The following is a 72,089-nucleotide window of genomic DNA, read 5'->3' on the forward strand; positions in this document are numbered from 1 at the left end:
AACCTGGTCAACAAAGGATAAATAAAAATCTACTTGCACTGGCCGGATTGCTGTGCAGAGCATAATTTGTGTTTATACATTTTTGGGCTTATTAACAAGAATGAAACAATAATATGTTGGCACCCAGCCTGGTAGTCTAGGGTGGCATCAGATTACAATCTTTGCCTATGACAGAAGGCTGTAATGTTGGAAAATATTGCCAGTCTTCTATATATATTAATAAGTGTGTGTGTGTGTGTGTGTGTGTGTGTGTGTGTGTGTGTGTGTGTATGTAAGAGTTAATTAAAATACAATTACTGTGAGGAGGTGAGCACAGAAATGCACTGAAACTCAGATATAATGGTGAGAAAGGGTTCTGATAGATCAAGGACTCTAAACAGTGAGGTGTTCAGTTTCAAGCCTGTTTTTTTTATTGTATCCCACAGGACTGAGCCTCATGCCACCTCTATCTACACCTAATCATCCCATTTGTTCTATGGCTGTGGGAGCTAGGGATTCCTGACAGGTGCTCCCAGTGAGAGTCAGGTGGTAGGGAGAGGACCAATGTTCCTGTTCCTGTGGGTTGACCTACTCTCTACTCTGGTGAAGCACCCCCTCCTCTGCAGTGGCTTTTATCTTTGTTGCTATAGCTGCCCTCTGAATGTCTCCCAGAGCTCTCACTGGGAAAGCAGATGGTAGAGTGGGTTCAGTTTTAAAGGCTAACAGACCTATTGGTGAATGAGGAAGCACTCAGTAAGTGGAACAGTGAATAGAGTCCCTTTATAAAGAGAGCATCTGAGGATATGAGAATCTGTCTGGTAGACTGTAACACTGCTGAAGAGATGAGCAGAAAGTAGGACTTATATCTAGCAAGTAGGTCACAACTACACAATAATGGGGGACCAAGCACTGAACATAGGTGTAAAATGACCTATGGGGGCAGTCTGTCTTCACTGCAGGCTGTACAAACAAAGTGATAAGCCAACAGTTCTAGTAGGCACCCATGTCTTGAGTTTAAATTATTTCAGTGTAATCAAAGGGGGTGTGCATGGTACTAATGTCTACTGATAGGAGGCGAGGAAACAAAAATCATGGGATAGAATAATCAGAAGTAGCACTACACCAGTGGTGGGTTGTCTGCAGACAAACTGCACCAAACCAAAACAATGTTCTGTGCCATATCCTGGCAGAAGGGAAAGAGTGTTATCAAGAGGATACAGAATTAGATATAACAACTGTTAAGCTTGTATTGGTTACAAGGGAAAAATACCTGTTGGGGCAGTCCAATACATTGAGAACTATGAGAGGGACACCTTTTCAGATATAATTTACCAGAGTTAATTTGAACCGGGAAGGAGAACAAGTAAAACATAGGTAGCATAGTCTAATGCTATCCCAGTGGATGCTGTAAAAGGAAATGATCTTAATAATGCACTACTTTGCCTACATGATGTTACATGCAGCTAGGCATGGAGGCAAGCATGTGGCACAGTCAGCAGGGGTGAAACCCACCCAGTTCCCACTCTTCCAAATGAGGCTGGTGATATGGCTATTTCAGGACAAGGGCTGGTTGGTAGCAGTGAACCTGTACCTGAGCCACAACTTTTGAAAAGTACTGAAGTTTCTCTTGGAAGGGGCTACTTCAAGGGGAGAATTAGGTGGTAGTAACAAGCTTGAATTTGAGGCACTGATTTTAAAATATGCCAGATTTCCTCCTTTGGGAGGGTCAGCTTTTAGATTTTACAGAATTTGAGGGAGGTACTGAATAAGGCTTCTGATTTTCAAGGGCAGCAAAAGGCCATATACTGGGACAAGGGATTATCAGTTTATGCAGCATTTCTATCGACCAGGTTTTGAAAGATGTGAATGAGGTTTGCAGGACATGTGAGTAGTGCCAGAAGGTCACTAAGATGTCTTTGGCTATTACTGGGAGATGATTTAGAGAGTACTTATAGGCATTGTGGCGCTTCTTACTACCCCAGGCTCCACAAGTAGGGGGTATATCCTAGTGGTGGTAGACAATACTACTAGATAACCCTAGATGGTGTCTCTGTCCTCTGTTGAAGTGGCAGTTTCACATCAGACCTACTGGTCTGTATGTAAAAGTGTAATGGAATGAAGCAGGTAAAGACTAACACCTGTTAGAGAGGTTGAACTCTAAAGACTGTTTAGAGAGTATTTGCAGACCAGTTCAAGAGGGAGTGGGATAAGTACTTACAACATCTCTTTGCATCCAGAGAGGTGCCTCAGGAATCCATAGGATGTTCTGCTATATGATCACAGGGTGAGGGGGACTCCTGGATTTAAATTATGAGGATCCCACAAGAAATCTGTGGTGGGATATGTCCTAAGCTTCAGAGCAAGACTTAGAGAACTCATGAGAATGACATAAGATGAGAACACCTAGCACAAGCACTACAGCAGCAAAAAGTTTGGTATGACTAGACAGCCAGGGCCATGGAGTATTCTCTTGGGAAGAAAAGGATAGTGATTATTCCTGTTAGATACAATAAACAGCATGCATCATGGGAGGGACCTTTCACCATTGTGAGAAAGTTAAGAGATGTTACCTATGTGGTAGACATGCCTGGCTGGAGACAGAAGGAGAAACACTACAATGTTAACATGCCAAAGCCTTACCATGATAGATAGGGGCTGGCATTCAGTATCTACAGTGGGTTAAAGGAGGAATTGAAGGGAATCTTGTGGTAGACCTTCTCAGTGAGTCTCAGTCCAGCACTGCAGTGGAAGAGATACCCTTTCACAGCAGCTATCTCATACCCAAAGTCCGGAGATCTGGGCAATGCTACAAGAGTTTAGAGACAGGTTTGCTGCTGGGTCAGGGTGTACCCATCTATAGGAGCACCATGTGGACACAGGACACCAGTACCCCATCAAACAGGCCCCTTATTAGGTGCCTGAGTGGGTTAAACAAACCATGCAAGAGGGAATGTAGGAGATGTTGGCAATCCAGGAGTCAGTCCTTGGGCCTCACTGGTGGTGCTGGTGCTAAGGAAGGATGGTAACACCAGGTTTTGTATAGACTATAGAAAACTAAGTAGCTTACCCAGGTGTAGGTGAGATTAAACCTTAGAGCATTTGAGTGGGGTTGAGCATCAAACTCCTATCGACCTGACCAAAGATTACTGGCAGATGCCCTTGACACCTATAGTGAGGCATAAGACAAGAACACCCCTTTTTGGGTTACATGAGTTCACTAAGATGCTCTTTTAGATGATAAATGCCACAGCAACCTCACAAAGGTTGGTGGGTTGGATCATAATAGGAGATGAGGGAATATGCTATTGTTTACTTGGTTGATACTGCACACCTCAGCTGATCCTGGCAAGAACATGTTCAAGATGAGGGAGGAGGGAACATTCTGTTGGCATAGAGAAATAATGCCCTGATTATGGCCCAAATGATCCAGATGTGATTAGTGGCTCAGCTGACTGATGGAGTAAAAGGGAAGAACGGGTGTGCCTGATCTGGGTGGGAGAGAATTTGTTGATGATGCTCCCTAGGGGCAAGTGTGGTCTAAAGAGTGGAGTTGCCCTCAGATCTAATCGATGAATGAGGGAGGTGGCGAAGGGAGTGGGTAGAGCATATAAGGAAAAAAATATGCTGAATAGATGCAAAGAAGTCTGAGTTCCCAGGATGCCCTTAAGATCCGCAACTGACTCATGCAGTACTGGAGTAAGTCCAGGGGTAAGAGATAAACAGTAGACCTGGTGTGGTTGTGGGGCACTGGGGATCCAGGCCAGTGGAATGATGTTAAGGGGGCCCAAAAAAGATATGAGGAAGGTGTTTGGCAGACTGAAAATTGTAGGATTAAGTATTAAGGCTAGCAAGTGTAAATTAGGAATGGCAGAGGTGTCTTATCTGGCTCATACATTGGTTAGTAGCAACATTAACTGACAGCCTGCCAAGGTGGAGGACATTCAGGTGTGGCCTACTCCTGCTAGTAAGAAGAAGGTAAGGGCATTCTTAGGGACAGCAGAACACTAAAAGAAGTATGTCCCTGTCTGTAGCATGATAGCCACTCTCATACAGATTTTACCATAAAAAAGAAAAGACCATAGAGAAAGACATTCAGAATACTTAAAGAGCCTTGAATGCTCCCCACCCATGCTAGTCAGTCCTAGCTACAATCAATAATTTTTTGTACAGGTGTTTCAAACTATGAGGAGGGACTGTTTCCTTAGTGGGAGGAGAACACCCCATAGTGTATCTCATCTACAGACTACAGCTCAGGGAAGAATCCTATGTAAATGCAGAAAAGGAGTGTTTGAGCATAGTTTGGTCTCTATGAAAGCATTACCATGTCTACAGACCACAATCGTTTAAAGTCATTATATAGGGAACCTGGGCAAAATAGAAAGTTCCTTACATGGAGATTAGCACTGCAGATCTACAATGTGACTATCCAACATAGGGATGGTAATACTAATGCCATTGTGGATAGCCTGTCAAGAAAAGGAACAGGTTAGTTTATAATAAGAGTGCAATCTCACCTCAAGCTTCATTCTTGAGGGCATCTCAGGAAAATTTGCTTGAAGCCTAGATGAGGGGAGAAACTTTAAGGTTTAGTTTTCTGTGATATATAGTATTGACCTAATTAAGTTTGTTTCATCACAGTACTGCCCTCTATGCTAAGTGACATTGGTGTTTGTTAATTGCACTACAGCCTTCTATGCTAGTCTGATTGATGTATTTGACTTGATGTGTTTTTCCCTTTTTCCTGTACTGTTGAAGACATATGTAATGAACTAGTCGGTACTTAATTACCTCTTGTATCTGCTTCTATCTAGTACTATACTGCAAACGGCCTAGGATTCACTGAATTACTTGACTATATTAACTGGGACTTAACAGGAATTAGTTGTAACTTGATATGTTTTCCTAGCCAGTTTGTGTTAAGCTACTCGGAATTGCTCCCTCTCTCATTATTAAGCATTTTTTATTATGTGAATTAGAGTGGTGGCCCAAAGCTGTAGCTACCGTAACATTCCTGAGCCATGAGTTTGCTATTTTACTAGATGTATGTGCTTAGCGTTGTTCACTGATATGCCTGTGTTTGTAACCTACTTATGTAAATACAAGGAATTACTGTTTTCTCACTACTACTTTGTTTCTTTCTCTCTCTAACCTACTTAGATTTCCAACCACCCAGCCTTGCAGTAAGACTTGTGAATCTAGCTGGCTGGTCAGTAAGGACCCTTACAAACTATTTTAGCCATCTCATCCTCTAACTACGGATTTGTGCCATCTTACTTCAGAACCCTGTCACCAAAGGAAGCAAGATAGTACGTTGTTCCTAGACCTAGCTGTAAAACGAAACTGTTACTAAATAACCTGTGTGTGTGTATTTAAAACACGCTACCTAGCCAGGATACCCAGCAGCCATACCCCCTGTCTACCCTTAAGAAACAAACCTTTATTTTCCTTTGTGTTTCCTTCTGTATAAGTTTCCAGAGTCATCCCTAAATCTTTACTAGCTATCACTATTCTCTAGCTTCTGCTGCAATAAACATTAGCCCACTAGGTGGCACCCTAAGCTAGGCTTGTCCTGCACTCTCTATCCCCTCTCTCTAATAGCATATCAATTATTTCTTTTTCCAGTCTATTACTGCTCTTAACTTCCCACTCTATTAGCTGAATTCCCACTCTACCGGCTAATTTCCTCTGTTTCCACTCAGCTTCTCCACTACTATCCCTACCACTGCATTTTCACTTCTACACTTACCTGTGTCTACTGAAAACTACTCAGTAGTCAGCCACTCACAGATTGTTCTCTCAGCACTTTCTTCCTTTATTTGTCCAAACTTGCTCTGTTCACCCTGTGGGCTCACTCCACTACCCTACCCCCAAATTCCACCCACCCCCACTGCACCTACTCTTATACTTCCGTAACCACACCCCATCCCACATCATCCAATCACTTACTGCTGCTCCATAAAGTACAAAGTATTAAGCATCCAATTGCATGCAGCTTATTTTTACTGTATTAATACATTACATCGGACTTTCTCCCCTACTCTTTACCAATCCCTACCACCTTCTTATATACTTACTTCATTCCCCTCAAAATGCCCTTATTACCCATGTCAAGACATATACAGCTATTTCTCTTATATGTACTCTTACCTACTCTATCTGTATCCTATGTCCTAACTGCCTAGGAACACCTCACCTACACTGACTTTTGCCATCCACTCAAGCAAACATCACTACAAACTCATGTAGCCTCCCAAAACAACATAAATATAACATCTATATCCATCTATCTACTACCAAAGTATCATAGACTAGCCCACATTACCTATCTTCAAGCCAGGAAATCTCAATATATTTTCTATAAATTCCTAAAGCTCACCCATAGACTTCAACAACACCTCCTACTACATGGTGACATTCATCTCAACCCTGGTCCTAACAACAAAGAAAGAACAGACCCCCAAAAACTAAACCCTTCTACCACTTATACCCCCCCCCACAAGAACACCAAATTCTCTCTTTATAGCACATCTCAACATATGTAGCTTAAACAATAAAATTGCTCACCTTCATACCCTCTTAGTCATACATTCATTTGATATTCTATGTCTTACTGAAACATGGCTCAAACCTGTAACCCAGGACCATGAAATTACCCCACCTGGATACAATATTCTGAGAACTGACTGCAAAACTAAAAAGGGTGGGGGTGGCAATTCTTTACAAATAAGGGCTACAACTTACTTAAGTAGATGTACAACTACCTTTAGATAGTAATGCTGAAATCCTTATTACTAAACTTCAGATCAATGCCTGTAAATCCATCTACATAGTATGCTCCTACCTTCCTCCTGGCAATAACATCAGCACCCTTGAAAATATCTTCAACTGGCTCCCAACTTGCTTCCCACAAGAGACCATAGTGCTGGGTGACTTTAATATAGACTGGAATAGCTATACTTCAACCAAACCTACTACCCATATAAACCTATATTGCTTTTCCCGAACAATTACCACTCCCACCAGAATCCATAAACCCAACAACAAAGAAAGCACCTTAGACTGGATTCTAATAAATAGTCATCCTCTGACCTACAAAGCAGGCACCCTCCCTGACGACATTAGTGACCACTCACTGACCTATATAATTAGACAAAAGATCAGTATCCCCAACCCAATAATTTATAGAACTACCCGGAACAACAGAAATTTTAACCCAGAAAGGTTCCAAATTGAACTTAAGGCATGTAATTGGTCACCCCTAAAACACCTCCAAATAGAGGATGCAGTGTTATACTTTAACACCAAATTCTTACAAATATTGGATAGCCATGCCCCTACTTGCTCTATCAAAACTAGGACCAAAAGAGACTAGACATAAAATCCAATAAAATCTAGGCCAAATTGAGAATTACAAAAAAAAAACAACAGATCGTCAAAACTTTAGACAGCTGAGAAATGCTACTAAAATCAATACTTCTAGACAAAAAAATGTTACTTTCAACTCCAGCAAACTCACCTACTCAAACCACAAAAGTTCTGGACAGGTATTAACAGACTCCTACACCCAGGACACTCCAAAACACCTACCCCATTAGGCACCACCCACGACAATCCCAAGCATATTGCTGATGCCTTTAATACCTTCTTCACTGAGGCTGTCCAATCTCTAGCTAATTCTCTACCTCCTGTTAGCATAAGCATGCCTTCCTCCGCAACTAGCTTACCTCCCTCATTTCATTTACAACCAGTTCCAACATCCCTCATCTGCACCCTTCTTCAAAAACTTAAACCATGCACCCCCTCAGCTGATCATCTATCAGCTGAATATCTGCAGATAGCAGCTAAGGTTCTAGTGTATCCCATTTCCATCCTAATAAATAGAACCATTACTGAAGGAACCATCCCATCACTCTGGAAAAACTCCCATATTATCCCACTACATAAGGGCGGTAACTGAACTGAACTCTCAAACTTTCGCCCAATAGCTTTACTCTCTCATTTAGCAAAAATCATGGAAAAATGCATCCACTGACAATTGCTAGATCACTTACTCCAAAATAACTTTCTAGCTAACTGTCAGCATGGTTTTAGGCCATTACACAGCACCACCACTGCTCTCTTGTCCTTTTCTGACTCCATTAACAAAAATAGTAATAGCAATATGATATCCTCTGCACTCTTTATTCACCTGTCAAAGGCCTTCAATATGGTTAGCCTCCAGCTACTTTTAAACATACTTAAATCCCTCTCACTAGATACACAGACATTACAATGGTTCAAGTCCTACTTAGAAAATAGGCAACAAGCTGTCCTTTGGGATAATAATCTATCCACACATCTTCCTGTTACCCTTGGTGTCCCTCAAGGCTCTATTTTGGGCCCTCTCCTATTCTCAGTTTTTATCAATGATCTAAATGTAAAAACTTCCTCAAGCCACCTGCATACAATATGGAGATGATTCTACACTAATATGCTCTGCTACTTCCTTAGCTGAACTCCAGTCCCTCACCCAAAAAGTGTTTAACATAGTTGAAAACTAGTTCCTACAGCGCTGCCTACTCCTGAACCCCCAAAAAACAACATTATTGCTACTCACTCCTACACAAAGGTCCCCCCCAATAGACTTTGCAGTTGTATCCAATAATGGCCACCCACCAAGCTGTTAGGTGTAACAACTGACCATAACCACACATGTGACAAACACATCAACACTATAATTAAATCACTCAACAGAAAACTAGGCTCTCTATACAGGATTAAACCCTTCCTGACACCATTAGCTAGAACTACTATTGCCCATACCCATCTTATCTCCACCCTCCTGTATGCCTCACCCATTTATACCAATCTATCCAAAAATAACCTCAACAAACTGGCAACGTCCTATAATAACATTGCCAGATTTGCCACTGGCTCCCCATTTAGAACCCATCATTGTCACAACCTAAAACAGCTAGGATGGCTCGAACTGCAAAATCAGCTTCAGCTTCAACAACTTATTATCACCCACAAGATCCTCTATCATCCTAGTAACACTCCAATACTTACTAGCCTTATCTCCTCCTACAAAAATCTCACAACCCTATGCTCTGTAGATAAATTACTAGTAGCCTTACATTAATCCAATAATAAGGCTGTGGACTTTCTGTTGTCCAACTCAGTGGGGAAAATCTGGAACTGGCTTCCCAATGAACTCTCATCTATCTCTCCAACACCACTTTTCAAAAAGCAACTTAAAGCTTACCTTAAAACTCACTGGCTATGCCCATGTACTAACCCAGACTAACAATCCCCTTCCAGCTAAGCTCAGTGAATATTCAGAGAGTAGAAGCTATAAGCTACCTTAACTCTGTGCTTACTCTTTCTTGGGAATTACCACAGAGTATAATTTGCTTAACAAGCTTTCTAATGTATGAACATGTCTCTACCTTATAAATTCTTGTTTTCTTCAATAAGTAGGATTGGTAAGCTACCTAAAGTTGGTTGTAACTTAATTTTTCTTTAGGAACCCTCTACAGAGTATGAACTTGCTTAGCAAGCTCTCAGTTACATTAACATGTTTTCTACCTTATAAATACTTGTTTTTTCTTGTTCTTCTTTTTAAAATATGTTACTTATATTATCACTAAGGTGTTATATAATAAGTGCATTCTAATATTAAATTGTACTGTACTTGTCATTGATATTACCTGTTTAGAGTTTTATCTGCTTAGTGGAGCTTATCTCCCCAGGCCTCTACTGAAAATGGACATATATATCCAGTTAGACTAGCCCGGTCAACAAATGTAAAATAAAATAAAAATAAATAAATAAAATATATTTATTAATATGACAATGTTTTTTAATTAGAGTATAACAGACATAGGTGTTGCACTTAAGCCTAATAAATATGTAATGGATAAATTAAAAAAATATATGATTTAACTCAAAATATATGTGTTTTTCAGTGACAAGAAAATGTGTGAACTTGTGACCGCTGAGATGGAGATATGCTCTAGAGAGAAGAGGAATGAAGGTCAGCAGGAATAAGACAGAATATATGTGTGTGAATGAGAGGGAGGATAGAGGAATGGTGAGGATGCAAGGAGTAGAGGTGGTGAAGGTGGATGAATTTAAATACTTGGGGTCAATAGTTCAGAGTAACGGTGAGTGTGGAAGAGAGGTGAAGAAGAGAATACAGGCAGGATGGAGTGGGTGGAGAAGAGTGTCAGGAGTGATTTGTGACAGACGAGTACCTGTAAGAGTGAAGGGGAAGGTCTATAAGAGGGTAATGAGACCAGCTATGTTATATGGGTTGGAGACAGTGGCATTGACAAAAAGGCAGGAGTTTGAGCTGAATGTGGCAGAATTAAAGATGTTAAGATTTGCACTGGGTGTGACGAGGGTGGACAGGATTAGGAATAAGTATATTAGAGGGTCAGCCCAGGTTGGAAGGTTTAGAGACAAAGCCAGAGAGGCATGATTACATTGGTTTGGACATGGGCTGAGGGGGGATGCTGAGTATATTTGGAAAAAGATTCTAAGGATGAAGCTACCAAGTAACAGGAAAAGAGGAAGGCCTAAGATAAGGTTTATGGATGTGGTGAGAGAGGACATGCAGGTGGTTGGTGTGACAGAGCAAGATGCAGAGGACAGGAAGAAATGGAAACAGGTGATCTGCTGTGGCGATCCCTAATGGGAACAGCCGAAAGAAGATGATGATGATGATATATATATATATATATATATATATATATATATATATATATATATATAGGTCTACTGCTTTACATCGAAAATACACTTCTTCGAAATAGAGCAGTAGACCCTACACTTCAGTGAAAGTCCACTTAAACGAAAGTGCACTTTCGCTGAAGTCTAGTTCCCCGGGGTACCCAAAAAAAAAAAAAACAAAAAAACACTAAAACATGTTTTTGCCCCCCACACCCCCCTACTTAAATAGACCAACTCGAAGATCGCACTATGGCGGGGAAAAGGGAATATTCCCATTTCATACTGTAGTGTGACTGCCAAACTCAATGTTTGAAGTTTCACTACTTCAAACAAGTGGACTCGATGAGGTGGGGTTCGAAGTAGTGAAACTTCGAACATTATATATATATATATAAACAAAATAGTTATGATGTTTGTCCCTGAACATTGTAAGTTCTTTCTGCTGGGAATACAGGAATTATACATAAGATATACAATTTACAACACAATTGAAACAAACTGTACTTCATCTACTCTGTAATTATAGAATTTATAACTCTTCCCAGGCTCAGGAAGTTAACTTGTTGTAAAAAAAGCAATGAGAAAATTCTTTAAGGAAATACTTAACATAGAGCAAGCAAACAGACCCATATATAAATGTGAACTTTGGTCAATTGCATCTATGTTCTGTATGAAAAGATACAAACCAAAATAGTTGGAACAGAAGATAGGGAAAGATCTCTCCTGCAGCCCGTGGCTTGTGAGATGTCTTTAATCTTGGTTCTTTCTGAAATCTTCAGTAAGTTTCTCAGTTAAGAATAGCTAAGTAAAAAACTAGCTGTAGACAGAATTTTTTTGTAATCTATTTGCTCAAAAAGATTTTCAGCTTTCTTGTGCAATTCCTCATCTCCCTGTAAATTTAACTGTTAATTGTACTGCATAACTCATTCTTTTCTAAATAATGTATTATTTATTCACTTTTTAATGTTTGCAGATAACTATGTACGTATTCATTTATTAATAGATGAGGGTATTTACTGTCAACTAGTGACAAGTTTCTAGAATCCACCTCCATTGACAAAGACTGTTCTGCACATTATCATTCGTGTTTATATTCATTTGTCTTATCAATAGGAGTGAACGGTAAATAGGAGATCTGGAGCTTGATAATCTGATGTGGTTGCAGTATGCTAATCTAGGGCAGGACAGAAGCTTGCAGTGTTATAGAATACTACCAGCCTTCCTTTGAAATTAACGTGCACAAGTGAATGTAAGAGTTTATTTAAAGTATAGCTACTATGAGCAAGTGTGCACCAGAAGGCACTGAAACTGAGAGACAGAGTGGTGAGAAAGGGGTTTGGAAGGCTAGACCAAAGACTCTTCTTGATGGGGTATTAAGTGTGAAGCCTATTCTTGGGAATAGATGGTGACGGCCCATATCTGGGGCAGCAGTGCATACTTCTTGGTTACTTGTGAGGCAAAACTGCACTTACTGAATTACTTAATAATTCATAATCATGTGCCATTTTGTATACTTCAGTCTATTTTCTCTAAATGTTTTGATTTCTAATACTGTGACAGAAATGAACCCTATTTCTGAGTCAGGGTACAATTACAGTTAATTAAATTTGTATTGAATTAGCCTTTGATGTTAGCCAAGACTGTTCTTTTCAGATTCTGTAATGTACCCAGAATTGCCTCCTTCTGCATTTCATTTGATATTACATGTATTGGTAGCTTATTTAAGTACACTTGAAAATTATTTTTTTTTAGTATTTTTTTCTACTACTATTGGAACTCTGTGGATGTCTTTACCCCACATTGCTCTAACTTCTAGTTGCAAATACTGGTATTTTATGACTTTGTGTCTCTCGGGGCATAAGACACTATAATCACTGGGTGTAGTTATTTCAATCATTACTGCTGTTTGTTCTTTTTCTGGTTAGTTTGCATCTATTTTCTTAACTATTGGTATTGAGTGAACCTCTGTGAGCTGAACTTCATCATTATCAATAATGCTTTGCGGTTCATGTTTCCAAAGTTTATCAGCTACTTGTATACTGTAGTGTTTGCACAGTTCTTGATGCAACTGTCTTGCCACATTCTTGGGTCTTTTAGTATACAGTCAGACATGTATATACATTGCAAGCAGAAATGAGGTGCTCAACTATTCCCAGTTCTGTATCACAGAACCTACATTTGTTTGTTCCTTCCTCATTTTCTGTATATTCTTGTTCTGATTTTGTGGTTTAAATTCACCTCTCCTTAACCATTCATGTATTAAATGTTGATCAACATGTGGGTTATTCCATGAGTTCTATAGGAGCAACTATAATTATAGTCTTTTCAGTTTTCTTTTCTTTCCCTCTGGCCTTTTTCTTCATATTATTTTTTCTTCATATTATTTTTGGTACTCCCAGTTGCTGCTTGATTCTCATGTACTTCTAGTTTGATTTTGATTCACACTCCTTTCTGATATGCTTCTGCTCAACTAAGCTATAAACAGGAAACTAAAGCAATTTATACTCTGATTTAAACAAGATTAATCTACTTTGCTTATGTACCAACCTAAACATATCTGCAGATATCATTCCAAATTCTGTCTTTTATTGTATTTCTTTCCTCTGACAACTTCTTAATACTGTTGTCAAAAATATCTCTTACTACTTATAATCTCCCTTTCCATCTATTTTGTAGAAGAATTTCCATTTGAACTTGTATCTTATATTTCTTTTCTATACTTTATTCTTTTTAATTTCTTTCTTATCTATTATACCTTTTACTTCTTTCATACCTTTCTTTTTCATTTCCTTTATTCATTGCACAGCTTTTGCAATGTCACTTTACATTCTTAATTTCCTTCTCACTAACAGTTGTTACAATATAATTATACATACAAGATGCTGATAACACTCATGTTTCACTTTCTACTTCTGCTTCACAATTCCCTTTAGTTATTATTTTTGATGTATCAGTTTTATCACTACCTAAACTCTTATTACAGCTTTGAAGGTGAAGGTTTGGCATTACTGTTCTTCATTTACATTTTCTGTCAAGCTCCAACCCATATTACCAAGGTTAAAATAATCTTTCCAGTCCTGCTCAAGTGGATCATTCATTGAATTGGAAGTATCCTAGCCATCCTGTTGTTTAAAACCTATACCTTTGTCTGGGTTAATGTTAATATCTTATTGCTTAAGAACTCCCCATTGCCAAATCTTTCTGAAATAATTCTCATATTTGATTTAGCTGCCTTTGCATAACGTTTCTTCTCTTGCATTTTAGGTTTGTTAATTAGATCCTAATCTATTAATATTACTTTTTAAATTGTTTATTTTATATTTTTCCAGTCGCCAGCCATGCATTGATATTGGAGTCAGCTCTTTTATTCTATTACATTTTTACTTAGCATTTTACCGGCCAAATCTCCCTTTTCTGTTTTCCTTTCCTTTTGTTTTTTGAGCCTTTTGTTTTAGATCTGCAGAATGCTATGCAATGTTAAGGTCTAAGGAAACATTCCAGAAAATCACATTCATATATTTTTCCCTTTCTGTCACAGTAGATACTGAGATATTAATCTGATATTCCCCTTCTAATAGAACTATGAGAACCTTTTCTGAATTCAGAAAATAGAGATTACTTAAGTTATTACTTAACACCTTGACCAGGGTTCAGAAAAGAGCATGGCTGCAAGTGGTAAAGCTGTGGAAAAAAATCCTTTTAGTGCAATCATGGAAATCAGTGATTCAGAGACATTAGCTGAAATTAGGCAAGACCTCATTATCAGCTAATCTGCATGTCTCTGAATTGCTTGCTGATTACCACAATTGCTAACAAGCACTTTTTACCACCAGCAGCCCACTCATTGCATTGGCATAGACAACCTGCATTCATTACACACACACACACACACACACACACACACACACACACACACACACACACACACACACACACACACACACACACACATCACCATGTCTCTTAGCTGCCCCTGAGTTTACAGAAAATTCCTGATGTTGCCTTCTAGTTTGTCACTGTCCCTTGTAATTCAGGAATGATTACAGTAAGTCAGTAATGCCTGACATTATAGTTTCATTTTTCTTATTGCGTTGAAAATTTATTGGGATGCAAGACCCTATTATCTCTTTAAGTGGATTAACATAATATGTAAAAAGACTCCTTGATATCCTCCAGTATTCCCAATGCTTTGTCCAGAAGTCTATTTTAACACCTTTACTGAATTATCACTTGTGATAAATGCAAACATATATATATATATATATATATATATATATATATATATATATATATATATAAGTAAGCAAACCATATTAAAATTTTCACATTTACAAACATTATACATCACATATGTTCTTCTATATAACATAATCAAACCAACATCATGTAAATTATCAGATTCTTGCATTTTCTTAAACCTCATTCCTCTTCTAAAACATTTGTCTGCATGTATTGTTCCCATAATTTCCATTTTTTTCTATGTAATTTGCTCATACCCTTTTCTAAAGAACCCACTTCTTGTTCTTGCATCTCTTTTACATTAGCTATTTCCTGTTTAGTTGTTTTAGATTTTGATTTCCATTTTCTAATAATTGCGCTTTTTGTCAGCCACCGGAATGAAACTTAATAAGGCCTTACTATGTCTAGGCAGTTCAGATCCTTTACCCTAGCAGAAGAAAATCATTTCTATAGTTTCACTTATTTGCTCACCTAGTATTCTGGACAAAGTACTCTGTAAGGAATTTTTAATGTCTTCCAATTTATTACATTCTGAAAACATATGTTCCCAGGTACGTGTTTCTCTCCCATCACACCTGTAACATTTGCCATCAGCCTTAGGAAAAATTATTTGGAGTTTGCTTTGGATATAAAAGTACCTCTGCAAATACTTCCAAGCAAAAATCCTAAATCTTCTAGACTTTGTTGCATATTTGGGAGCTGTACATATGTACTACCAATGTTTTTTTTTTTTTGTGAATTGCTTAGTTAATCTTTCTTCCCAATCTTTGGTGATCTCCCGTGATTAATTACTATAGTTATCATGTGATAGTTTATATGCCCTTCTAATTATCCCATTTTAATAGGCAGCTTCTTTACTTGATTCAGTAAAAAAACTCAGCTACTGCAGGTCTTTCAATTAGGATTCTTCTATTCCTTTCTCTTTGCCTGTACTCTGATATCAATCCTTGAGTAAGAAGACAGTCTCTAGCCTGTAGTCTAAATGTCTTCTAGGCCTCTTCCCATTCTACTACCCTTTCCCCTCTTATTATTTGTTCCTAATACCTTAGTTCCTGTGCCAGCTTCCTCCAGTAATTTCCAGCCCCTTTTGCCTATTCTTTGTACCCCTAATTGTAATCATCTCTATCGGCAGACTCTTCTTTCTCCATTCCAGTGTTGACTTAGTTCTTAGTATACTTTCTGCTAATTTATGGCTATAATATTTTGTATGACTGTTGTTATTCTCCTTGATGATCTGCATCACAAATTCCACTCTTTCCTTATTTCTTGAACCCCCCCCCCCGCTTCATCATCGTTCCTTTCCATTTTGAATTGTAGCTTTCTACTTTTGTTATGTATAAGAACCTTATTCATGTAGCTCTAAATTATTACTTCAGATCAGATAATCTTAAATCACTTTGTTCTTTTGGAAGCATCAATTTATCCCACTTGACTCTTCCCCTCTTCCCCTCCCAGATAAAATCCTTCAAATCTTTATTAATTACTGTCCACAACTTCTCCTCTAGTTGATAAAATATACCTGACCTGTATATAAAACTAAAGGGATTAAAAAACATTATTGCTGCTTGCACCTTGCTATCCATATCAATAGGCAAGAGCTTCCAGTTTCTCAGTTTTTGCATTATCTTTTGTTTAGTCTCTTCCTATATATCCTTAGCTGCCATAATAGAATTTTTTAACCCATACTCCTAAATGCTTTATTTATCATGTCCTCATAAATATGGGCATTTATAAACCAGTTTATGTGTGGGTACATAGTTTACAGCTATAGCCTTTGTTTTATCTTCATTAATTTTATATCCTGAAAAAACTGAAACAGTCTCAGATTATTCCATAACAGTAAGATGTCCTTTTCTGGTTTTATCAGGTAAAAATTAATGTTGTCTGCAAATAAAACAAACTTTCTTGATTACCATGCCAATTATATCCTTGAATTTCCAAGCCCCTTATTTTCTTGCCAATGGTTCTAAATATAATGCAAATAACAAAGGGAAAAGAGGACACCTCTGCCTGGTTCCTCTGTTCAGACATAGCTTATCAGAGCAGAACCCTCCTACATTGATTATTGCCTCTGACCTGCCTATATCCTCCTAATTAACCTTATTATTGTATCAGGAAATGCAAATGCTTCCATTGCCCTACTCATAAAATCCCAGCTTACTCTGTTGAATGCTTTTTCTGCATCAGCCAGTAGATAACCTTATCCTTCCAACTGTACCACCCAAACTTCTACCCCCCCACATCACTCAACCTCTGACCATCCCACTCTTCCTCAATGCACCGCTACTTCTAAAACCTACCCAACTTCTCTAGTCAATCTTCTTATCACCTATCTCATCTCCCTATTTCACCCTGGCCCAAGACTAATAAAAACGTCTCTATCCAATCTCCTAGCCAAAACTACCAGGGCAAATATATCGTAATCTCAATACCCTAACCTCATACTCTCTGCCTTTAATACCCCAACCTCCCACCTAACTTACAACAGCCACTTCTACCTGTGCAAGCTGTCACCATATTATCTGTAGATTACTTCAACTCTTTTGTCACAGCACTACTGTAATACAGTTCTGTTGTACAGTACCACTAATCCTGTGATATTAAACCACAACATACCACTGTTATTTATTAATGGAAAACTACTTGTTTATGTATAAAATGTCTTCTACTTGCCCATGAATAACTGTCTACAACTTTATATGTATATGTGACATTTTTAAAATTCTAAAATGCATAAATAAAAATCTTTGTGGAGCTTTTCTCCCCGGGCGTCTGCTGGAAATGTGCTCCTGACCCAGTTGGACTTTCCCAGTCAACAAATTTCAATCAGTCAATCAATCAGTCAATCAATCAGTCAATCAATCAATCAGTCAAGACCCTCCAACAACATCAGCATTTTTCATATATTCTATTTTACTCTGTATCATCATTTTTTCTATTAATGTTGTCAAATTTTTGCCCTCTCCTTCATAAAACAACAGTGATCCTTATCTACCAATTTTGGTTAACATCTTTGCCATTGCCATTATAGACATTAACAATTTATAATCATGGTTTAAAATAGAAATGGGCCTATATGAAGCTGGATCGGATGAGTCTTTACTGTATTTTGGTATTACAGATTCCATAGCTTTTTAGAGGATGTTGGCACTTCCCCTCATTTTAAAATACTGTTAAACAAAACTTTCCAGGTCTTTCTTCCCTACTAGCTTTCAGACTTCTACTAGAATACCATATATTCCTGGAAACTTTCTTGCAGGTTGGTTATACATCAACATTTTCTCACCTCTTGTTGAGCCTTATTTACCTCTAACAGTGACATATTTAAGTCTTCCATAAATAATCCCATTTTAATTTTTTCTTGATTTCCCCATTTCTCTGCTTTATACATTTTTTTTGTAAAATTTCTGAAATATCTCTAATACTGCTACAAGATCTCTGGTTATTTTTTTATGTTATAGGCTCCCTAAGTCTGGCAATAACCTTTTCTACTTTCTGTTGCTTAAGTCGTTGTGTTAAATGTTTTATGCTCCGGAGTTATCAAAAACAGTAGTTCTAAATTCATGCATATTATCCGGGTACTCTCTTATTTTCTGTTTAGCACTCTGCAGTTGTGCCTGTTCTTGTTCTGTGAGATTCCCTTATTCTGCAATACTTTAACCAATGTCAACCACTCTAAATATTTTTTCTATTTCTTAACCATATTTATTTTTCTTTTTTTCTATCCTATTTTTAAACTCCACTTTAATTTTATCCCATTTACCTATAACTTTTGGAGTGCTTTATATTTTCCTTAATAACTCATGATAATTAATGCTACCCATTCCTTTAATTTCTCTCTTTTTAACAGGTAGGTGGGGAAACACCAGTATCAATTTTTTTACTTCATTACCCTGCATTTTTATCTAAGTTATTATTGGGGTATGATCTGAAATAGTTATTGAATGCATATCAAAACTCTCAATTAAATGCACATGATCCCATGAAATATAATTTCTATCTAGTCTAGCCCAGTTATTGTACCTTTGGAAATAATATGCAAGTTCTCTCTGAGTTCCTACTACTGAATTTACGTCTTCTATACCAAACATTTTCATATACGTCTTCAGAAATCTGCCCTCATTTGTTGCCTTTCAAGGCCCCCAGATATATCCTCTTTGTTGCAATTATTTATTTATTTATTGGCATTTGTTTACCGGGGAAGTCCGACTGTGCTTAGATAGCTGCTTTTCAGTAGAGGCCCGGGGAGAAAAGCTCCACATACAAGAAAGAAACAATACATTACACTGTAGTATATATATATATATATATATATATATATATATATATATATATATATAGAGAGAGAGAGAGAGTGAGACACACACACACACACACACACACACACATATATATATATATATATATATATATATATGCATAAACATACAGTGACAGTTATAATCATTTACAATTAAATATACATAAGTCTTGAATTTATCACAAGCTGAAAAGAAATTATAGACAAAAATTTATGAGAAAAAAACAAATAGTTTAACAGGGCATAACTGGCACATGGACAAAAAATATACCCGTTATAGTACAGTTTGATGCATATAGTATAAATATAGTTATATAATTAATATAATTATTCCTGTTTTCATTTGCCTCTGATATTCTGCTGAATATCCATCCTGAAATTCTTTCTTTATCAAATTCACATGCTCAGTTTTTTCTAAATGTGTAGCATTGTGTTTGCAGTCTGCACTTATTAGTATTAGTAACCATTCACATTCAAATGTAATATGGAAAGTGCTGCAATTATAAGAAGACATTATTCCCACCTATTATATATGACAGCTTTTCTAAATGTCTGTTTCCATGTTTTGTGATACAGGCACCCACTAATGCTTGCCAGGTTAATCCTTTATACAGTTTTCATTATCATCTCCATTTAAACCTATGTCACATTTTACAAGACTGTTTTATTTTAGTGAAAACCTTCCAACCACCCCTGAACACCCCATAACCTGTTAACTTAATACAAACACATGAAACTATGTACATCTTTAAATAATGAAGATTAATCCTCTAATAGGAACAGTCATCCTAAACAGACAGCCACAAACACAGGCCTTATCTAACGTAAAGCTGAGGTTATCCATCCTAAGGTGAATGCTACTGCCTGTGTTCATACTAATATTATATTATTTGTTTTTTTATCTTTATTCCCCTCCCAGTTGTGAAAGAAAAGAAAAAAAACAACTTGCATGCTTTGAGAAGATGTGAACTTATAGCCTTGAATAAACCAGTGCTTTGACTTTCTTTTTTGCCCTATAATCAGCTTGTCTCCATGGAAACATAAAAAAAATGTAGCCTCCACCTGCAGACTTCTACAGACAAGCTGAAACTTTTATTGCTAAAGGAAACTTTTCATTGTACTCAGTGTTATTTCCTAGTTTCTGCTTAAAAGTTATTATTAGATTAAGCCAAGGGTCTTAATCTAGACATTCACCTATGCAAAAGTAAGGGAAAACATATCAGCTCTACATATATTATGATCTGTGTAATTTTGAAACCCACCCCCCAACTCAGCAACCCAAGAATACCACCTGTTAATTTAAACATGATTTTATCTAGCATTTTTTCTCTTTTTGCATTGCCATGACAACATTTCTTAATGCTAAAAAAGAAGAAAGAAAGAAAGAAGGAAAGAAAAAAGGCATCAATTTCCTTTAGTGCCTTTATCACATACAGCAGTAACTAAAAATGCTTTATTATAAAACATACAACTTATATCATGCAAATACTGCTAATAATAGATATTGATTTACTTACACTTACCCTTTTATTTCCTCTTCCTGTCCTCTTAGTGATCTTTCAAACATAAATGACACAAAGGGTGGGTAAATACCTTTCAGTTCCCCACTTGCTTAACATTGTCAGTATAAGACCATTCTTTCCACTTTTTCTTGTACAGCCATATTTCACAAATACAATTGATGCTTTGCAATCTCAGTTTTATTCACTAATTTCTGTGTTTTTTGTCTTCTTCCTGTTCATCTCCATTTCCAAACTCCAGACTCCAGTTGAAATCCAAGGTATTCCTGATTCGTCCACTAAACTCCTGTGCTTTTCTCTGTCTGTCAAGTGTAGATAAGTGTGAATATTGTACCTAGTCAGCTACTGTAGTCAGAGAGCAAGTGCATATAAGTTACTGAGCACATGTGAGATCAGCGCCATTTTGTATAGTCATTCAGTGTGAGTGCAAGCTTGAATTGAGATGCACATGTGAGTGTGTTAGAAGTAATGAGTCAGTCAGTAAGCATATGAAGGTTGAAGTATATGTTCCAGTTCCAGCTCCTGATGTGTTTATGTACAATAAATGACTTGAACCCAACCCGTGCCTCAGTGTCTCATTTAAATACACGAGGCATGCAACATGGTGTCAGGATGGGATCCGAAGTTGAAGCAGTTCGCAAACCATGAGGCACGCAAATAGAAGTAGAGCAATATATAGGAGTGAACTCGCAAACAGGCCAGAAGTTATTTGAAGGTACTTAAATTAATTTTAAATGATTTTTAGTCACCAGACATGTGGCATAGCATTCAAAGTGTTTAAAATAATTACCGACTTATTCAAAATGTCAGAAATAGAGACATAATGATTAAAGTGTTTGAAATAATCTCTGAAGTGTTTAAAATGATTGATAAGGCTAAAATATCTGATTTTTTTCACAATGTATGACTTTTTTGCAGTAACTAATATTTTTCGAAGTGTCCAATGTGTCCCGGGTATTCAGGATATTTGCAGTGTTAAAATAAAGCATTTTTGGAGAGGTTGTTACGCATTTGAGCAAAATTACAAGTGCCAGGTCTATACTTATGTTTAAAAGCAATTTGTTGTTATGGCAGAGGGATTTCACAGGCCTGAACTGCTCTTGCTTGATAATAATATTGCAGAGAACTGGAGATTGTTTGAGCAAGAATATTTTTTCATACAGGCTGCATTTTCTGATAAAGACACATGTACAAGAGCATTTATACTTCTCAAATTAGCTGGCCTAGAAGCCACTGAGTGAGAACATTCATTTGTGTATGCACCTGCTGTGTATGCAGGGGAGGGGGAGAACTACCATATTGTGATACAGGCTGAAACGGAGGAAGATCCTGAGTGCTTAAAACATAAATACAGAGAAATGTGTAACTCTCAAATGAATATTACAATGGAAAGGCACACATTTTACACAAGTAATCAAAAGCATTGTGAATATATTGTAGTATATATTAAAGACTTAAGAAATAAAGCAAAAACATGTTGATTTAGTGATCTATAAGATGAGTTGATAAAAGACCATCTTGTATATGGTGTTAATAATGATGCAGTGAAAAAGTTTTGTGAATTAACATTAAGCAAAGCCACAGAGATTTGTCAAATACATGAGCTTACAGAAAAGCATATGAATATGCTTACGAATGAAAAAAGCATGTTTGCAGTATCTGCTAGTAAGAATGTTTATAGTGTACAACAGAAAGTTAAGATGAAAAAAATATAAATGGAAGGGGACATTGTTAACTGTCGCAGTTGTGGAGGCAGTGGGAAATGGGAAAAGTGTTTACCTTTGGGTCAGCAATATCACAAATGTAAAAGGTGGAATCATTTCAAAAGGCTTTGCGAGTCTAAATTGTCGCAAACCTATATTAAAAGAGAATATCTGAGGAAGCAAGTAGATCAAATAGATAACTGTGGGCAAACATTCTATGTTGATGGTGTCTCTATGATTGATGAAACAGTTAATGCAGTATACGATCAGTTATCAGCAAAGCGCGAAATATTTTGCACTGTACAAATTAATGGGAAACCTGTAGAGCTTAAAGTAGGCACTGAATCCAAGCACAATGTTATATCAGCACAAATGTTTGCTAAAGTAAAATCTGGTGAGAAACTTGATTCAGCAAAGTGTGCAAAACTAGATGCTTATGATGGTGAAGAGATTCAAACTGATGGAGCAGTAGTTCTTTCATGCCATTGTGCTGGAAACAGCTACGAATTGCAGTTTTACACAGTCAAAAGACACGTGGAGTCTGTTAGGCCTCAAAGACAGTCTGAGAAAGGGACTGATTTAATTTAATAAAGAGGTTCACCATATAAGTAATAACAATGATGATAGTTTTACACAGAGTATTTTTAGTAAATATGGTTATATTTTCAAAGACGAGCTGGGTAAACTTCCAGTTACATATTCCATGAAGTTAAACCATGAAGTAAGTTCAGTTGTCAGACCAGCACGGAAGATTCCAATAGCAATGCAGATTAAAGTAAAAACAGAACTAGATAAAATGGTTAATTAAGGTGTCCTTATTCCAGAAGAAGAACCAACTGAATGGGTATCCAACATGGTTGTAGCTCATAAGAAAAGCTCAGATGATATTTAAACAAAGCACTTAAGCGTCTTCATCATCCAATGTGTACAGTGGAAGAGGTAGCAGCTCTCATGCCAAATTCCTCTGTTTTTTTCAGTCTCACATGCAAAAAGTTCTTTTTGGCAAATTTCACTGAATTTCAAATCTTCATCGCTAACCACATCCAGTACACCATTTGGTAGATACAAATTTTTGAGAATGCCATTTGGAATGCCAGTGAAGTCTTTCCATGTGCCACGGAACAATTTTTTTCTGGTTATTCATGTGCTATTATAGTAGATGATTGTTGGAGACAATGGTGAAGATGAACTTGACAGAAATCTCAAGAAAGTTCTAGACTGTGCACAAGAGGTGAATCTTAAACAGAATCCTAGAAAATGTAAATTCAAACTGAAAGAAGTTACTTATGTGGGACATTTGTTTACCATTTCTGACTACCTGATCCATCTAAGCAAACAACAATGGTATGCCAGTTCTGGAGAATGTCACATCTTTGCAATGTTTTCTAGGTATGGTCAGCTATTTAGGAAAGTTCATCCCAGACTTGAGTGAGCTTTCTGCACCATTACTTGAGTTGTCATGCAAAAATGTAAATTGGTCCTCGTTAGAACAACACCAAAGAGCATTTGACATTCTGAAGAAGAAAATTGCCAGTCCACCCACATTGAGATATGATGTTCACAAACCTATAACTCTTTCATGTGATGCTTCAGAGTATGGCCACATACCAGTAGTATGCATCAAGAACTTTAACTCAAGCAGAGATGCATTATGCACAAATAGAGTAAAAAGTTTTTGCAGTAGTGTTTGCATGTTCGAAGTAGAATAATTATATCTATGGCAAACCTATTGCAATAGACACTCATCATCAACCACTAGTGACAATTTTGAAAAAAACAATGCATACTGCTCCAGCATGATTGCAATGCATGATGTTAAAATTGCAAAATACAATTTTAATATTAACCACAGTGTATGTCCAGGCGAGTAAAGTACCAGTTACCAGTTTAAAAATAACGGTCATCATCATGTCTTATACATAGATTAGTGACTTTAATGTATAGACTATGATATTATTGATATTATAGTCGTCTCCCGTTCATGGTTTTGAAAATTGCATTTTTTAATAATTATATTTTTAATAATTGTATTTTGAGTACTCGTGTTAGATTTATTTATTATTACATGTACTCATTTACATATATATATATATTTTTTATATTAAATATGTATTTTTAATAGATTTAGATGTGAGTTCACTTGCTTATAATATAATATAATGTATGGTTCTTAGTAATACATGTTTTGCTTTTCACAATATATATGTGTATGTACCCTTGCTTGATTCATTTTGTACTGTGGCTTTAAATTATATTCACTTTGAATATAATTGATTAATTACAGTTTTAATTGAATGTGGGATATATATATGACTGTTTTAGTTGGGTTAAACACAGTCTGATGAAGCCGATGAGGTGAAAGCGCTTACTGTATTTATTAAAGGAACGTTCGTTTTTAGCTTACTTGCTTTTTGTGCTTTTTTATATTGCATCTCGCTAGTTTTAGCGTATGGAGCTGTGAGGAGCCTGCTTGTTCCAGTTACCTTACATGATTGCTTGGACAATTTTAATATTGTTTACAAAAAAGGTAAATACTTGTACCTTGCTGATGCTTTGCCACATGCACCCAAACAAATGACTGAGCAGCATGAAAATGAAACAGCAGTCTTTGAAGTCATGAAAGTCAGAAATTTTCCACCATCAAACCTTGATGATCTAAAAAATTATACAGCTTCAGACCCAATTCTCCAGAAGCTGAAAAACATTATTGGTCAATGATGGCCAACACAATAAACCAGTTTACCACTAGACATTCAGCAGTATTTTCCTTACTGAGATGAGCTCACAATGGAGGATGGAATCATCAAGGAAAGGTCTAAAGGTGTAATTCCTAAAACATTACAACAGGAATATATCAAAATTATGCATTGTGGTCACCCAGGCACTGATTCAGCCAAAAGAAGGGCAAGAAGCATTGTATTTTGTCCTTCTATATCCAAGGATATAGAGAAGGGAACTAAAGCGTGTTCAATTTGCAACAGCATCAAACTGCATCAACAAAAGGAACTGCTTCAGCTACAACAAATTCCTGAATTACCATGGTCGACAGTTGCTACAGATATTTTCGAATGGAATGGTCAAAATTGTTTCATGTTAGTAGATTCTTACTCACATTGGTTTGAGATTGACCTACTTCCTAACTTCATGTCCAGCACAGTCACTACAAAATTGAAGAGACATTTTTCTGTCGATGGTAGTCTGCAAAAAGTCATGTCTGCAATGGTGCACAGTTTACAAGGCAGCAGTTTAAGAAATTAGCTGAGTCTTGAGACTTTTTCCATATTACCAGTAGTCCTGAGTATCCATAATCCAATAGGTTAGCTGAACATGCAGTTCAGAGTGCAAACCATTTGTTGGAGAAATCCAAGAGAGATGGTACCAATGTTTTCCTTAACTTACTCAATCTCAGAAACATTCCTTGAGACAACTTGCTTGCTTTGCCTGCTCACAGATTAATATCCAGCTAGACTAGAACAACTCTACAAATCAGTAAACAGTTGTTAGTACCAAATGCAAAGAACAACAGAGTGGTCAAGGCTCAACTTTCAAGAAAATGTCAGTCACAAAAGTTGTCCTACGATAAGACCAGTAAATCCCTTAGACCATTACTGCAATAAGAAGTTGTGAGAATGCAAATGTCTAAAAGATATGACCAAGTGGGAATCATGAAGAATATTTGTGAGGAACAGAGATCTTACATCATACAATCAGAAGGAAAAGATTTCAGATGGAATTGAAGACATGTGTTACCTGTCTCAGAACCAGTGATGTGACAGATTGCCTATACCAATGACTCTAATTCCCAGAGTGACTGTACACTTGTTCAAATTCAAAAGGAGAGTGTGCTTCCTTCATATAATTTTCATATAATCCCCGATATTCCAGTTGTGAAAGAATCCCCATATACTGTCCCTGTTGCTAACCCAGTCAAAGTTTCAGTGTTACCAGACTGGGTAAAATGTCCACATCGAATCCAAAATACACAGCGACTTGGACTTGAACTCAGTTTTGTTTGTTAAAATGTTGATATAATGTTTGGTTCTCAAAATGTCTTTGTTCTCCTATTTGCATGTTGAATAAAATTAAAGCGGGAGGATGTAGATCAGTGTGTATATTGTACCTAGTCAGCCACTGTAGTCAGAGAGCATGTGCATATGAGTTACTGAGCATGTTCGAGATCTGTGCTATTTTGTATAGTCATTCAGTCTGAGTGCAAGCTTGAATGGAAATGAACATGTGAGTGTGTTAGATGTAATGAGTCAGTCAGTAATCATATGAAGCTTGAAGAATATGTTCCAGTTACAGTTACTGATGTATTTATGTGCAATAAATGACTTGAACCCATCTCGTGAATCAGTGTCTCATTTGAATACATGAGACATGCAACATCAAGCATTCTCCTTTGGAACATCTCCATGTGCTTTATCAGAAGAATGAGAAGCAGAATTCCCTCCTGTCTGATGGCTCACTTTTTGTTGGACACATTTTTGTATTTCTTCCTTAACTTTTCTGCATCAAAAAATGACTTTGATCCTTCAAGAAAAAAATATTCTGAAGATAGCTGGATATAGCAGCTTGAATCTCACACCTGCTTCTCTGCATTCCCTGATTGCTGGGACAAATTTGTTTCTCTTCTACCTGATGTACAGTAAAAAATAATAATTTTCCACACTTTACTGTCTCCAACTTTTGCTACTTTTGCCTCTTTACCAGAGTTTTGTCAGGATTAACTCTTTCTACTGGTAGGATTACATCTTTACTAATACAGGTTGGCTGCTTTCTCATGGCCAGGTTTGGAGCACACACACAATTTGATCTTTCATTTAGCAGATCCTACTGTGGAATACCTGTCCAGTTGATTATTTGTGCCTTTACAAATTAATACAATATATTCCTTTACATTTCTTTGGTAGAGCAGAAAATGCAAGATTTTCCCTACATGCTCTGTCCTCTAAGTCTACCATTTTTTGAAACATCTTTATTGAGCAGTCTCATATTCAGCCAAACTTTTCTTCATTTTACCCTCTGATTTTTGCAGTTTTATCAGTTTATCTGGATATCTGTTTAAAGCTACTTGGATTTTTCCAGCCTTTTGTAATTTGAGTTTATATATTCCTTCAGTGTTTCATTTATTTTAATCAACTATTTCCCTTTAGATTACTGAAAGTCGTGTCTTGCACCAAAGCTGGAACTTGAACTGCTTTTTTGCTGAACAGCTGCAGGATTCTTCCTGGTTAATATTTTCTCTTCACCTTTTCTAGTTGATTTTCTTTCAGGCTCTCCTAGTTTCTTCTTTCCTGGCATTCAGGCAGTGTACTTAGTAGCCTGTAACTGAATTTACTGCAAGTGACTGAGCTTTTGGCCCTTGTCTTTCAGTTTCTTTTTTCATACTGGGAGAGCGAAGTTAAGCTGTTGATCATTGTGCAGGTATCTTGGAAAGTCACTACTTTGTCCAGAAGTCTTGAGCACAGCCTTTGTAAGTCATCGACTGTTACTGTCAGTCAATAATGCCAGACATTAGAGTTTCATACCTCTTAGCATTATGCAGTAAAAACAAGTGTTCTATTAACATTGTAAGTGGCTTAGGGTATTATTCAAGAGTATCCATGGTGTCAAGTGTTACCCCCATATTTTTTGTGCTGCAAAACATATTATTCTATAAACTTTTTAAGTGATTTTGGTAATATTTACAAAGTGTCCTGATGTCTAGTGTCTCCCCAATATCATCACCAGTGCTTGTTAGTCTAGGAAAAGTCGTGAGGTGGGGAAGCTCTCTACCCTTACACAAACACACAGAGACATCACTGCACACACACACACACACACACACACACACACACACACACACACACACACACACACACACACACACACACACACACACACACACACACACACACACACACACACACACACTCACTCACCTGGCACCACTCATATCTCAGCATACATTTACACATGCAGCCACAAACACCCCCAATAGTACCTGCCTGCTAAATTCCCTGGCACTTGCTTCTAATGTGATCTCTCTCATTGGATTGCAAACAAACACACACACACACACACACACACACACACACACACACACACACACACACACACACACACACACACACATGCTTACATATGTAAACATGCACTCACACTCGCCTCAGCTCACTCATACCTCTGTATACACACTCAGATGTATCCACACTCATACACATATGCTAGACCAGTCAACTGTCCCTATTTTGGAGAAAGATTACTATTCTCAGGGCTGATTCACCACAGCACATGATGTACCTATTTTCAAGCTTGATTTACCCATTGATTTTTGAAGGTGTATAGTACACAGAAAATCTCACTTGAGACGTACCTCCCTGGACTACATGAAAAGAGACATGGAAGAGCTCTTAGATCATGTGGCCCAGGCAGGTATGACCCTAGCCAGGAGTAGCATCCTGCCTTCACCCAGAATTATACCACAGTCCAAGGACAAAATGATTGACTTCAACAATTGGCTAAGCTTCTGGTATCATTCATAGGGGATCCAGTATCTGTCTGCCTGGGATGACATGATCAACAGACCATGATGATTTGCCAGAGATGGTCTGCACCTGTCACCCCTGGGATTCAGGTTACTGGCTAAGGCTCTTGCCACCCCTATAGTGGCTTTTTTAGGCAAAGTTCAAAGGACAAAACCACCACTGTAACAGGTACAAGCATGAAAAATTTGAAGGTAATGCTACTCAGTGCTTGACGTCTAAACCTCAAAATGCACTCTCTCTCGAGGCACTCCAAAAATGGAGAACATCCATATCTGTGCAGTAACTGAGACCTGGTTCAAGGCTCCAGAAAGCACCCCTACAATACCAGGCTACAACTCTTGCCACACTTTTCAGCCACCAAACCAGGACCGAAACACTAAAGGTGGAGGAGTGTCCATATTCACCAAGGATATTCACACCACCAGGCTAGTTGCCCAACACAATGCATCTGAAATTCTCCAGGTGCAACTAACACTAGGTAAGACTGCAATCCAAATTGTAGCTTGCTACAGATCCCCCACCATGCCCCAAGATTCTCAGTACACCTTTCTAAACATACTGGAAAATATTAAGATACAACCAAACACCCTAATACTGGGTGATTTCAACTACCCTACCATTAACTGGGAAAACTACTCATGTACCAACACCTTTGCCCAACAGTTCTTGGAATTCATAACTTCCAATGCCCTGGATCAACTAATTCACAGTCCCACCAGGGGCTCCAATATCGTAGACCTGGTCATTACCAACATGGGAAATCGATGCTCCTCACCTATGGTCACCCCCTCGTTGGTCAGGTCTGACCATAAGCTAATCATCCTTGACAGCCACATCCCTCCCCCACCTCCCAGTAAAGAAACCTCCGTAAAAAACTTCTCCAAAGCCAACTTCATGCTACTCAAGTCAGAAGTGACAAACTTCATGACACCCATGCAGATGGGAACTGAAAGTTCGACTGCTGAATCCTACACTAAGGCACTGTACGTGCACATCCACTTGTGCATGAATCGTACCATTCGAAATAGAATTAAGATGCTCTCCTCCAAAAAAAGGAAGACAATCTGGTGGTGGTCCCTTGCCGTAAACAAATTTTACAACAAAAGGAAGAAACTGTTGCAGAAAAGAGAAAAATCCCAGGATGCAAAAAACCCACTTACCAGCCTAAGTAAGAAGCTGAGATCCCTCATAAAATCCTCCAAAGCTAGTTACGAAAATAAAATTGCCAAAGATTCCAAAGGCAAACACAAGGCATTCTATAGCTATGTCAAGAATCTAAATGGCAATGCTTAGATCTGTTCTGAGCTACAACAGAATGGCATTAAATATACTGATCCCAAGGGTATTGCCAATATCCTGGCAGATCAATTCTGTGGCAACTTCACCCCCTCTCACCCCCTAAAGGGCCCATCTCAATACCGAAAAATTGCCAAATTCCAGTAATAATGGCTGCATAGGTAAAAACCAGACTCTCCTAAGTTAAGAATACAGCATCCATGGGACCAGATGACATCCTGGGCTGTGTACTACATGAACCACAAAATGAACTGGCACCTCACCTAAGTGTCATGTTTAATAATAGCCTCACCTCAGGCGTCATGCCCATTGAGTGGCACACAGCTACAGTTATCCCACTTCACAAGGGGGGATCCACCTTGGATTGTGGGAACTACTGCCCCATCAGTCTGATGAGCCTGATCTTCAAGGCCATAGAACGTATTATCATGGACTTATAAACAAAGACATTGGCAACCTTCAAACACTGGACCCCACCCAGTTTGTGTTTGTGAAGGGCAGATCTTGTCTCCTGAACCTGATTGACTTCTTCGAATCAGTCTCCAGAGCTGTGTTGAGGGTAAGGCAGTCCACACAGCCTATCTATACCTTGCCAAGGCCTTTGACACCATCCCCCACTCTGGAATCATAGATAAACTTACTAAGCTGTGCATAAATCCCTACATCACTTGATGGGTTGCCAACTGGCTTACTGACAAAATCCACACTGTAAAAGTAGCCGACTCCAAATCCAGCTCCAGACAAGTGACAAGTGGAGTACCTCAGGGTTCAGTCCTGGGACCGCTCTTGTTTGGCATCTACTTCTCTGAAGTACAGGCCAACACTAAGGGACTCTGGCTAACAAAGTCTGCAGATGACTGCAAACTGGGAGCCATTATTGAATCCCCAAACGATGTGGATATTCTACAAAAGGGCCTTACAGAAACAGATGCTTGGTGCCAGAGCCATGGGCTCAGTGCCAAGAAATGTATAGTTATCTCCTTTGGGAAAAACATGTACCCATGAATTAACACATAGGTGGCAGTACACTAAACACCGTAAGTGTGATAAGAGACTTAGGAACACAGGTGGACAGTGGTCTCATCTTTGATAACCACATCACCACAACAGTCAGGAAATCCTTCTATGTGGCACACATCATCACTAAGGGCTTTTCATCCAGAAAAAAAATAGGTCATTGTCCCACTGTACTCATCCCTCATTAGACCCATTATAGAATACAATGCCCCATTTTTTATGTAGCTCTCATGACATCTGCAACAACTGGAAACGCTGCAGAAATACCTCACTAAAAGAATCACAGGCCTAAAGCAGATGCCATTTACTCACTGTCTAAAAAAGCTCTAGCTATATCCTGTTGCATATCGTCTACTCAGAGGTGATCTCTGCTTTAACATACAAGGCCGTGTCAAACCCAGAGCTGTTGGACATGCTACACTTAAAGAAATGCCAATCCCTCAGAGCCACATGCTTCAGGGATCTAAACCTTGTCATCACAATGAACAAAACATGCTGGAGGGATAGGGTCCTGACCCAGAGACTCCCCAGACTCTGGAATAGACTGCCCATACATGTCAAGCAGAGCGCCTCTTTGGCCCTCTTCAAAAGTAACCTTGACAACTGGATGGGAGAAAGGAAATTCACCCATACCATCTCATACCAACTCATAATTTCTTTCTAGCATGTTGAAGGGTCAGATGCTGGCGTCCTCTCCTGCCCATTTGGTGAATCTGGGAATTCTGAGACAATGTTACAATTGCCTCATGTACACGGACAACCATCTCCTCCTCCCATGTAACACTAACACTTGTGAGAGATGCAGCTATTTAGCCAGACTGGAGGCTGAGCTCTCTCAACTCAGGACTGGCAAGACCAGGCAGGAGGAGAAGGCAACTACACACACCACAATACCAGTCTCACATAACTCAACCACACCACTGAATCAAACACATAAACACACTAAGACATACTCGGAGGCTCTGAGTAAAAATTTACCTAAACAGCAGAGGCCTCCAAAGCAGACACCCAAGCAACTGCAAACTCAATACACCACACAAACAACACATAAACAACAAAATCAGTGTGCAAAGCAGTCACTGCCCTTAAGGCCAAATACAACACCAAACATACTTGTCATAGGTGACTCCATAGTCAGACACACTGGCGTCCCGCTCACCAGACTGAGTAAGGAGAAGGTCACAGTAAGCTGCCTGTCGGGCGCTAGAATCCGCCACATAACACAAGCACTCAGGTCTCTCAACAGCAGGTACAAGTGCGACTCAGTCATTGTCCACGCTGGTGTCAACGACCTGAGGCGTACCTCCTTGGACTACATGAAAAGAGACATTGAGGAGCTCTCTGATTATGTAGCCCAGGCAGGTATGACCCTGACCTTGAGCAGTATCCTACCTTCACCTAGAATAATGCCACAATACAGTGATAAGATGATCAGCTTTAATAATTGGCTTAAATTCTGGTGTCATTCAAAGGGGATCAATGTCTGTCTGCCTGGGATGACATGCTGGACAAGCCACGCTGCTTCCAAGGGACGGCTTGCACCTGTCACCCTAGGCTTCCGGATATTGGCAAAGGCTCTTGCCACCCCCATAGTGCCTTTTTAGGCAAGGCTCAAATTCTAAACCTACCACCCTAGAACACAAAAAGTAAAAAACTAAGGGTAATGCTGCTCAATGCCAGAAGTCTCAATCTCAAGATGCACGCACTCGAGGCCCTTCTCAGTATGGAGAACATCGATGTCTGTGCTGTGACAGAAACCTGGTTCAAGGCTCCTGAGAGCACCCCAGCACTAGCAGGTTTCACCTCATATCATGCGTTCGCCCCAAAATCCGGACAACACCAAGAAAGGAGGGGTGTCCATATTCATAAAGGACACCCCCACCTCAAGGTTGGTGGCAACGCGATGCATCGGAGACCATCCAGGTGCAATTAACCATAGGCAAGACTGCTCTGCAATTTGTAGCATGTTACAGGCCACCCTCTCAAACTCAGGAACCTCACATGGCCTTCCTGAAAACAATGGAGGGATAAATGTATCTCCAAACACCATCATACTAGGTGACTTCAACTACCCTAATATAGACTGGGAACACTACTCAAGCCCAAACACTCTAGCCCAAAGGTTCCTGGAGTTCATAAACTCAAATGCCATGGAACAACTAGTCACCATCCCCACAAGAGGAGAAAACATACTTGATCTCATCATCACGAACATGGGATCACAATGTTCAACACCGAAGTATACCCCTCACTGGTGAGATCAGATCATAAACTAATCTCGCTGGAGGTCCTCATCCGCCCCACCTGAAACAAAAAGACCACAGTGAAAAACTTCTCAAAAGCCGACTTCACACTTAGTGTGGTCTCCTTTAAGGCCCCTGAGCCAGTGGTAAACATTACTCAAACCGCTGAATCACTTACAAATGCCTTCTACCAGCACCTACAGGACTGCATGGATCAGGCAATCCCAAACAAAACTAAGACTCTTTGTACCAAAGGCAAGCGTCCAGTCTGGTGGACCCCAGCCATAAACAAGCTCTACAACAAAAGGAGGAAGCTACTACAAGATAGAGCAAAATCCTTGAAAGGTAAGACACCCTTGATCATTATAAGTAAAAACTAAGAGCTCTCATAAAATCATCCAAGGCAAATTTTGAGAGAAAAATCGCCAAGGATTCAAAAGACAATCATAAGGCCTTCTTTAGCTATGTTAGAAACCTAGGAGGAAACTCCCAGATATGCTCAGAATTAGTTCAAAATGATGTGAAGATTACTGAACCTACACACATTGCCAACATACTGGCTGACAGGTTCAGTGCAAACTTCTCCCCCCCCCAAAGGAGAGGTATCTATACCAGAGGATTGTAGCCCCCCAAACATCTCCAACGCCCAGGTGAGAACTGCTCTCTCCAAAGCAAAAAACACAGCATCCATGGGACCGGATGGTGCCCCCGGCTGTGTGCTCCATGAACTCAATGAGGAATTAAACCTGCAGTTAGGACAGCTGTTTAATCTTAGCCTCACCTCAAGATACGTACCCAAGGAGTGGCGCACGGCGACTGTGGTCCCACTTCACAAGGGCGGTGCCTCCACCGACCCTGGAAATTACCGTCCCATTAGCTTGACAAGCCTTATCTGCAAAGCCATGGAGAGGATCATAATGGAACTCATAAATAAAGACATAGGGAACTTGCAGACTTTGGATCCAACCCAGTTTGGCTTTGTCAAAGGCAGATCATGCCTTTTAAACTTGTTTGACTTTTTCGAGACAGTCACCAAGGCCATTGATGAGGGAAAGGCAGTCCATACAGCCTACCTTGACCTGGCAAAGGCCTTCGACACAATACCCCACTCAGGTATCATCAAAAACTCATCAGCTTGAATGTAAACCCATACATCACAAGATGGGTTGCAAACTGGCTAAGTGACAGAACCCACAGGGTCAGAGTTGCTGGAGCCATGTCAGACTCAAAGCCTGTCACAAGTGGTGTCCCACAGGGCTCAGTCCTGGGTCCACTCTTGTTCGGCATCTACTTTTCTGAAGTACAAGCAAACACAGGAGGGTTATGGCTGACAAAGTTTGCAGATGACTGCAAACTGGGCGCCATAGTCGAAAACACATCTGACACAGATATCCTTCAGAAGGGCCTCACAGAAAGCGGATAACTGGTGCCAGAGCCATGGCCTAAAGTTAAATGCCAAGAAATGCATAGTCATACCCTTCGGGAAAAACAAGGTTACCCCTAGCTACCATATAGGTGGCAATCCACTGAGCACAGAAGATGTCATCAGGGATCTGGGGACCCAGGTTGACAGTAGCCTTTCGTTTGACACTCATGTTGCTAAAGTAGTTAGGAAAACCTTCTACATTGCCCACCTGATCATGAAGGGATTCACATCTAGATCAAGGGAGGTCATCGCCCCCCCTGTACTCATCACTCATTAGACCTATGATTGAGTACAATGCCCCATTCGGAATGTATCTGACCAGACACCTGCAGCAGCTGGAAAGGCCCCAAAAGTTCCTCACCAAAAGGATAAAGGGTCTCAAAAATATGTCTTATGCTGCCCGACTGAAAGAACTCCAGCTCTATTCAGTCTCATACCGCTTGCTCAGAGGTGACCTGTGCCTGACATATAAGGCCATATCAAACCCTGATTTGATGAATATGCTTCACCTCAAAAAATCAAGATCCCTCAGAACCACAAGGGCGGGAGACTTAAACCTTGACACGGTTATTAATAGAACATGCTGGAGGGACAGATTCATCACCCAGAGACTCCCTATGCTGTGGAACAAAATCCCGGTACATGTGAGGCAGAGCACCTCACTGGCCTTGTTCAAGAGGAATCTTGACCAATGGATGGGGGATCGCAGATATACCCCAGGGATTACTTCAGTGTCACTGCTTGACAGAGGCACAGCAAAATAATAGGCATAGTTTTATTCAAACTAAAGGGGTGGCGAAAGCCAAATAACTATGGGCTAGGCTTATAAATGCCCTTGGGCAGATAGCCTAGTATGAACCTATGAACCTATGAACCTATGAACCCCGGGGATCATGTCAGTTGCCCTGCTAGACAGGGATCCAGGGAAGTAAATATCATGGGAAGAAATAGCCAGGGAATTGTCATGGCTAGGCTTGTACAGGCCCTAGGGCTGATAGCCTAGCACCAACCTATGAACTTCATAAAGCCAGTAAGTGGCACTAACAGTTTAAAGAAAAAGGACACCCATCTTACATTTCCCTTTTTCAGAAGTAAAAATAAATTGCCTTTTGTAGTAGAATTTTACAATACATTTCCTTAAAGTCTGCAGCTCTTACAATGTTTCTTTGATAATGTGTTTATATTTGTCCATCATTTTTGCTACTCTGTTTTTTAAACATGTATTTCTGAGTAATATCCAACATTCTTATTGGAAGTGGGAAGAGTTATGAGCTACCCGTTATTCAGATTTTATGCTAATTAGGTGTCCAGATTTTAAGATGGTTGTACTTTCTTTTCGAGGGTCATAATACGTATTTTCTGCAGTGTGAGAGGTATGACACATGCATACACCCCCAACTCTACCTGTCAGCTAAACTCCTCAGCAGTTACTGCTAATGCAGTTGCTCCCACTGAAAATAATGGATGAATGCATGCTTTTCGCCCTGTTAATTAATGAGGCTGATGGTAAGGATTTATGCTGCTAAGTGGCTTTCTGAAGTCACTTACTGCAGGCATTTCTGGGGAAGATCACATAATTCATTATATGACTATTCCCTGGAATGTCTAATTACATTTTGTGGTTATCCAAAGGGCCAGACCATCATGGTTCTGCACCTCTTCACATACATGCACCATGTAGGGCTTTCTTTGAATTGGCAATGGCTACTACAAGTGGTAATTAGGGCTTTCTGATGGTGGTGAGGCTTATGAACCTCAGGGAGTACTAGCCAGCCCTTTCTATGCTGTCTTTTCTCAAGTCAGTGGAGGCATGTCTAGAATTTTTTTTCCAAACATTGTTAGCTTGCGATATTAATAATTATAATATAATAACACTGATTTAGTGTATTAGTCTGTTCTGTATCTTTTCCAGTTGTCCAAACACCTTTAACTTAGTATTAATTTCTACAAGCTGAAAAAATAATATCATGATCCACAACATCAAGTAACCATGCATCGCTCAATATAGACTACTATGCCCCAAAAGCAATGAACTAAATTGCAATATGAATTAAATAATGTTAATGATATTATGACAACATAATATATTGCCCTTGTTTAACCTTTGTTTATCTGTCTTCTTTGGTTTTATCTAGTTAGCCAGAGACTGAATAACATACTGTTGATGTACTTTACGAGTAAATATCACCCAAATATATGATCAAGCATGTTAGAATCTATGCTGCGATGTCAGTAGCCTAGCTAGCAGAGCTTGTGGTATAATAATCTTAAATGTACACTTTAAAAAAAAATCCAGTACTGTATATGTTTGTACAATATTTTTAAATAACTAAAATGTACTAAATAACATAAACATTTAAAGTTCAATCAGAAATTTCTGAGTCAGAAAACCATAGCACAATTTGAGTTTTATATTTCCTTATTAATAAGTTGATGATATCACAATATAAGAAAATAAAAATGTACTTTGTCTAAGTAAACGTTTACTTGAAGTGAACAGCAAGCTAAAACAAATCATGTGTTTTTAGTAATATACAGTTTCTTCACTAACTCTGCAAACTTCATGTTATTCCATACCTGTATTTTCACATCGCAGCAACTATTATATCTGGTGTGAAACACTAGTTTTGACAATTTTAAAAATCATAGTAAACCCGAAATTCCAAAAGACAGAGGAAAGACTACAGAAATGTTGCCTCTGTCATGACACAGGGCCGGATTCATGAAGGCTTGCACGGAGTCTAAGAGTAGAGTAAGACTCCATGCAGCCAACATGTCCACCGAGCGATCCAGGAACAGCCGGTAGGGGCATGCAACTGAGCTCTCCAAACTAGTCCTACACGGACAGGGCTTGGATATGCAAATTACCTCATTTGCAGGCGAAAGCTATGCAAATGAGGTAAATTTGCGATCCAGGAAACCCGAACCTGTCCGAGTAGGAGTAGTGTTATTTGCAGAAATGTACTCAGTTGATAACTGAGTACAGTTCTGCAAATAGCAAAACGGAGCCATGACAGCTGCAAAAAAGCATGCATTTACAGGAGGAAGCATGCCAATGGCCAAAAATACAGCCATTGGCAATGGGAAGTGATGCAAAATAGAAATAAAATACCTTTTTTTTCCATCCCGATCTCTGGGGTTTAACCGTAGCGCAGCGCCGTGCAAACGCGCTGCACACTAAAAACCAGAAAATTAATAATTAAGATCCACAAATGTGGATTTTATAGCTAAAATGAATTTACAATGCAAGTGAATGGCAGGCTGAAGACAACATGGCCACCGTGTAGAGGTTCCTAAGGGGGGAAACTCAGTCTAAGAGATGTAACCAGGCATTAGTAGGCAATCCTATGCAAATGAGAGTTAGGATAGTGAATCGCAAGTTTACATAGGAAATGAGCACAGTCAGTGGAGTGTAGAAGTAGGATAAGGGGAGTAACAGAGTAGAAGATAGGTGACATCATGAGAGGGGTATGTATGAAAGGAGTGAAGCTCATTGGAGCAAAGTGTCATGTGACAGCTGAAAATTACATATTATTGAAAGAGGTGTGTCAACAGGTAGGCTAGGTAAAGTCAGGAAATGGAAGGTGTATGCCGTGGATAACACCAAAGTTTCTTGCTGAGCATGCATGCGCGAGTGTGCGCGCCGGTAAACTCGAGTAAGACAGTGTGTGCACATGTTAGCGTGTGTGCACACGTGTAAGCTTGAGTAAGCATATGTAAAGCTGTGTAAACAGTTGTAAGTATGTTTGGACTGGTGTGCGCGCGTTTTAACAAGAATAAGCAAGTTTTAGTCTGTGTAAGCATGTGTGCACGTGTGTGAGCTGCTGTGCACGTGTTTGCGCTTGTGTGCGCAGCGCTCCCCCCTCAGGAAACAGAAAGGAAAAAGGAAGCACACCAAATAGTAGGGAAGTTACCAGGGAGTACTAGCAGAGCTAGCAGGTGAAAACAATCAGAATCAGGCAATTACCCAGGCAGAACACTAGCCTAGCCCATCCCAGCACTTAAAACTCTGCAAACAACAGTCCATTATGTTTCTCTCAAGAGACACTGCAACACTGCAATAAGCTAATAGAAGTGAAAACTGAAAAAGCTTTACTGAGACAAAAAAAGTTAGGGGCTGCCATTGCTGTTATAAGGCGACATATGCAACATGCTATGGGTGGTGATAATGCAAATGCTGCTGGACAACCCACAGTGAGGAGATGGAAAAGAGTGTACAGGCCCAGGGTAACCTACCAGGGGCTACATGAGCTGGAAATAGTGGAGCGCTGTAGAGTGGACAGAGACCTCTTGCAGCAAATTGTTGAGCTGTGCAGGCCACGCCTCACACACAGAACCAACAGAGGGGAACCCATCCCAGTGGAAACTAAGGTATGTGTTGGCCTAAGAATATTAGCAACAGGTACCTTCAAGAGACCAACTGGTGATATGATGCGGATATCACAGGCATCAGCATCCAGGGTACTGCACCAGTTCCTGGATGCCAAGTCAGTACATGTCTGTGATCATGTATACTTCCCCAATTCCCGCGAGGTATTGGCCAGCAATATGCATCTCTTCCAGCAAATAGTGGAATACCCTGAGGTAGTGGGTACAATAGACTGCACGCACATACACATCAAAGCACCAGCCGGTGAGCGGGGTAGGGTCTACTTCAACTGCAAGGGCTTCACCTCCATCAACTGCCAGGTCATGTGTGATGCCCAGGGCATAATACTGAATGTGTGTGCTGGCTGCCCTGGAAGCTACCATGATTCCCATATCTGGCATCTGACACAGCTGTACCAGACATTTGCCAATGGGGACATCCCACATGGACACCTAGTGGGGGATGCTGGCTATGCACTGGAGCCATGGCTGATAAAACCCGTCAGAAACGCACACACACATGAACAGGTACGCCATAATGAGGCACACGCACAAACATGAAATTTAATCGAGTGTGTGTTTGGGCTGCTCAAGTCAAGGTTCCAGTGCCTGGACACATCTGGTGGAGCCTTGCAGTACTCACCAACTACATGCACCCAAATTGTCATGTTATGTGCTATGCTACATAATATGATTCTGCAAAAACAGCTGCAGCAGGACCAGCATAGGCCCGGGCCAAACAGCCCCCCACCATTGCCAAGGCCATCACAGGCAGAGCGTGACTCGGAGGAGGAACAACCTGAGCCTGCCCCAGTAGGCAGAAGAAGACATGCCCAGTATGCTTTGGCATTGGCAAAGAGGCAACGCATAGCACATGCACTGGCTCAGTAGGAATTCTGGAAATGATACCTCTCTCTGACCCGCACATATAGTAAAAGGCATGCCTACGTTGACACTACCTGCTTTCAAACATGTATAGGGAGTGTAGTATGTGCATCCGACATAGGCAGCCCTGCATCAACACCTGAGGCATGATTGCCATGTGTTAAGCAATATAAAGCAGTGCTAAACAGCATTTACCACCATGTAGTATATGTAAACAAAAATCGCACTTACCAACTAGTACAAATGTGGTCAATGTTGAGTAATATTGGCCAACGTCCAGCAATGATGGTTAATATTGAGCAATGTTGGACAAGCTGGGTCTAAGTAGGGCATAGCTGAAAAAAAATCCAACATGCTTATAGTTGCTCTACTGGCCCTTAAGCAGTCTGGTCTGCTCAGTATGAAAATAAAGCGGTGATGGGCCTCGAACCCAGTATACTGTGGACTATAGTCATAGTACTGAACCACTAAACCATTACAGTATTGCAGTGGTTAGCCTCTATGAAGAAATGTTGATAAGTCTATGCAAAGTATTCCATGGAAACCCTGCAGGCACAGCATACTCCCTGTTGAGTTATGACACAAAGGTGAGTCCTGCAGTAAGAATAGAAACTGACTTTCAAGACACACAGTAGAAATGTTAATATTGGACATGTACACATACATCAACAAATGTAGTGGACCTCAGACAGCAACATACTGAAAGGTCACACTGGGCATGCTCACACACTGGAATACATGAGACAAATGTCAGGCAACAGAACACTGACAGTCTGAACTGGGCATGCTCACACATTTAGGCCATGTTGGAGTACAGCAGTAGGCCACACATATCAGACAGTTGCATGTGTTAAGCCAGGAACCTCTCACTATCCAGCAATCTGCCCTGTGCACACACTTATATGGCAACAGACACGTATATAATATAGTGGAACCCTGTCATAATCAAATATGTTCTGCTGATACCTAAGCGGTTCATAGAAAGTGGGAAAGCAAAGATGATAAAAACCTGCAAACAGTATCAGCAATAAACATTGTGAATCATGAACATTATCATAGGTTCAGAGGTTGATACTAGGCTATCTGCCCTAGGGCATGTACAAGCATAGCCAGAGTGTGTTTGGCTGCTGCAACCCAGTCAAATCAGAATACTGTGCCCGTGAATAGTAGGTCACACAAGATAGCCCATTTATGTTTAGTGTATTGTGCCTCTGTCTAGCAGGGACCCAGAAGATATCCCATGGGTACACATACGATTACCCATCCACTTGTCAAGATGTCACCTGTAGATGGTCAGTGGGTGGCTCTGCCTATGCAAAACTGGGACTACACTCCGCAGCGAGTGGAGCCTTTCAGATAATAATCTGTCCCCCCAGCATGTCTTATTAACATCTGTGCTGAGATATATGTCCCTAGAGTGTGTAGCTCCAAGGGAGTTGGATATCCTGAGATGGAGCATGTCGATTAATTCTAGGTCAGATAGTGCCTTAAACTACAGGCACACAACACATCCATGTAGGTGGTAAATGACTGAATAGAGCTGGAGTTACTGTATCTGAACTGTGCAGGGCATCCGTGTGAGTCCCTACATCTGCTTGATGAGTAACATTTGTGGCCATTACAGTTGCTGCAGGTGTCGGGTAAGGTACATCCCAAATGTGGCATAGTAACCAAGCATGGTCGTGATGAGTATAGGGGCACAATGACCACATGTGATCAACATGTGAAACCATGTGGGATATGGTGGGCTATGCAGAAGTACTGTCTAACCACTTTGGCAATGTGATTGTCAAAGGTGAGAGTATGAACAGGTTGTGTCCCCAAACCCGTAACAACTGCTACCGTATGTAATGGATTACTACCTATGTGGTAATGTGTGGGCATGTTGTCATTCTCAAAGGGGATGACTATGCAACTAATGGCATGTAGCCATAGGCCATGGCTCAGGCACCAGTCATCTTATCTCTGTGAGACCCTGTATGAGTATGCATGTGCCAGCTGAAGAGTTGATTATGGCACCCAGTTTGCAGTCATCTACAAACATGGGCAGCCATATCCCTCCTGTGATAGCCTGTACGTCACACAAATATATACTGAACAAGAGAGGTCCCAGGACTGAGCCTTGTGGGATGCCACGTGTAACTGGTGTATAGTCAGACATGGCACCTGCAACACTGAGCATGTGGGAGCTATCCCTGATCCAGGTAGCAATCCATTGTGTGAGATATGTGTCGATATTGATGCCGGTGAGTCTATGCATAATGGCCGAGTGGGGTATTGTGTTGAAGGGTTGTGCAAAGTCCAGGCAGGCTGTGTGGAAAACCGTCCCAACACTGATGGACCTGGTAACTGTTTAAAGAATACAAACAGGTCCAACTGGCAAGATCTGCCCACAACAATGCTGTAATGTGTAGGACCCAGTGTCTGTAGGTTTCCCATGTCTATGTGTATGAGTCCCATTACAATACGCTCCATAGCTTTGCAGAACAGGCTAGTTAGCCTTATAGGCCGATATTGTCTGTGGTCTGTTGTGGCAGTATTCAGTGGAGCGGGACCACTGTTGCTGTACGCCATTCCATGGGTACAAATCCTGCAGTAACTCTGATATCGAACAGTGACATAATGTGAGGGTTACGTCTGTCATGAAGGCCGTGTACGACACAGGCTGGGACACCGTCTAGTCCCATTGATGCTGTGTTGTCCGCTGTGGGGAGGGCAGCACTCACCTGTTTATTCATGATGTCAAGGAGGTTACACTCTGTTAGGATGGACAGTACCTCCTTAGGGGGGATGGGGGGGAGACATCTGCACTGAACCTGTTTGCCAGGATGTTGGCAATGTCTGTGGGTTCAGGGTATGTTCAGTCAGTATGCAGTAACACACAGCATATCATTGAGTGTCCAGCCAGGTACCTGAATTAACTGAAGAAGGCCTTGTGAGTGTCCGATGTGTCTGGTGCAATTGTCTGTTAGAAGCGGGCCTGACATAAATACACGAGTGATTGTAGCTGTCTGCTAGTACAGATCACAGATGCCTTCCCTGTCTGGGATTGTGCTCTGTCATGTAGTAGCTTCCTCCTTTTGTTGTATAGCGTATTAATGGCCGGGGTCCACCAGACAGGCCCCTGCCATTGGAGGAGTGAGTCCAGGTGTTATTTTGGATAGCACGATCCATGCGGTCCACTAGGTGTCCATAGAATGTGTATGTAAAGGATTCAGCAGTCTGAGCCATACTTACCACTGACCCAGGGTCTCTGAAGGATACCACCGTGGTATGGAGAAGTGTGATGTTTGCTTATGGGAAGTTCACCAAGATTACCCAGGATGGGTGTGGGGACGGGATATGGATGTCCAGTGAGATAAAGTATGTTCTGTCCTTACCAATGAGGGGTATATTGCAGGTGTGGAACACAGAGTCCCCATGTTGGTGATGATCATGTCCTATATGTTGTCCCCTCTTGTGGGTGTGGTGACCAGTTGTGCCATAGCATATGAGTTTACAAATAGTAACAACTGTTGGGCGAGCGTGTTGGGGCCTGAGTACTATCCCCAGTCAATGTGCGAGTATTTGACGTCACCCAATATAATGGTGTTTGGGGAGACTGTCATATTGTCCAGTGTTCCCCGGAAAGCTGAGTGTGGTTGCTGAGTTTGTGAGTGTGGTCTGTAGCAGGCAACAAACCAAAAGGCAGATTTGCACAATGTTAGGTGCATATGTATGGTCTGTGATGCTTTGTGCAGTGCTACCAACCTGGAGGTATGTGTATCTGTGATGTATATGGATACTCCCCCTATTTGTGTTGGCCATTCCGAGTTATGTGGTCAGAAAGCATGGTACGAAATATAACCTGGTAGTGCTGGTGTGCATATGGGAGCCTGAACCATTTCTGAGTGTGCGCAATTTGAGGGTAATACATCTGGTGTTGAGCAGCATTACCCTCAGTGTCATGTACTCTGTAATGTCTATGGAGGTGGGTCTGTCTTTTGAGCCTCACTTAAATAAGGCAGTATGGTGGCAGCAAGTGCCTTAGCCAGTATTCAAAAGTCCAAGGGTGACAGGTGCAAGCTGTCCATAGGGAAGCTACATGGCATGTCGAGCATGTCACCCCAGGCTGACAGACACTGTATCCCCTTTGAATAACACCAATATGTTAGCCAACTGTTAAACGTGATCAGTTTGTTGGTATACTGAGACATCATACTTGGTGAGTGTAAGATGCTAGACAAGGTCAGGGTCATACTAGCCTGGGCTACATGATCAGAGAGTTCCTCTATGTATCATGTCATGTGGTCCAGGGAGGAACGTCTGAGGTTGTACACACCAGCATGGACAATGATGGAGCCAGTCCTGGACTTGCTTTGGAGTGACCTGACTGCATGTGTTATGTGGTGGATCCTGGCACCTGAGAGACAGCTCAAAGTGACTATTCCCTTGTTTGGCCTGGTGAATGGGACGTCAGTGTGTCTGACATTAAGTGTCACCTATTACAAGTGTATCAGGTGTGTTGTTTAGCCCGAAGGGCAGTGACTGTGTGGCACACTGACATTGTGAACTATGTGATATGTGGGTAATGTAGTGGGGTAGCAGTTGTTTGTGTGTCTGCTTTGGAGGTCTCTGCTGCTTAGGCAGAGTGTATGTAGAGCCTCTGAGTATGTGCATGTGTGATAATGTGGTTTGATTGCTGTCACTATCGGTGTATGTGAGACTGATATGTGGTGTGTGTGGTCACCTTCACCACCTGATAGACCATGCCAGTCATGGGTCGAGAGAGCTCAGCCTCCTGTATATCAATATTGTTGCATCTCTCACATATATCTGAGTGTGTTGGGAGGAGGAGAGGGTTGTCTGTGTACATGAGGCAGATGTGACATTGTGTCATAACCACAATATTCACTAGCTGGACTGGAGAGTACACACGAAACCGACCCTTGGACATGCCAGTATATTATGATGACATACCCTGTAGCCTGATCACAAAGGATCAGTAGGGTGTTAAGTGTGAAAAGAGTATAACCGGGATTAGTGCTCAGGTTTGTTGGTGTTTTGTAAAGAGTAGCTGAGAAGGAGTCCAGACTGAGAATCATGACATGTCCTTCAGCTATGTCATAAATAGTAATGTACACTCATATATGTCCTGAGCCAGGGCCAACTGTACCTTACTGACAATGCCGACATCCTGTCAGACAGGCCCATATATACATATCCACCTCCCACTGACGATAGTCCCTGACATCATACAAGGAGATATCACATGTAGAATGGCTGACCAGCTCCCCCAAAGCCAAAAGAATGGCAGCAATTGGATTACATTGTTTCCCAATATGTGCCATGCATGCACTACAGAACAAACAGACCCTGCACCTGAACAGTCTGTTGAGCCTCTCCCACTCCACAGGGTCTGGAACTGTCGAATGTTTTACAGCAACATATGAAACTCCCCACAAATGTGGGTGCACAATACACCATGGGAAGTATAATTCAGTAAGCCTATAAAGTCTGATCTGCAAGGCCATGGAGTGCATCATGGCTGAAGTCATAAACAGAGCTATTGGAAGCTGACAAACACATGACCCTACCAACTGTGGTATGCTCATGTGTGGATCATGGTTCCCAAACATGTTACACCGTTTGCAAGGCAGCCACCCAGGACATACATCACTGAACAGAGCTACCCATGTCTCACATAGACTTTGCATAGCTCTTCATCAACATCACAGACACATGTCATATCCACAAAACCAACAATATGTGCATAGATATGTGTTGACATATGAAGGGATGTCAATGTGTCCACAGATAGATCACACAAGGTGAGACTCACAGGGCCCTGTTCAAGCTGTTGATACCTACCGAACCACATGGATCATTCCTGGGATTGCATAAAAGAAAGTGCACACACATTACCATGTCCAGTCTGATGATGTCAGCATCCTACAAATATACCAGGAGAACAGGACCCACTCAGTAAAGCAAATAGCGTGTCGTGTTAATGCGGCTCTCTCTAGTATCATAACCTAGCTAGGTAGGGGTTTGAATCCTGTAAATGCTGATTGTGTATGTGTGTGGTATCCTTTGAGAGGAGTAGCCTTTTTGGAGACTTGGAAAACACATTAAAAGAGGCACATCCCTCTTTGGAATGTCTGATGATGTCAGCATCCTACAAATATATCAAGAGAACAGGCCCCCCCCCTAGTAAAACATATAGCGCACCGTGTTAATCCGTATCTCTCTAGTATCATAACATAGGTAGGTAGGGGTTTGAATCCTGCAAACGCTGACAGTGTGCGAGGGTGTGTGTGTATGTGTGTGATTTCCTTTGAGAGGAGTATCCTTTTTGGAGACTGGGAAAACACACTAAAAGAGGTACATCCCTCTTTGGAATGTCTGATGATGTCAGCATCCTACAAATATATCAAGAGAACAACAACCATCCAGTAAAGCATATAGCGCACAGTGTTAATGCATGTCTCTCTAGTATCATAACATAGTTAAGTAGGGGTTTGAATCCTGCAAACACTGTGTGTGTGTGCGTGTGTGTTTGGGTGCCACAGGCGGTCAATGCAGTGTGGGTTTTGCTTTTACTATGGTATGACATATGATTAAAACAGTATGTGCATTGCACACATCGGGTATCTGCGTGGCAAGTAAATATGTGTACATGTGACCTCAATCAGTACATAGGTGTGAAGCATGCATACTACATGAATATATTTGTTTCCTTTGACAGATTGTGCCGCTGCTTCTCAGATCATAGGTCACATATGGATTCCGGCGTGTAGCTCGCAAGACATTTCCCTGCGAGCTACATCGCTGAAATCAAACGGCTGCATCAGCACTTTGCCGTAGTGCAATTTGGCTGAAAAGCATAGCCGCTGCAGCTGTAATCTATGAACGGGCAGCTACAGCTGTACGGCTGCAGCGGCTATGCTTTTCAGCCAAATTGCACTACGGCAAAGTGCTGATGCAGCCGTTTGGTTTCGGCGATGTAGCTCGCAGGGAAATGTCTTGCGGGCTACACGCCAGAATCCGGCACATATGTATGTATGCGACAAGCCCGGCCACTGTAGTGATCCCTGGCCAAGGTCATCTGTGCCACACACACCCATGACACATACTATAGAGTACTGTGAGTGAGGGTAATTGCCTGGGGTATATGTCAGACATGTTCATACACAACAATGACTAGCAGTAATGGACAGTCATTATAGGTGTACAACAGCCCTGTGGATATGCATGCAGGCCCCAAATGTGTTATGTGAAACACCGATGGACCCCACAATACCTATGGATATGTGGATACCAAGGGACAGATGACATAACATGTGTCTGTCTGTACACATTGGTACCCAACATACATGTTGAGGGCTACCACCTATGTGGTATTGTTGGGATAGTATGTCTAGTAAATGTGGATGACTATGTCATAGTTGGCTTATGACTATACAGCATGTATTGGACAACAGGTATCTGTCTGTATGATACCCTTGTGTAGGATATGCGTCCCAGACAGGGAATGCAGTGTAGGCCAATGCATGCATTTCCAGATGTGGATGGACATATCCCTAGTGTGTTTCCATGTACCTAAGAGGGCTATATGCCACACAGGTGTGGTCCCAGGAATGTGTGGCGGTCAATACCACTGGTTACTGTTATAGTATAGTACCGGAAGGATCCAACTGTTACTGAGTTCCCTACAACTGTGTGTCATTTTTCAGGACATCATCTAATGATTGGTTATAGTCATGCTGTTGAGGTGGTGTATACTACCAGACTGTGGATCATTGACAGATATCAACAGTATCACCCACAGCATAGTGTCAACCCATGTCATACACACATGTGTACCCATGTTAGTACATATCTGTAGTAGAATGCATACTGGCCATTGAAAGATACCATGAGATGTAAACAATGTGTACAACAGGGTATGTCGCACATCCCATGTGTCCACTATGCACGTACATGCATTTAGTGCGCACACGCCATGTTCACAGATGTACGCCTGCTAATTTGTAATGCACACATCACACACGTACTGTCCACTCACTAACACATGCTGGCAACACTGTACACTTCAGCCAAGTGGCACATGGGTGGACAATACATACTCAGACCTAACACTGGTGTAAACAATGCTACAATGACTATCAGAGCTGTGATGCATAATGCCTGCTCAGATATACCTACAAGGATATCAGTACACTTTCCTGTTGGCAACTTGCTACTATTGCTACACTGCTATAATGTCACCCTGTGCATCATAACCATGTTAGCCTATTCCTGCATCAGTGTTACAGATGACAGGAGGTGGCACAGGTGTCATCATATGCACAGGGTGTGTTGTTGGTTTGCCAGAGCCCGACATTGACCCATCCAATCGACATGTCTGTGTGTGTGTGTGTGTGTGTGTGTGTGTGTGTGTGTGTGTGTGTGTGTGTGTGTGTGTGAGGGACAACAGTACAGCATGGGCCAATGTTGATATAATGTGTGTGTGTATGTGTGAGCCCTAGCTGTTTGGTTAATGTGTGTGCGTCTGCATGCGCACAACCCAAAATGTGGCTGCCATATATGGGCAGTTGTGGGACAGCCACAGACTGTACCTGCTAGGCCATACAGATCACTGTCTCAGGCCACAGACATGGTACCTGTGTCTGGCAGGGGTGCTACAGGCAGTATCGGGTACCAACCCTGACTGGGTGCTATCAACAAAGGCAGAGGTATGATGACTGGACCCATGTCCCTGCTGGGACTGGCCAGTGCCATATGCAAGTGGTCTAGTAGGATGGCCAATGGACAGGCCAGCCCCAGCATTGCTGGGGCTGGTACTGCCACTACGGGGGCGGCTGTGATCCGTGGTCCGTCTGTGACGACTGCCAGCTGATGCTGTTGCTGGCATGCGTCCGTGTTGGCTTCCCATCCATCCCACACGGTCCTGGCTCATGGCTAACACATTGTGGAGGACATCTAATGTCTCCCTCCAGTGGCTATCAATTACCTCGGTGTAATTCCAGATGGTACCGGCAAGGTCACGGATGCTGCCATTGATAGCAGTGTAATGGGCCCTCTGCGCCCTTAGTCCCTGTCGGGTGTACAGTTCCATACGTGCCTGTGCCTGCATTACAGCCCGGAACATACTGGAGGTTGTAATACCTCTGGGGGCATGTCTGCCAGGGGCAATACGACCAGTGGTGCTCCCCCAAGAACCCCTGGACATCCACCTATGTGGCACCGTTCCAGTAATCTGGCTATGGCTGCTGTGAGGGGATGCACATGCCATGGGTACCACACTCTCCTGGTCAATGCCGACTGTATGCTGTCCCTCAGCTAAGGCTGTTGGTGATGAGGGATGTATTGGCAGTATGAGTGTGCGCATAGATGGGGTTGATCGCTGTGTACTGTTGATTGGTGGACCAACGACAGACCCTGTCAGACCTTCCTGTGCCACAATACATGTCTCATCATCTGCACTATTAGTGGCAGTGACATCAGGTTCCCTGCTGCATTCAGACACCCCTAACTCAGCACCTGTGGAAGGAAGACAGGAAACACACTTCACAATCTGTACATGATGTTAGCACACATGCACACAAGCACACAAATACACTGCTCACCACAGCACTTACACACACACACACACACACACACACACACACACACAGACACACACACACACACACACACACACACACACACACACACACACACACACACACACACACACACACCAGCAATCCAGCACATACACAATAGTGGGTGAAGGTGGGTGACTGTATCACAAGGCAAACAGTCGCCTCACACGTGTCAGCATGAAGAATATGTGTTGCTCAAGACCATGCAGTGCAAGTGTAGATGGCCCCATTTAAAGACATTATACATGGCTGTGATGCATGTGTGTAGTTGTTCAGTGATTGTCTACACCCTGGAACACAATGTGTACATGGACACAACATTGCTGTGCAAGTATTATGTGCTCTGCATTGTCCTGTGCACCATCACTCAGTGGTATACATACCATGGCTGCATGTGTAATCTGTGTGACACATAGATTGCCATGTGTGATTACAGTGTATGTGTCCATAGCAAATAATAGTGGGCACAGGTGTAGCAAATGCATGCAATGTACAGACATGGGATGAGTGGTGCATGTAGACGTGAAGGAATCCCAGTGCTCGACATGGCCATTGTACAGTGGTTATGGTGAGTGTGGGACATATTGCAGATATGTCAGTGCCAGCCATGACATGGCATGCTGCATGACTGCAACATTAAACACCACACATACCCAATATGTGTCATGTGACCTATACACCCAATAGCATTCCAGGACATATATATGTCACTCTTTGTACAGATGGCGATATCTGTGCATATTGTGTATACTGGCATATGTAAGCATACACACAACATGCTATGCATATTGTGTATAGGTGCATATGTTTGCACACACACACAACAATGAGGTGCAAAGCAAAGACTGCTATGTGTAGTACTGTGGTCACTGTAACTGGATGGGGTGTACTACCATGTGCCATCATCATCATCATCATGCATCTTGTGGTCACTCATGGCTACTACTGTGTGATAGACCACCGCCTAGCATGCTGTACCTGAACTGCAGTGCCGTGGCTATGTTCACTATTACACAGCCACTTTGTACATGAGTGTATGAGGTGCCCAATAGGGAGCATTGCCTAACATGACTGTGTTATGTGTTGAAGAGTGTTGCACAGCCCCATGATAGGCCTCTACCCCGAGGTACATCATGTGTGTGTGGATGACATGTGGGATACTGAAGTGTGACCTTACAGCGGGTGTGTGGTTATGCCATATGTAGCATGTCTTTGTGTACTGCATATGATAACTGTGTTATGTTGTGTACAAGTGTTGCAACTATGCCTATCCAAAGTGCAGTACGGGGTTGCCACAACTGTGTCTTATGCTCTGTGTATTACATGTCAGTGAGGCAGCTACTGACATTACTCAGCTGTGCAACATCTTACAGCAAACATGCACGGCATGCATTATGTGTAGGTGTGTTACATGTACATGGCCTACACCTCACCTATGACATGCATATTACATTACCAACATTGCAGTTATAACACACTCACCAGCATGGATCGGCTGCCCTGCTGTCACACCAGAGGGACCTACGAGAATATGAGAGAGTTTGTCAGTGGCCACAACTGTGGCATTGCTGCAATGGGTATGCTAAACTGCAGTATAACAACAGTCAGCAGTCACAGGTGTAGAGATATTATTCAAAATATCAGTATTGCACAACACTAGGCAGCAGAACTGCTAAACACACAGTACACATCTCACATAGACATAATCTAATAATACAGTTAACTGTCATCTACAGATAGGGCATGTTACCTGCTTGCTCCAGGTGGACATGCTGGGTGTCTCCGGTCTCCATGACAACACATGTCAGAGGTTGATGTTGCTGTTGTCCAGGAGCCACCATGCTTAGGAGCAGCTCCTTCACTCTGGTGAGGGGGGAATGAATGGCCATGCCACCACCTGTGGCAAGCTGTTGTCTTTGGATATCAAACGCACGCCACCGGACATGTCTAATTAAATCACTGCAGTGATGGCGTACCTGCTCATATGACCAGTTATGCATGCCTATGTCATTTACCTGACGAACAAGTTCCTGCCACAGTGCAGTCCACTCCTGTTGGTGCTGGCTGCTTCTGGAGAACAGCATCATGTACTGCTGCAATAGGCTTTGCAGTATCACCTCTTCCTCATCCGCTGTGTACGATGGATTGTGTTGGTGGGCCATCTGGCTGAAAAAGATATGAACAATATGTGTTTGCGTGTCCTGTGGCACACTTTACACCTTTAACCACATGTATCACTTTACTGACATATATACCATCCTATTGTCTGTCAGAAGTTACACACGTTCAATACCACTTATTGGTTCTCAGGCCACAACTAACTAACAGTGCCTGGCACACTTTATATATCACACCACTATACAACAGTACCCGACACACTGTTTGTGACACATTGCACAACCTCAAGACAGGGGTGTATATCACACCAATGCACGAACAGAGATGTCATCAATTGCAATGGATGTAAAGTACAGGTACAGTAGTACCAGTCAACCACCCTAGTCATTGATGCCATAGCCCTGCCTAACAGATGTGTACAGTTGTTACTATAGGTGGCATACTGCTGTAACAGAGTATATATGTTGCTGGATACACACGTATACCCTGTAACAAACATATGATTGCAGCCATAGTACAGGCATAATTACACACACATCAGACAAACATACAACACACCACTGTATGCCAACACAGATGAGCATTACCTGTGTACCATACAGTACTGTGTGCCACTACTTACACACCCTTATGCCTGAGTTTTGTCCTCTGTGCAGACTACAGGAAACACACATGACAGTGTTTCCAAGCAATGTGAACACACACCATACTGTGCTGTTTAGGCCTACAGCTTCAGGTAGTACTACAGTTCATATGGGAGTTGGATTCAGCAGCAGTACCACTCACTAAGCATACATGTATTGCTTTAGCCTACAATGAGGCACCACATTTGTCAACAAGGAACTACGTCACATCATATGCCATACTATTTTGTCTGCCTAACAGTACATTACACATCATTTGCTGTCCTCACAGCTAGGATAGACACTACCATGTCAGATACAACTTCACACTAAGCTATCACACCCTTACAGACCTTGCACACATTCATAGTTACACTTATTCAACCTCACATAGCAGATATTGCATTGAGTACATGTGTGAGTGCATAGTGTCATAGGTAGGTAATATGCTTTTGGCCCTAGGGCCTACGGCAGCCTAGCCATATGCTACCCTGGCCTTTGACACACATGTACTTTGATTTCACTTGCCCCTGCCAACCAGAACCACAGAGATGTTTCCTGGGGTGTATTACCAATCTCCCACACAATCATCAGGGGTATTTATGACAACTGCTAATGAGGACCCTTGTTTGCTATTGCTAGGTGGTCTATTCCAGTGTATGGCGTATCTCTGAGATGGAAACCTATCCCTCCAGCATGTGCTGTTTAGTGAGCTGACAAGGTTTAGGGCCCTAGAGCGTGTATCCCGGAGGGATTGTGATATGTTGCCATGGTGGTTGTCACCCAGCTATGGGGGTGACATACCTCTGTATGTCCGGCAGAGGTCACCTCTTTGTGGCTAGTATGCAATACAGTGTAGATGTGGTTTTGTGAGTCAGTCTGCATAGGGCATCTGTTTGCGGCCAGTATTACCCTTTGGGAGGTATGTCTGTGGTCTTTTCACCTGGTGTAGTTGTCATGTGAGGTACATACCACACAGGGCATTGTGATGAGTAGAGGGGAACACTGCCCTATATTTCTATAGATGACACACCTGTTGTCATGACACATAACACACAGACTGATTATAGGTGTAGTGTGGCACTGTCTTCATCAAAGCGGAGGATACTGTCCACCTGTGTCCCATGTTCCCTTATCACACCTTCACTGTTAGGTAGATCTCTACCTATGTGGTAGTTAATGGGTACAGTGTTTTGGAAAGGAGGAATGGCACTGCAGTATCAACACTTGTCTACAGTCCATGCCTTGGTCACCACACACCTGTTGCAGTACATATGACCCCGTGTCTCTCTGTCCCTCTCTCTCTATATGGATATATATATATATGTATATATATATATATATATATATATATATATATATATATATATATATATATTATATATATGCATATCTATACACATACATGTACACATCCATTGCTGTGCACATGGATGTACATATAGGCACATGTACAGTCCACCTTTCATGGTGGGGATATCACTTATGCGACAGTTGAGGGATGTAAGTTATGTGATTATATTGCATAGTGCTGTGCAGAATGCATGTGGGTGTCCTCAGCCCATGTAGCATTAGCAGACCTCACTGGCTGTAACACAGCAGATCTGACAAATCAGTCCCACAGCATTTAACCACCACATGACATATATCAGCACTGCATGCTGTTTTCTAGGCCACACACTATGACCTACATAGATATATGCACATATCAACCTTCAATGACAGATATCTGTCCACCCTTCAGTAACAGTTGTAGTATGTTCCTTGCCCTATGCACATGTGCAGATACAGATAGATACATATTGCTGCCACACATGGATGATTTGCAGTGTGTAGAGTACTCTTCAGGAACATCTACTACATGCCAACACATACATGTGAGTTACATACCTTACCTTTGTATTTCCCTGCTCTGTGTGTTATGGTTTTGTAGGTTTTTATTTATTTATTTATTTATTTTTGGTTGTTTGTTTTGGGTTTTCCCCCTCTATTTCGGTTTATATCTCAGTTTTTCTCTCTGTTGTGTCTCTGTCTCTGTCTGTGTCTGTGTCCGTGTCTCTCTGTCTCTCACTCTCTATCTCCCAGCACCTGCAATGATAGAATTGCATGTGTGGACGCAGGTACAGCCTGCTTTTCTAGGAATCTGCACTTATGCATGTGACAGCCTCTGCACCAATTGCTGCCCACCATTCAGTAATTGCATGCAGCCTGCGGTGTGGTGATTGCATTACTCACTGTGATTGCAGCCCACTGCTATAAAATGCTAGGTTAGGTAGGCGTAGCCCTTTCAGCTTTCCAAGGTGGGGCCCATGCTTGTTTGCTCTGGACACCATTGTGTCAGTCAGAAGGTTGGTATATGTCTCTTATCTGAAGCTAGGGTTGTAGCCAGTTATATGCATGTTGTACTCAAACCTGAATGTTGCTGCTTCCAGTACACACTTCTTAGTGTAGACATGTACTCACCCCTCCAAATGCTAACACAGGATACATGGGAGTATGTACTTTATTTCTGACTTACACAATTAACTTCCATACAAATGTGGTTATTGCACTGTATTCCTGTGGCCAGTATTTATCCTGGTCTGATACTGTGTGGTGTTTGTAAGGTGCTACTGTAACATTATTCCCTGCTAGGATGGCTGATTCTCCTTTCACAGTCATGTCATGCAATTCCACAACAACTGCTATTAAAGACACACAGAACAGGATTTGTGTTATACCATTCCTAATTTCCATTTACATTCCCTCATTGTAATGCACGATATATTTATTTCAGAACCAAGTTATTTGTATATTTGCTGTGGCTTAATGGTGATTCATGCAGTCAATTGTGTCAATGGTCTGGGGTTCAAGACTGGCAGAGGTTTTTTCGTTTGCTGCTCAGCAGAACAAGGGCCCTGCCATAGACTGACTAAGGCAGTTTTAAGCAGTTGTAAGTGGGTTTGCGGGTTTGCGGAATGCTTAGCGACGCTTAGCTAAGTGCACACATGTGCACACTCGCTTAAACACGCTTACTACTGCTTAAAAGTGCTTACTCCCGCTAACCCCCATGCTAATTTCTTTGAAAGAAAAGAAAATGGGGAGATAGGAAAGTGGTGAAAAAGGGGGCAGAAAGAGGGACAGACAGTAGGGAAAACAAGCTCGGGATGTGCAGGACTGGTGTAGGGAAGGTCCATAGCTGCCCATTTTTTTACCAGCAACAGCTGTGCATATGCAATAAATTTGGAGTGATATTTGAAGCCTTCCACCCCTGGGAGAGGGGTGAGGACAACAAAGTATGTTGTACTGCCAATTATAATTATCAGTTTACATGTCCAATGGACATGTGTGCGAAATGGGCAGCTATGTATGGGGCATAATTTTTTTGTGGGTACAGATTGCCCTTTTTGTTTTTTTTTTGTTTTTTTTTCAGGTGAGAGTGGGAAGTGAGGTAGAGGAAGTAGGTATGTCCGGGGAGGTAGGTTGGGGAGGTAAACAGACAAGACAGACAAGACGCATACAGGGGCGGTGTATGACACATGGGGTGGGTGAACACAATTGACGGGGTCAGATGTTTGGAAATCGCAAGCCCATGAGCCCACAGATGGTAACAGTGGAACTGAGATCTCCACCCATGGGCAGTCACCACTGCACCTTCACAGCCCCGAGGGTGGCTGTGCTGGGGGCTGCTTAGGATGGGCAGGCTCACCCATGAGACGCGCCACTCTCGCCTCGAGCTGGCATAGGGGATCAGTGACTGAATGCTGGATCTCCCTACGCACCACAACCCAGACCCTTCGAAGGGTGACAGGTGGCCCTTCTCCACCTACACTTGCACGGGGGGGATGAGCTCCATCCCTTGCAGTGCTTCCACTTGAAGGTGGCACAGGACCAACTGAGGAGGGGAGCCCGGGCTGGGCACTGGACCTGCTGGTGCCAGGTGCACTCCCCAGCTGAGGAGGGACAGGAGGGTCCGCTAGGACCGGCCTTCCCATACATTCTGTGATTAGGTGTGTTTAATTACAACATAAACAACAGCATTCCAGATTAGTTGTAACAGCATGCAGTAATATTCCCATTAACCCAACACACCAAGGTTCCAACAGTTTAACAGCAAGCATAACACATGCATATATTGAACCACAGTGGATATTCCAACAGCATGCAGGGATGTTTGGTAGCAACAGGCCACCATGATTGTGGTGTTTAAACAGGGCACATGCATCAACGTGAATGCAAATATTTATAGAACAATAGGACATACGTCCCAACAAATATTTAAGATTACACATACCCATTGAGGTGTGGAATTGCATGGTTTATGCACATACAGTAGGGTGTAGAAAAAAACCTCGGTTAACATCTTATAATTACCCTTTAGTCTACACTACATTCCTAGTGACTGCAGGTGTATATCCTCTACATGTATTATTACACTTGCCACCATATATTAGGTTGTGTAATGGGTTTGTCTAGTTCAATATATGCCTGACCTATATCTGACATACTAACTGTCCAGGATGCAGATGTTACTGCTACATATTTCTTGATTGCATTTCTGTTTCTTTATCTACATATCTGGGATGTTTTCACATGACATTTTCACTTTGATCTGTACAGAACCCTACATTTCTTGACACACACTCACATTTCTGGGGAAAAAATAACATGCTACACGTGTGCCAGATTTACTTATGCATGCCAGCCAGTAACTGACTGTTGCAGACTGTATATATGCTTCACAGCTACTAGCACTTCCATCACCCACTTTATATGGAACTGCACAACTCTGGGTTGCCAGCACTTTTTCAAACAGTACTATTTGTATAATGCAAGGGTACAACAATATTTCAAACTCTGTGACACAGACGCACTCCGGGTTTTAGACTTTTATTAATGATATTACACACTTTTCCACAAGCTCACTCCTTTATTTGTTTTAACGGTGCATATGGCAGACATGTTCAAGACATTTTATACATTTATTAATAGGTTAGAACACTCTTTTTTCAGGCTCACTCACTTATTTTATATGACAGTGCCTGCAGAGATATTATTCCAGAAATATGTTACCTTTCTTAATGGGTTACTACACTCTTTTTCTGCCTCTCTGACATTTTTATCTGACAATACATGCAGAGGACTTTTGTTTGTGTCTTGGCTTTTCCCGGTTAGGGGTCGCCACAGCGGAACTCCAGTCCGCTAATGATTGGCAGTTGATTTTTACGTACCGGCTTGCCAGGCCTGATGCACAACCTTCAACGAAGGTACGCCCATTCACGCATGTCTCCACGCAGAAGACGCTCTAGCTGAGAATCGAACCGGACAGTGTCTTACTGTGAGGCGACAATGCTACCGCAGCACCACCACCGCAGGTACTCTTATTCAGGCAATTTTATGGCTGTATTATTGGACTACAACACTTTCTTTCATGCTCTCTCCCATATTTTATATAACAATACATGCAGAATAATCACTAACCTGCCTGGTGGCGCAGCCTTAGCAGCCTATCAGCATAGGCTTGCTGATTCACAGCACGGTGACCTGCAGCTGTAAAGTAAATGAAGGGATATTAAGACATACCTATCCGTTATACATACTCAATTATCAATTCTTACATACTGCATTCCATGGCTACATACTCAGTTGTGGGGCATTCTGCATCCCACGGGCCTCCTGTATCCATTGGTTCAGGAGGTCCTGCTTCCGTCTCTTCAGGTCTGCATGGTGGTGACAGACTTGCTCACCAGTCCGAGGAACACCTGTGGCACTGGTGAGGTCATGCGCTAACCGATTCCAAGCCTCTGCCTTGTACTCCGTCCCTTGGAACTGGCCCTGCAGGAGTCTTGACTCATGACGGTGGACAAGGAGCCAAACCATGTATTTCGACTCCTCGATGCCCCAACGTTGCGCTCGGAAGCGTATTCCCTCTCCGACACCAGCCATTCTAACTGCAGAATGTGAGCTATAATCAGTTATGGCGTGTATTCCCGCCTATGGGGCTTAAATATGCCGCTTTTCCCGCACTTTTTTGTGATTGGCCGTTTTTTTAAATTCTCGGCTGACTGCAGACCTGCTTAGTAATGGTTAAACTACCATTAGTAAGTATATGTATGTTAACAGTGGCTGTTTCCCCTAAGTTGTCATGGCTTAATGGTTCTGTACTTTGCTTGTGATGCACAGAGTCCTGGGTTCGTACCTTATCATTCATTTTATTTTCATACTGTCCAGACAGGCTAGGGGGTGTATCTGTGTTTAAACAATTTTTTTAAACGTATTTTAAAATACGAAGGGGAGTGGTGGGATTCGAACCCTAAATGTCTCGTCTTTGTGCGAACGCTCTACCATTACGCTATTTCTATTTGGTGTGATTTGCATAAACATTCTTTCTTATGCTCTTCCATGTCAGAATTGCTAACTCTAGCTAAGCAATGGGCACACCCGCACACACACTCGCAAATACGTGCAGCTATTTTGGGAATTAAAAAAAAATAAATTTAATGTTTTGCTTTTTATAACTGTGATGGGGGTTTACAATATCAGGGAGTGTGTTGTTGGGTGCAGGGACATTTGAACGGACTTGCTCTTGTGTATTTGCTTTTACTTTTCAAACACTTGCAGGGGCGTGTACATTTAGACTGCACGGCAGTCGGGCACACCCCCTGCTTTCTTACACATTCTGTGTACGACTTACGGTTGGGTCAGCGTGCCCTCATGCATATTCATGGCACGCTGACATCATACCATTCAAATGCAGCCTCCAAGTAAGACTTATTAAGTCTTACACGGAGGATTTGTGAATCCGGGACACAGACTTTCCCATATTTTTCAGCAGATTGATTGTAACCCCCCACTGTGTAAATAATTAGGCGACTTAGCCAGTGAGCTTCCACCAAATTAATATGTTATAGAGTTTTATCAAGCTAAGTATAAAAAAACTTGTATGAAATGTAAAGGGATTGCATTCACTGTTGAAAAGGCTAATTACAAGTACCTGAAATAAATCCCCTGTTTAACATTTTATCCAGGACAGCAAGTCATGTGCATTGGTTCATAATTAGTCACTGTAGGCCTTAAAACTGTGCACAGTAAGCAAAGCACACTACTGAAAACAATCTTGAAAAGAAAAAAAAAGTTTGTCTGTAAAAAGAATGTATTAGATATTTAGATATTACCTTATGATTTTTGAATCTAGACCGGATATGTGTATAGCTTTCCCCTTTTCTAGTGTTCTGATGGGGCTTTCTTCAAATCATGGAACAAACGTTTATTAAGATGCTACTAAATACAGAGCGCAGTGCTTTAAATTTCCCAAAATGATGTCTAACATTATGGTTGCTGGTGCCCACTGTACAGAAACCTACAAAGGCAGTTTCCTAAAATAAAATTTGTTAAGGGAATCTTGGGTATTTGAGGATTACTCATCATTATGTCCCAGAAAAACTGACAAATCTCATAGACTCAGCTTCTGAGAACAGTGATACAATAAATGGTTTACCAGCACTGCCATCACACAAGGTTCAGAATTAAATTGTCACATATAATTTGTGCGAACAAGAAAAAAAAGCAGCACCATTAACTTCAGTGTCAATTATATTGTTTAATTACACCCCCCCCAAAAAAAAAAAAAAACAAAAAAAGCCCCAGAGAGTTAAGTTTCATGTTAATATACTAGCATGCTATATATCCCAGAAAGATACATTTTTTGAAGAAGCATTTGAAAATGCAAGCAACAAATCCCTCTTAGTAGACTTAAAACAATGACCCCTGAAGTTTACCAGTTAAGGACTGGATATGTTTCTACCCAAGTTATGGTAGCATCCATTATTTAAAGAAATGCAGCAGGAAAATAGTGGTAGTATTAGCCACCATTGAAATAAGAAATGTGTTTTTAGACGTTTCACATCCAGATGTTATTAACAGGTTGACATGTCAGTACATCTAAAAAGAACATTGCAGGATTTAAACTGCTGGAGAAGGTCTCACCTCAGCAGAGGAGAGCTAGGGTTTGTTTTGAACAGGTAACTTGGTAGCGACTACAGTGTTTTAGAGGTACTGAGCACTCTGAAGGTGTATACGTCTAAGTACACAAATTGAAGCTAAATAGATGCCACAACATTGTAAACAGTATGCAATAAAGTATTCCCACTTAAAAAAAATAAATAAAAAAAGGATTATAGTGCAATCTGGTAATGATATGGAGAGTAAGTATTTTACTGTTTCTGACCAGTCTTCTAATGAACAGAGAGATAAGGTAAGGAGTGCATGCAAACGTGTTTAGTGCCATAGGAACAGACAGATTCAATAAGAAGGTTGAGGTCTGAAGAAGCGTCTATATGACGTGAAAGCGCTTACCTTTTACTCCTGAAATCAAATAAAAGACTGGATTTTTATTGGATTTTTATTGGATTTGTTCACAGTTCATGGTGCACCATTGGGATTTTGTATCTGGCCTTTTGGAATAATTGTTATCCACAAGGTGCTTTACTCGAGAAGAAAAAGTTTTTTGCTGAGATTTAATAAGAAGCCAAATGCCCGCTGTTGTTGAAGATTGCCTGGAAGCTGAAGTACGGGCAGCTGTGTCATGGGATGACCCCTCTGACTTTCAGAAAGCTAAAGCATGAGCGCTGCTATGCCATCTTACACCCACAAGACAAGATGCTTATAATGTTGCCATTTTAAATTCATCATTAATGTTGCAGGAAATACCACCCTCTGTGTCAGCCTCAATATCTTATGACATGGATAACATTGTTGTGAGCCAAATAATAATATTGCAAGATGAATCATCCCAACCCAGAAAACACACAGAAATACTGCTGAACAAAATAAGTCTGTTGATGTCACATAATGGAGTGACTATGATGAATTTATTGCATGACCATTGCCATCTGAAAAGCAGCCAGGTGGGTAGGATCATTGTTTTACAGCATTAGCTGAAATTAATACTGAGCTCATTATGAATAACATATAAAACAGGAGGATAATTAATGCTGCTAAACAAATTTGTAGCACTGAAAGCCACTTCTAAAGTGCCAGCATCAGACTCCCCAAAACCTACATTGGTAAACAGGACCAAAAAAAAACATTGAAAAGACTTCAATGGCTAATGTTATAAATCTGCATTTGTGATATTTCATTGTTTATTGTTTTTAGCATGAGATTTTTGCCTGTCTTCTGCAGATCATTTTGCTGAACTAGTGAAGTAATTAAACATTTACATTGTTTATTCATTAATGCATGGTAAAGTTTTTTTGTGCGTTCTGACAGTTAATTTTATCTTTTTTTCACTCCTCTTTTAATAAGAAGATACAGTACAAAAGCTAAGGATCTAATAAAATAATCACACAAAATTCTGGAAGCATTTAAAACACACTTTTATCATCAAAACATGAAACCACCCACCGGTTATTTATAGAAAACATTTGTTTTCATTTTTGCTATGTACTGTTGCTTAACAAATGTGACAGAGACAGCCTGTAAATCTTGCCTTAGCTTACATATACCCCTTAAAATAACCTTTAAGGCACATAAACTTGTGGGGTACAATTGAGATGCATAGCTAGGATTATAAAGGCCCCAATGGTTATTAGCATTAGCCTAGCATACAATTATGAACCTATGAAATGTTTGATTATTGATTAGTACTCTATCAATGTGTAATTTTATAACATCCTTAAATGATTCAACACTGATGCAGAAACAAATTAACCAATGCTATCCATATGTTTCAGATGCCAAGACTTGAACCTTTTTTACAATTAAGAAGACTCTTTTTCATATTCTTTAGATAAACTTAATTACTGATTATTGATAAGGCAAAAATCTGAAGTCTAGTGCAGAGCTGTAAGAGTCAAAGAACTCCCTATTTGTACAATTGGCCAGACTTAGAGCAAACCAGTTTTCTCCTGACATAGGAGAAATCTGGCATAGGAGTAATCATACATTATCCTATGCAGCCCGACTGAAGAAACTCCAGCTGTACTTGTTTGCATACCACTTACTCAGAGGTGATCTCTGCTTGAAATACAAGGCCATGTCCAACCCAGAATTGATGGACATGCTCCACCTAAAAAGAAAAAAACAAATCTCCAACAGGCACACGCTCTAGGGATCTAAACCTCACCACAACGATAAATAGGACATGCTGGGGGGATATATTCCTGTCCCAGAGACTCCCCATACTTTGGAACAGGATTCCAATCTACATTAGGCAGAGCCCCTCACTAACACTCTTCAAGAGAAACCTTGATGAGTGGATGGGAAACAGAAAATTTACCCCGGAGATCACCGCAGTGGCTCTGCTGGACAGAGGCACAGGGAACTAATGGCTCTGCTGGACAGAGGCACAGGGAACTGATGTAAGGGGGCGGCGAAAGCCAACACATTCTGGCTAGGCTTACATATGCCCTCGGGCAGATAGCCTGGTACTTACCTATGAACCTATGAACCTATAGGCTTTTGCTATGTATTTACTATCATTGCGATAGCCACTGTTGCAGGCCTCCAAGAGGACAACTGGTCACGGGCATAAATCCCCCCCCCATAACTCTGTCTCTTTGCACAAAGAATCATCTTGCAGAAAGAAAGACAGTTTTTTTAATGTTAACTGAAATTAAGTAAAATATTTCTTTATTAATTAGTTTCTAGCACATTATTAAAAACAGCATGCATCAACATATTAGGGAATAATGAATGCAACACTTCAGTCAGGACTAAGAACCAAGATAACTAATACGTTTGCTTGACAAAATCCTACATGGTTTGTCAGTAGGAGGTTATCCTTCACGTATCTTCCGCTAGCTTAGATAAAATTTTATATTCTCTGAGAACATTGCTTTGTGCAAAATCATGTTGTATTGATTTAGCAGGAACCTGTTCACTGTCAACATAAAGGGCTATAAAGTTAATGTCAAAGTATTTAAAACTGAATGAGATTTTATTGTATTTACCACTTAATAAGTACTTATTGAAACATGCTATCACCATTGATTTAGGCAGCTCTCCAAGAAAAAGGTTACCTTGGTTATAACCTCTAAATATAGCTCCAATACTGAATATTTTTTAAAGTGACACAGTCAGTTGGGTATTTGGAGTGCACCTTGTGAGGTAAATACTTTAAAAATGACATCAACTGCAGTCTCTAAAGCCCGAGCATGTCCTCCTGCATGTCATTCAGTTTGTGGCATAGAGGGCTGCAGAGCTAATATGCAGTTTGTATGGTTCAGCAACATCCCTGCTCATTACAATGAACTCGTTGTTGTATAATTGGTTCACTTTAACATTTACACAATTCAAAAGAAGTTCTTCCTGGAAGAACTGGTCAGCATGAATTGACCCTATTAGTTTCACCATCTATCTCTCTGATGTGGAAGTTGCATGATTTTTAAAACTGTCACTTTGAATATTCAGTACCATATTTTCATGCTGCTGTTAAGTGTCTACTTAAAATAAATCAGATGAGAACTGTGTAGAGAAGTGTGTCACCACTATAATTAGGCAGTGATTCAATTCCTGATTGGTAGGAGTAAGAGCTATTACTCTGGCTTATCAGATAGTCACCCATTATCTGAGGAATGTATTAAACTTACTGTACCTCTGTTGTCTGTGTTGCTACCATTAGCTTTGGTGATCTTTAATGTCAAATGTAACACAGTTCTGATAAGTTCAATGCATTATTCACCATTCCTAGCAAAGTAACATTTGAGGGATGTGTTATCACTTACAGCTGATAAAGATGGATTTCAACAAAAACATTTTTCTCTACTGGTTTGAGTTACAGCAAATTGAAAATGTATAATTCTAAGTTTTACAATGTTGTGGCATGCAATTTGCCAGTGCCATGATGACAACAAGTCTCTCTTCTTATATTTACAGTTTTTTTTACCTTGGATCTCTGTATCCCAACTGTCCTCTTCTTTCAAGCATACAGCCTTTTAATAAAGCCACCTCATAGCCCCTGGGAGTTTCATTCTCCACCTATTTTATTATGTTTTATGTAAACTACCAATCCCAGTACTTCTTGTTGCTGTGGTTGTGGTTATAGTGCTGTACAGGTGCTCACAACATGTTTGGCTGTATCTCTGACAATATTTGGAATGGCTATTTTAATGTGTACCTTTGCTGTTTAAAAGTCTTTCTGAGTGGCCTTTCCAAATAGTGCTCTAATTAAGCTCCTTCTTCCAGCATCATACATGACTGGTGCACCATAAAATGATGGTAGGCCATATCTCGTTTGCATTTTATAATAGGCTATGCATATGTTTAAGTCTTCAAAAAATGTTTTGACATCATAACCTTTCAGAAAGAACTCTTACCAAGGTCATTGATGAAGCAACCCCCTTATCAAGCAGAATAGCGCATTTTGGTCTTGATTATTCTTTATCATAATAGTTATGGTGCCAGTTTGTTGGGTAATTACTGTTAGTCAGGTTTACTATAACTGAATTGTTTTACCCACAATTTCCACAAACTGAAGCAACTGCACATGCATACCCCCAACTTTCTTTTATTCAGACTGATGATGCTGTTTGCCTTGGAATTTGCAAGCCCTTGTTGTTTGTGATTATGGTGGGAGAGTGGTCCTTAGACATGTGCAGCACCTGGTATAGAATAGACATTGTGTTTTCCATTTGGCTTCACCTTTAATATACACTTTGACAAAATTAGACAGAAAATAAATTAACTTCTGTTCTATGTTAAAACAATGAGTGAGAAGGTCACTGAAAAAACAGTTAGTAAAAACAAAATGAAAACTTCAGCAAAGCTAGAACGTCCAATAAGTGACCTCCCAAACCTCTTGTGTCAGAGGCACATGGGTTATATGCAAATGATCCTTATGAACATCAGGTCTTTCAGCTAATTGGCAATTCTGAATGCCCATGACTTATTTCATCATTTTAATGGACAATTTCAGGCCAATAAAGCCAAACCCCACTAGCTGTGGATATGGATATTTCAGCCTTGTTATGACCTCATCAGAACAGCACAAGCAGAATGTAAGACTAAGCATTAAAAACATAGGGCTGTTATACCCAGATGATGTCCATTATCATTAGGGTCACTGCAAAAATATCCCAAGCAATAAACTAAAACAATGAGTGAGAAGGTCACTGAAAACACAATCAGTAAAAACAAAATGAAAACTCCAGTAAAGCTAGAACATCCAATAAGTGACCTCCCAAACCTCTTGTGTCAGAGGCACATGGGATATATGCAAATTATCCTCATGAACATCAGGTGTTTCAGCTAACTGGCAATTCTGAATGCCCATGACTTGTTTCATCATTTTAATGGACAATTTCAGGCCAATAAAGCCAAACCCCACTAGCTGTGGATATTCCACATTCTCCTATCTAGAGGATACTGTGCACCACAGTAGATATCCAAAGCAGTTGGTCTGTATGACTCTTCCCTTTATAAGGCACCATGTAGAGTCTGTGCTGCTGCTCAGAGCTCCCTTCTTTGGTAAGCTTGAGATGGAAACACTCAGCATGTTTTTCAGAGGTGTGAGAACCATACAGAGACACAAGGAGAAAATGCAAACTCCAAAAAAGGATTGGCTGGAGATCAAGATCAAACCTTGTACCTTATGCATAGGAGGCAAAGACATTAGCCATTATGGCAACTGGTATCTGCCAACTTAATACACTCCTCAAAATATGTTCACAATTAACTCTTTCTTCCTCACCACACATCCAACATTTCCAATTTACCCACAGAAAAAAATATTTGCAGTCTGCATGGGCTATAAAAATACATATGCAAACACTTCCAAATAAAATACTAAATATTCTAGAATTTATTGCATACTTGGTAGCCATACAGATATACTCCCATTTTTTCTTTGTGAATTTCTTATTCAGTCTCTCTTCCTAATCCTTTCTAACCTCCTCTGATTGATTTCTATAGTTATCATGTAAAATTTTATATGCTCTATTAATTATCCATTTTTTTAACAGCAGCTTCTGTTCTACATTCAAATAAAAACTCTACCAGTGCTGGTCTTTCACTTAGGATCCCCCTATTTCTTTCTCTTTGCCTATATTCTGATATCAATCCTTGATGGGGAAAGCAGTTTCTAGCCTGCAGTCCAAATGCATTCTTGGTCTCTTACCATTCTGTTACCTTTCCCTATCTAACTATTTGGTCCCAATAGCTCATTCCTTTGCCAGTTTGCTCCAATAAATTCCAGCCCTGTCTTGCCTATTCTCTCTGTCTCATAATTGCAGTCACTCCATCTATTTCCTCTTCTTCTTGAGGTGTTAATTAATTCCTTGAACTGTTGTGCTTTCTTTCCAGTCAACTTCCAGGCCTTCAGCCTGGCCTCTGTTGACATTAGACCCATCTGTGACCATTGTTTGCAGCTGATTGTGGCAACCAGTGGTTTATGCTGTGGGGCAGCTGTTTCACTGGGGTTAGCTTTGTTTATTGGCCCATTGTCATAATCTCCTTTCTCCATTCCCATGTTGGTTTAGTTCATAGAATACCTTCTGCTACTTTATGAATATAATAATCTGTATAGCTATTGTTATTCTCCTTAAGGATCTGCATCCAAAATCTTAGCCTCTCTTTATTTCTTGAGCTTCTCAATGTTTCATCATCATCCCTTTCCACTTGGAATTATAGCTTTCTGTTTGTGTTATGTATAGGAACCTTAACTGTGTAGCTCTGAAATACCCCTTCAAATCAAGTAATCCCAAACCACCTTGCTCTATTGAAAGGATCATCTTATTGCATTTGTCCTCTTTCATTCCCAGATGAAATCCTTCAACTCTTTATTAATTGCTATTCACATCTTCTCGTCTGGTCGATAAACATTTGCCTGACCTGCATATAAAACTAAAGGGACTAAAAAAATTTTCACTGCTTGTATCTTGCTATCCATATCCATAAAAAGAAGCGTCCAATGTCTCCGTTTTTGTATTATCTTTTCTTTAGTCTCTTCCCACATATGCTTAACTGCCATAACAGAATCCTTTTTAATCCATACTCCTAAGTACTTCATCTTATTATGTCCCCAAAAATATAGATATTGCTGAACCAATTTGTGTGTGGGTATATAGTTTGCAGCTATTGCGTTTGTTTTATCTTCATTAATTTTGTGTCTCAAGACTTGAAACTGTCTCAGAATGTTCCACAACACTGAAATGTCCTTTTATAGTTTTATCAAAAAACCTGATGTAGAAAGGCACCATCTTTTGACTTGGCTTTTATGCCTTGCTTCATAGTGTAGTGTGCTTGCATTCCCCGCAGCAAAAGTTTCATCCTGTATCTTGGCCAACCTCCAATCAACCCAAGCTTGTTGCCCTGCGCTGTGAGACCCTGTGTCGGTGGAACACTAAAGTGCTTTCAGCTACACTAGTTTCCCTCAGCAAAAGTTTCATCCTGTGTCTTGGCCAACCTCCAGTCAACCCAAGGCTGTCTCGTTGCCCTGCACTGTGAGACCCTGCATATGTGGAACACTAAAGTGTTTTCAGCTACACTAGTTCCACTCAGCAAAAGGTTCATCCTATGTCTTGGCCAACCTCCAATCAACCCAAGGCTGTCTCATTGCCCTGCACTGTGAGACCCTGCACTGGTGGAACACTAAAGTGCATTCAGCTACACTAGTTCCCCTCAACAAAAGTTTCATCCTATGTCTTGGCCATCCTCCAGTCAACCAAATATTGTCTTGTTGCCATGCACTGTGAGACCCTGCACTGGTGGAACACTAAACTGCTTTCAGCTACACTAGTTCTCCTCAGCAAAAGTTTCATCCTGTGTCTTGGCCAACCTCCAATCAACCCAAGGCTGTCTTGTTGCCCTGCACTGTGAGACCCTGCATCTGTGGAACACTAAAGTGCTTTCAGCCACACTAGTTTCCCTCAGCAAAAATTTCATCCTATGTCTTGGCCAACCTCCAATCAATCCAAAGCTGTCTTGTTGCCCTGCACTGTGAGACTCTGTGTCAGTGGAACACTAAAGTGTTTTCAGCTACACTAGTGTATGTTAGAGTTATATTTAATCTGTCCTCTAAACTGAAGACTCTTTCCTCTTTCACTGTACATGTGCACTACTACTGCCCCCCCCCCCCACACACACACACACATTTTTCTCTTCCTATTGTACTCCTAGGTCAATTAGTTAAAACTACTTTCTCTTGAAAAATGTTTACCTATGTCCCTGCAGCCCATACTTCAATTGTTTTTCCCTGTAGAAGTGGTGGTCCTTTTCACCACATTGTACTAGATTAGTAGCATAAGATTTGTAGTTATTAGGAAGATACTGCACTACACTGACCTGGAATTGACTTAGTTTGGTTTCCTGTTTTCTTTTTAGCAACTGGCCTAGTTCAGTTTTTCTGACTCACAACATTGTATTATTTTGTGTCTGTCCCCCTCCCCCACCTTGAACCTGCACAACTTCCTCCCACTCCTGCTTAATTACAGAGGTATCTTCCTTTTACTGTTTTGTCCTGAGCAGCCCTATAGATAGGCTCTGCATTCTCGAGAACTGGTCTAGCCCCGTTCCATTTGCCTCGCTACGATCGGCTCAGTCCGCTCCCCTACCCCCATTTCTCACCCACCCCCACTATCTCTACATTTATTCTAACCTCAGATCAACTGACCACACCCTCCTTCAATCAACGACCTCTCATACACATCCCTATTAAATTTCTACTTTAAAAAGGTGCATATTTTCTACTTGCCATGCATTCACGCTCACACCCATACTTGAACCCCAAAACCTCTAAGACCCAACCACTACTCCCTCATAAAATACAATTAATCCTAGGATTTCTCTTCCTAACCCTCGCATACCTAACAAACATCACATCATTATATACAAACACATCACTAGAAAATACATCATTCCACATAACACTTTCTCAAACAAATATACACTCACACATTTTCTTTCCTGTCTCTTCTACATTATTTAAAGACTGCTTAATCCTACACATTCATAAGTCTCACACAACACCATCTTACACTAGAAAAACATCATTTAGATCCAACATAGACATAGTGCACACAGTTAAACACATGCTGTTCATCACTAAAAATCTACTTATATCTGGAGACATACACCAAAACCCTGGACCACAAAACTCTCTACTCTCTGCTAGGCAAATCTCTGACCTATTGATTCTGAATGTCAACATCAGAAGTATCTCTAACAAACTTTCTGTCCTACATGCATTTCTAGATCACTACTCCCCTGACATACTAATCATTACTGAGATTTGGCTAAAACCTAGTACCCAAAATGAAGAATTTCTCCCACCAGGATATAATATCCTAAGACTGGACAGATTGGGCAAAAAGGGAGGTGGATTTGCTATCCTCTACAAAAATACAATCAACATCAAACCTCTACAACCCTCCATACCTAAATTTCAAAATGCCGACCCTTAGGTTCAACCCTAAGCATAAATGACACAAAGACTATTATCATTGTCTGCTATTATATTCCCCCAGGTAATAACTCTCCCATCATTGAAGAAATGTTACAATGGGCCACAGATAATCTCCCTTAAGAAACCATCTTACTAGGTGACCTGAACATTGATTGGTCAGCCTGTATCTCTAACAACCCCACTAACCATATTAATCTTTACAGTACCCAATTTATCCAAGAACCCACTAAAATTGACAAAAAAAACCCACAAACAGTCTACTCTAGAAAAGACACTAGTTAACTTCCCCAAACAAAACTATCAGACAGGATGCCTTCCTGATGGTCTTAGTGACCATCTCCCCACCTTCCTCCTGTGGAAATGTACCAACATAGCCAAACCCATTGTTTTTAGACAAGTCAGAGATTATCATAAAGTAAATATACAAGAACTAAACAGTATTCTAAAGCATAGTAGCTGGAAACCACTACAAACCCTAAATCTAGACCAAGCCGTTAATACTTCAACAATATTCTCATCAATATCCTTGATAGACTTGCACCAATTAGGAAAATAAGAGCCAAGTCAAACTATGTATGATGGCTAACTATGGATACTAGAGGCCTTCTAAAGTCAAGGGATAAGGGCTTGGAGAATTTGGAAGAAATGCAGTACTAGCCTAGCCAAACAAAGTTACCTACAACTTAGAAATCAGGCCAAGACACAAACTAAACTCGATAGACAAAATTACTTCCTCAATATTCAAAACAAACATTCAAATGATCACCAAAGGTTTTGGCTTGCCATTAACTCTCTCCTAAAACCAGGCAAAACTACCACTCCCACTCCTAACTCCACGAATGACAACAAGGACATTGCCTCCCAGTTCAATCACCACTTCACAGAATCCATCTTAACGCTATCCTCCCAACTATCCAAAAACAGCCCTACATATAACCTAACCAAATGCCGACAACATCCCATCCTTTACACTCTCACCCGTTCCCACCTCAAGAATTAAAAAAAACCTCCGAAAACTGAAACCTGCCACCCTTGTCGCTGACAATCTACCAGCCAACTTCCTAAAATAGCTGCTGAATACTTATCCTACCCTATTTCTGTTCTTATCAATCGCTCCATACAAGAAGCATATGTCTCACAGCTATGGAAGGTATCATACATTATTCCAGTACATAAGGACGAATACTGAAATTATCACCCCATTGCCATTCTACCCCCTTATCTAAAATACTAGAGAAATGTATACATTCTCAGGTAACACAATTCCTAAACTCACACCATCTCCTCTCCCCCACACAGCATGGCTTCCAACACCATAGCACAACCACCGCTCTGCTCTATTTCACCAATCTGATCAACCAATATAGAAATAATAATAACTTTGTATCTGCAATATTTCTAGACCTCTCCAAGACATTTGACATGGTTTCACATTCTTTACTACTAGACACCCTGACATCCCTATCCTTTGCCCCTTCTGCTATAGCCTGGTTTAAAAGCTATCTGTCAAATAGGCAACAATCTGTCCAATGGCAAAGTGTACTATTCCCCCTTACTCCCAACTACCATAGGAGTACCACAAGGCTCCATATTTGGCCGATTTCTTTTTTCCATATTTACCAACAATCTCCATACCACCACACAGCATGCTTCACTTATACAATATGCTGATGATTCAACTCTTATCTGTTCAGCTCCATCACTTCCCACCCTACAACAACTCACCCAGGAATCCTTTAGCTCTGTGGAAAGTTGGATTACTCAGATCCAACTTATGCTAAACCCTAATAAAACCAAATTACTACTTGTCACCCCAACAAAACCATTTCCACCCCTCTATCCTTCCCTATTTCCTCCAAAATGGCAGTATTATCTCTCCCTCTCACTATACCAAACTCCTAGGTGTTGAAATTGATAAAAATCTACACTTCGACATCCACATTTTACAAACTATCAAAAAAGTCCATAAAAAAATTGGACCACTATATAGGCACAGGAAATCCCTCTCGAAACAAGCACGGATTACCCTAGCCCAAACTCACCTCTTGTCTACCCTAATGTATGCCGCTCCAATTCTTACCCAGCTTAGAAAACTTGACCTTGCCAGACTCGAATCATGT

Source organism: Protopterus annectens, chromosome 1.part0 (genome assembly GCF_019279795.1).
Source record: "Protopterus annectens isolate FY-2018-M chromosome 1.part0, PAN1.0, whole genome shotgun sequence".
Classification (NCBI taxonomy): domain Eukaryota; kingdom Metazoa; phylum Chordata; order Ceratodontiformes; family Protopteridae; genus Protopterus; species Protopterus annectens.